Source organism: Trichosurus vulpecula, chromosome 2, assembly GCF_011100635.1.
Source record: "Trichosurus vulpecula isolate mTriVul1 chromosome 2, mTriVul1.pri, whole genome shotgun sequence".
Taxonomy (NCBI): Eukaryota; Metazoa; Chordata; class Mammalia; order Diprotodontia; family Phalangeridae; genus Trichosurus; species Trichosurus vulpecula.
The window spans coordinates 9377261-9442356 of record NC_050574.1 but is presented as its reverse complement, the minus strand read 5'-3'; the positions used below and the strand labels follow the sequence as shown (position 1 = coordinate 9442356).

General features: G+C 55.1%; 9 protein-coding genes across 12 annotated transcripts; 7 read left to right on the top strand and 2 right to left on the bottom strand.

Annotated features, from left to right (window-relative positions):
• Positions 1–1618: 1618 nt before the first annotated feature.
• LOC118836198 (uncharacterized protein C19orf85-like) lies at positions 1619–2673 on the top strand. Its single transcript, XM_036743551.1, has 2 exons — positions 1619–1791; positions 2175–2673. The coding sequence occupies exons 1-2, from the start codon at positions 1619–1621 to the stop codon at positions 2671–2673; spliced, it is 672 nt and encodes a 223-aa protein (XP_036599446.1).
• Positions 2674–3078: 405 nt separating this feature from the next.
• ISOC2 (isochorismatase domain containing 2) lies at positions 3079–6370 on the top strand. Of its 2 annotated transcripts, none has more exons than XM_036746937.1 (6): positions 3079–3540; positions 3795–3934; positions 4520–4732; positions 4834–4904; positions 5578–5695; positions 5958–6370. In XM_036746937.1, exons 2-6 carry the CDS (start codon positions 3797–3799, stop codon positions 6036–6038), a joined length of 621 nt encoding a protein of 206 aa, XP_036602832.1. In that variant the 5' UTR covers positions 3079–3540; positions 3795–3796; the 3' UTR covers positions 6039–6370. The 2 variants fall into 2 exon arrangements, with proteins under 2 accessions (XP_036602832.1, XP_036602833.1); XM_036746938.1 differs by having other exon boundaries at positions 3532–3622.
• Positions 6371–6796: 426 nt separating this feature from the next.
• On the top strand, positions 6797–15006 carry SHISA7 (shisa family member 7). Its single transcript, XM_036743550.1, has 6 exons — positions 6797–7172; positions 9911–10640; positions 11380–11534; positions 12181–12246; positions 12370–12519; positions 12848–15006. Exons 1-6 carry the CDS (start codon positions 6797–6799, stop codon positions 13501–13503), a joined length of 2133 nt encoding a protein of 710 aa, XP_036599445.1. The 3' UTR covers positions 13504–15006.
• Positions 15007–29135: 14129 nt separating this feature from the next.
• UBE2S (ubiquitin conjugating enzyme E2 S) lies at positions 29136–31240 on the top strand. Its single transcript, XM_036746285.1, has 4 exons — positions 29136–29330; positions 29694–29841; positions 29923–30113; positions 30830–31240. The coding sequence occupies exons 1-4, from the start codon at positions 29328–29330 to the stop codon at positions 31160–31162; spliced, it is 675 nt and encodes a 224-aa protein (XP_036602180.1). The 5' UTR covers positions 29136–29327; the 3' UTR covers positions 31163–31240.
• A 3775-nt stretch (positions 31241–35015) lies between these two features.
• RPL28 (ribosomal protein L28) lies at positions 35016–37518 on the bottom strand. The gene is made up of 5 exons (XM_036745290.1): positions 37438–37518; positions 37044–37132; positions 36834–36957; positions 35316–35434; positions 35016–35151 (listed from the first exon to the last, which is right to left on the bottom strand). Exons 2-5 carry the CDS (start codon positions 37122–37124, stop codon positions 35062–35064), a joined length of 414 nt encoding a protein of 137 aa, XP_036601185.1. The 5' UTR covers positions 37125–37132; positions 37438–37518; the 3' UTR covers positions 35016–35061.
• Positions 37519–38748: 1230 nt separating this feature from the next.
• On the top strand, positions 38749–39340 carry TMEM238 (transmembrane protein 238). The gene has a single exon (XM_036743144.1). It carries the CDS (start codon positions 38834–38836, stop codon positions 39338–39340), a length of 507 nt encoding a protein of 168 aa, XP_036599039.1. The 5' UTR covers positions 38749–38833.
• Positions 39341–44591: 5251 nt separating this feature from the next.
• TMEM190 (transmembrane protein 190) lies at positions 44592–46638 on the bottom strand. The gene is made up of 5 exons (XM_036743270.1): positions 46478–46638; positions 46348–46383; positions 45928–46053; positions 45297–45381; positions 44592–44896 (listed from the first exon to the last, which is right to left on the bottom strand). The coding sequence occupies exons 1-5, from the start codon at positions 46533–46535 to the stop codon at positions 44635–44637; spliced, it is 567 nt and encodes a 188-aa protein (XP_036599165.1). The 5' UTR covers positions 46536–46638; the 3' UTR covers positions 44592–44634.
• Positions 46639–51738: 5100 nt separating this feature from the next.
• On the top strand, positions 51739–56264 carry IL11 (interleukin 11). Of its 3 annotated transcripts, XM_036746774.1 has the most exons (5): positions 51739–51745; positions 53313–53506; positions 54409–54495; positions 54573–54734; positions 55552–56264. In XM_036746774.1, exons 1-5 carry the CDS (start codon positions 51739–51741, stop codon positions 55720–55722), a joined length of 621 nt encoding a protein of 206 aa, XP_036602669.1. In that variant the 3' UTR covers positions 55723–56264. The 3 variants fall into 3 exon arrangements, with proteins under 3 accessions (XP_036602669.1, XP_036602671.1, XP_036602670.1); XM_036746776.1 differs by lacking the exons at positions 51739–51745; positions 53313–53506 and adding an exon at positions 53557–53643; XM_036746775.1 differs by lacking the exons at positions 51739–51745; positions 53313–53506 and adding an exon at positions 53994–54035 and having other exon boundaries at positions 55552–56233.
• A 1709-nt stretch (positions 56265–57973) lies between these two features.
• On the top strand, positions 57974–63189 carry FAM71E2 (family with sequence similarity 71 member E2). Its single transcript, XM_036743236.1, has 13 exons — positions 57974–58150; positions 58283–58434; positions 58582–58736; positions 58825–59053; positions 59476–59503; positions 59684–59706; positions 59799–59881; positions 60083–60138; positions 60223–60287; positions 60420–60787; positions 61117–62575; positions 62811–62887; positions 63059–63189. The coding sequence occupies exons 1-11, from the start codon at positions 58126–58128 to the stop codon at positions 62168–62170; spliced, it is 2238 nt and encodes a 745-aa protein (XP_036599131.1). The 5' UTR covers positions 57974–58125; the 3' UTR covers positions 62171–62575; positions 62811–62887; positions 63059–63189.
• The last annotated feature ends 1907 nt before the right edge of the window (positions 63190–65096 follow it).

Here is a 65096-nt window from a genome sequence, read left to right as displayed (position 1 = left end):
CAGAGAAGGGGCTGTGCTCTATGACCAAAGCAGAATTGAAACAGCTCAAAGGAAAAGCAGGATGCGCAAGTTTGGAATATCCACCCCAAATGTTCACACGCACTATTTGTGCCCAGCCTGTAGTAGAGCATTCCGAGCTTGTATTGGTCTGATCAGCCACAGTCGGACACATTGAATCTTGACTCTATCATAGTGGTGTCACTGTGGTCCTCTTCAAGAACAAAGGACAACAGCCAACCAACCAGCCACGTGTCAGGCACTGTGCTAAGTGCTGGGGATACAAAAAGAAGTAAAAGGTAGTCCCTGCCCTCGAGGAGTTTATAATCTAAGATGGGGGGGGGACACAACATGCAAACAAGCTAGAGGCAGGATAAATAGGAAAGAATTAACAGTGGGAAGGCTTGGGGAAGCTTTCTGTAGAACAGGGGATTGGAACTTGAAGCAGGGAGGTCAGGAGTCCAAGTGAAGGAAGGGAAGGCTCTATGGCAGGACTGCAGAGCCCCTCCTACCAGCATCCTCATCCTACAAACCAGAATATCTGGGGCAGAGGATCTTGTTTTCTTTGCTCAGCCCCCACCCCCTCAGCAACCCGGGATTCTGCCATCCCAGCCCCCATCGATGCAGCTCCAATTAAGAGCCCTTCACTTTGATTGCTGCGATTGACTCTTCCCCTCGACTCCCCCCACCTCCCGGACTCCTCTTTGTCCCATAATTAGCCGACCCTCGGCCTTTCTCCTCAATACCACAGTCCAGTCTCTGAATCCCAGGCAGAGTTATGTGCTAATTGGACTCGGGGCAGGGAAGGGAAATGCTACCCCACCCCCTTCTCTGCTCTATATTAACCCTCCCTCCCCCCGCCCCCACCTCCAGCCCTGGATCAGGAAGCCAATTCTCCAGAAGACAGGAAGGTGTGGGCAGGAGTGGCAGACCCCCAACTGCTTCCTTCTCCTCCGCTGCCATATCTTTCCCCAGTCCCTCCCCATCCCATCTCCCTCTCTCTCCTCCATGCCCTTCTCTTCTCTCCCTCTTTCACTCTCATCCTCTTCTCTTTCCTGTCTCCATCTTTTTCTCTTCTATCCTTCTTTCCCTCTCCCAGTCCCTAGTCTTTTCCCTCCCTCCCCATTCCATTTCTTCTCTCCCCAGCCCCTTCTCTCTTCCATCCCCTCCCTATCTCCTTTTCTCCACTATCCTTCTCTCCCCTCATCTCTTTCTCCCCCATCCCCTTCCTTCTCCCTCCCATCCCCTTCACTCATCCCATTTTTTCCTCAATCAATCCATTTCTTTCTCATCCATTCCCTCTTTCCCCCCATCTCCATTTCCTCCCATTTTTGTTACCTCTCCTCCCCTTCTCTCCTCTTGCTCTATCAATAGCACCACAGAACATCAGAGTCAGAGTTTGCAACACCGAAGACCATAAAAACCACCACCCCACCACCACTCATTTTCTGGAGGGAAAACCTGAGGCCTAAAGAGGAGCAGGGATTTGCCACCAGGGGTGGAGAGGGGTCTTGTCTTCTGCCTGAGACTGGGGTCTGTGTGTGTATGGGGAGGGAGTCTGTTTCCCCATACAGCACTCATTTCCTCTTTCCTACCCCGAACAGCTCCTGGACGGAGGGAGATGCACCCTGGCACCCCAGCCACCTCAGGGCTCCCTGAACCGGCACCCCAGGAGCTGTGCGCCTTCGTGAGTGGAGTGGCTGCCCGAATCTTGAAGACCCTGCAGCCCCGGAAGGCTCGCCCCCCCCGGAGAAAACCCAACCACCGGAGATTCCTCTACAACCAGCTGTGCAGGTCAGTGCTGGACCAAGAGGCAAGGGCAACTGTGTGGGCCAGGGCCAGCAGAGACAGAGACAGAAATAGAGATAGAATCAGATAAACAGGAGTATAGAGGGGGAAAAGAAACTGACAGTGAGAAACAGAGGGGCAAATAGAGAGACCAAGAGGCTGATAAATGGAGAGACAGCAAGAGAAAGAAATAGAAACAGACAAGCCCAGGTGAGGATGTGAATGTGGAGGGAACAGAAGAGAAATGGAGGGAGACGGGATGGGATGCTGAGATGGAGCAGAAAAAAGGGGGTGGGGTGGAGGGAGCAGGGGGAACACCCAGAGACCAGAGAGGGGTTTGGTTCAGAGACAAACGCAGTGACCCACCCCCAACTCCCCAATCTACACAGGAGTTTTGCCGATATCGAGGAAGCCACCCAACACTTGGCCCTGACTGTCCTATCCCAACAGGGTCCAGGCCGCCAGCCCAAGCCCCGGCTCCAGCGGCCGTCCTCGCCCTTCCTCGGGGTGGCCCAAGCCCTGGCTGCCCCAGAGAGTCCGGGGCCAGGGCTGGCCCTGAGTCCCAGGGCTCTCCGGAGCCCGACCCATGAGCTTTTTGAGATCATCCCTTTGAGTCCCAGGCTGCAAACCCCTGGCCCTTCCCTTCTTCCCCCAGTTGCTGGAGACCCCTCCATGCTTGCCCAGGTGCCCCCTGCCTGTTCCCTGTTTGTCCAGGCTCCCCATCTCCCCCCAATGCCCTGTGGTCCCGCGGAGCTGTCCCACAATGCTGCAGACATCCAGTACCAGGACCCGGGTCAATGCCTTCCCTACGGAGCCCCGGCCCCCTTGTGCCCCCGTGGTCTCAGAAGAGACCCTGCTTGCTGGGATGTGCTGGGCTGCGGAGACTGAGCCATGCCACCCCTGCAGGGGCCCAGAGCTGGGGACCCTCTGCCCTCTGGACACCCCTACCGGCCCCCTCTGTCTCTGAGCGTCCAGTTCAGTCCCTGGGCCAGTCTCCTTCCATCCTTTCTCATGTCGGTCTCTATTCTTCACTCAGCCTTCTCTGAGGGTCCTCCCGCCCCGCCCCCCCCGCAAGCCTAGCACGCCCCTAGCCCGGAGACCAGGACTCAGCAGGTGCTTAATAAACGCTTCCATTGAATTGGAGTTGTCTCTTTCCTCCTGGCGCCAGTTCACCCACCCCCCCTCCTCGCGCGCACGCGCAGATATGCTCCAGGTATTTCGGAAGGGATGGGGGGGAGGGTAAGGATTCTGCTAGGAGACTAATCACGTCACCACGTCTCGAGCCTTCTCATTGGTCCATAGGGCAGCGGCCAGGCTGGGACGGGGCTCCCGGCGCCCCAGCCTCGGCCTCTGCCTTACGGTAAACCCTCGTGACCTTGGCCCTCATACCCAGCCTGCACGTCGGACTCCCGAAGATCTCTCTACCTATGGCTAGGTGGGGGATCAGCGGTCAACGGACCTGGGTTTTCTTTTTTCCTTCGACTTTTCTTCTTGACCCCGCCTCTCCAAGGATTTGAGGTTTCTGATTGGTGAAGCGGGGCCCACAGCTAGCCAACGGGAGCGCCAAAGGCGGGACCGGAGGCTCCTCTTCCTCTTACCTCTGAGCCCACAGGGTCCTTGAGCACTGATTGGCGCCTCGGACCCCGCCCTCTCTCTGTTTGGCGACTCGGGCACCGCCCACTTCCCGATTGGCCTCCCTGCTTCAGGGGCGGGACGTCTTATATTCCTAAGGAAATAGCGAAGGTCGAGGAGGCGGTGAGTACGGGGGCTTCCTGACCTCCGACCCCCGGGGACTGGCGGGGCACGCGCAGACCCGTTGGGGGCTAGGCGGGCCTAGGCACGTGGGAGGAGCTCCGCCTTGAATTCTGGTCTGGGGGTCGGGAGGCGGGCCGGGAGGAGGGCCGGGGTCCCCTGCTCCTCCTCTCCCGCGCCTCGGTTTCCCTTTCTACAAAGAGGGGTCCCAAACCCTCCGAGGCTGGACGGCCCCCAACCCCGTCTCTCCTCCCCAGGGATGGCAGCCACCCGGCCGGCCCTGGGCCGCGTGCTCCCCGGCTCCTCCATGCTCTTTCTATGCGACATGCAGGAGAAATTCCGAGGCACCATCTCCTTCTTCCCCCAGATCGTGGCCGTGTCAGCTCGCATGCTCCAGGTGCGGGCCCCGCCCCGCCCTCACCTCCTAGCTGCCACAGACCTTTCCCCATCCACCCCCAGGTGTCTTGACATCCCCCCCCACGACCCCCTTCTCCAGGTGTCCTGTCCCCACCTGAGCCCCCTCCAGGTGTCCTGTCCACACCTGGCCCCCCTCCAATTGTCTTGTCTTTACTTGATCCCCCCAAGTGTCTTGTCACCATCTGACCCCTCCTCCAAACGGTGTTGTCCTTACCTGACCCCTCTGGTGACTTATCCACACCTGACTCCCTCCAGATGCCCTGTCCCCACTTGACCCACCTCCCAGTGTCCTGTCCCCACCTGACCCCCCTTCTAGATGTCTTGTTCCCACCTGACCCCCCCCAACTGTCTTGTCCTCCCCTGTCTTGTCCTTACCTGACCCCCCCCAACTGTCTTGTCCATACCTGACCTCCCTCCAACTGTCTTATCCTTATCTGACCCCCCCCAGGTGTCTTGTCCATACCTGACCTCCCTCCAACTGTCTTATCCTTACCTGACCCCCCCCCCAGGTGTCTTGTCCACACTAACCCCCCCCATCTGCCCCACTTTTCCCCCTTACCCCCAGGTGGCCCGGGTATTGGACATCCCAGTGATGCTGACAGAACAGTACCCCAAGGGCCTGGGTCCCACAGTTCCAGAGTTGGGAGCCCAGGGTATCCAAGCAGTGCCCAAGACGTGCTTCAGCATGGTGGTACCTGAAGTGGAGCGGCTGATGAAGGCCAGACCTGGCCTCCAGTCCGTGTTGCTGTGTGGCATCGAGGCCCAAGCCTGTGTTATGGTAGGGTTCCCCTCAGCCCCTTCTCTGACTCCAGGCAGGCCCCTGGGGTCACCCTTAACCTTCACTGGCCCCTGACCTCTGACCACCCCCCACCCCCCCAGAGCACAGCCCTGGACCTTCTGGAGAGAGGCCTGGATGTGCACGTGGTGGCCGACGCCTGCTCCTCCCGAAGGTCAGTGAGCAGGTGGGGAGGGGGGCTAGAGAGGCGGTTCAGCAAGGGGGACATTGGGACCCGTGGTAGCCATCCCATGGGACCACCCCTAAAACACTGGGGTCCTTGGGTGGGTTGCTGGAGCCCACCCACAGATACCCCTCCCGTTCGGACTGAACCACGTGGCAGTGAGAAGAGGGAGGGGGGTTACATCTTCATTCTAAAAGCCATTCCCCCCCCCCCCCAAGCCTTTCCCGGCCTGACCTTCCCCACCCAATGTAAGTAAGCTCTCCCTCCCCGGTTACTTTGTTATCCTTATCTTAGCCCAGGTAGGAAGAACAAAGCTCCCCCACCCTCGGCCCCCCTCCCCCCCCCCCCACCTTGCAGCATCACAGGAGTCTAGATCTCCCAGCTGCCCCTCAACCCAGGTCTCCTCCCCGGACCCAAGAGAGCTTGCCTCCCCCCGGCCTAACGCTGTGCCTGGTACACAGTTGGAGCTTAATCGGTGTTGGAATTCTTAGAGATCACTCATCCAGCCACACTCCCTCACCCATTTCCCAGAACCAGAGGCTGGAGCCCAGGTCACCCAGCCTAGTACCACCCGACTTCCCACAGTGAGAGAGGTGAGAGAGAGATCCCCAAGCACAATCCGCCCCCTCGCCCCCACCCCTACCCCACTCGCTTCCTCCTTCAGTCAGGTGGACCGGTTGCTAGCCCTGTCCAGGATGCGCCAGAGTGGGGTCTTCCTCACCACCAGCGAGTGCCTCATCCTGCAGCTGGTGGGCGATTCTGCTCATCCGCGTTTCAAGGAGGTAGCCGAGATTTCCCCTGGGGCCCTCCTCCATCCCTTGGGCTTCCACCTCCCTTCTCTCCTCCTACCCCACCCCCAGCCCCTTGGCCTCCCGGAGTCCCGATCCCACCGTCCCTCCCCTCCCCCATTCCTGGGACTTGCACCTCCTACCCCCTGACCCTAAGCACGGTTCCTTGGGTTTATTCCTCCCACCTTCCTCTCCCTCTCTGTGCCTCACTCGTCCCTCTTCCTCCCCGCACCCCCCTTCTCTCTTTTCTTTCCAGGTGCAGAAATTAATTAGGGATCCAGCCCCCGATAGCGGACTCCTTGGCTTGTTCCAGGGCCAGAGCCCCCTCCTCAGCTGAACACCCCCAAATCCCCTTCGCACACACACACACACACACACACACACGCACATGTTGGATCGGCCGCGACGCGAACTCCCTACTGCCCGGGACCTCCTACTAGTATAGCCTGGATCCCCTCTCCTGGGGGCGAAGGTCTCTGTCCCGGGAGAGGAAAAAGATTCCTTCCTCCCCACCCCCCAGCAGAAAGCACCGGTCCCATTGGTCGACCACCTCCTTCTATGCAAATGAACCCTTGAAAAAAGGGAGGGGATTGGCTAGGCCCTGGAGGGGGCGGACTGGGGGGAGGTGACCCTTCGAGCTTGGTTCGAGGAATAAAGCTTTCCTCTACATGTGGACGAAACCATTCTTGATCACGGCAGGGGGAGCGCGGGGGAGGAAGGGGCCATTGGGAACTGGCGGGGGGGTCCGCAGAGACTTTGAGATGCTCAGAGACAAGAGACGCGTGGCGGCGATACCAAGACACTTGGAGACAGGGAGGGGCAGGCAGGGGGTTGGCAGGGGCAGGACGGGGCGCAGAGAATAAGCCGGTCTGTCCCGAGATCCGGAAGCCCGACATCCGTAAAGCCAGGTGAGCTACAGAGAAAAGCGGCGGGGGGAGGGGGGGGGGATGGTTGATCCCACGGCACGTCAGCTCCGTAGTCCAGGCGCCCATCAGCCCCCTTTCCCACCGTCAACGCCCCCCTCCCCAGAGACCCAGGCCTCGGAGCTCCCAACCTCCGTCCCCTCAGAGACCCAGGCGTCCTTTCTCCGCAGTCATGATACCCTTCGGGGACCGGGCAGTCTCGGGGAGCCAGGAGGACTGCGCCCCCAGCCCCTGCTTTCGGGAGCCTTGGTTTTCCCTCTCCAAGTTGTGTCCGCTCTCAGGCACCCAGGCTCCCTGGTGGCTTCGCAGGCACGCAGGTGTCGTGATCCCCAAGTCTCGGTTCAAAGACCCGGGCATCCTGATACCCGAGGCTTGTCCTTCTGCAAGGACCCAGGCAACCTTATCGCTCCTCTCTGCCCCAACTCCCTCCCCCTCCCGCAAGGACCCGGGAATCCTGTACCCCATACCTATGCAGGAGGCCCGCGCTCCCGTCTCCATGGCAACAGGAGTCTATTCTGCGCCGGGAACAACCCGCTCCTGCCGCAGCCGTGGCCCTCCCCCCACATAACCCCCCCTCAGCCTTGAGCCCCTGGAAGGAAAGGGAAGGGGCGCTTTGAGTCCCTATGCCGATGTCGCCCCCGCCCCCCACGCAGAGACCACCGAGACAGGGAGAGATGTAAGAGATGATGGGCAGAGGCTAAGGTGACAGAAACAAAGAAAGACGACAGAGTGGGAGACACCCAGAATGAAGGGACCATAGCAAAGGCGAGCCCCGCGCCGAAAGCACGCAGTCTGAGGGGAGCCGGGGGCCGCCCTCTCCAAGCGTCAGGGCTCCCAACTCCACTACGCCCATTTATGTACCCCGGACCCCCTTTCCTCTGGTTGTCCAGGACCCCACTCGTTTCCTGACGCTGCTTCTCCACCCTCTGACATTCCGGCAGCCCTCCTTTTCCCCAATCCTAAATCCTCCCCGTAGTCCCTGGAATCTGCACATAAAAAAAGGCACACACACACACACACACACACACACACACACACACACGCCAAGTGCCCCGGCTCCCACCTACCCACCCACACATAGACATACATTCAGGGTTCTGCCCCCCCCACACACACACACAAAGAAACACACACAAGGACCAAGCACACACCAACACACTCAGGACTCTGGTCCATTTCCTTCATTCATTCACACACACACACACACACACACACACACACCAGGCTGAAGCTGTAGGCAGCTGGCAAAGCTGGGTAAGGAGAAGGGGTGGGTGGGGGGACTGGAGGCCCGAATCTCTATCTGTGTCCCCTGCTCCCAGCTGTGTTGGGGGGGGGGGCGCTGAATCTCCCTGCTTTGGAATAAGCAGGTGTAGAGATGGAGACAAGGCACAGTTGAGGAGACTTAGAGATTAGAGACAGATTGGACTTTGGAGCCGAGGAGGGTCCAGGGATTCAGTCAGAGGAAGATATTCATACGGGAGATTGGGGTGGTGGGAAAGGGAACAGCTGTGTTGGTGACAGAGTGGCTGTGTGCTGACTGCCCCTCCCTCCATCTCTTTCTCTGCTTCTGCCTCCATTGCCTTCTCTCTCTCCATCCCCGTCTTTGTTTTTCCCCCTATTTCTCAGTCTGTGTCTCCCGACATTTCTGTCTCTGTGTCTTCCTTTCTTTGTCTCTCTACCCCTCCTCCCACCTCATTTTTTTGTCTGGGTCACTCCAGTGGGCAGGGAGGGCTCTGGGTGGGGATGTTCCTGGCTCTCCTGTCTCAAGCTAGTGATGGGGCATGGGGGGGGGGGAGGGAGGGAGATGTATCTCTACCACTCTCTATGGCTACCCCCCTAACTAAAAAAGCATCAGAGGCTAAGGCGGGGGGGGGGGGGGAGAAGGGAGAGAAATTTTGTCTGCCAGACAAGGTGCCCTTTGGAGAGGGAAGGGGGATTTCGTGGGTGTGTGTCTGTCACAATCCCATTTCTGAGAGAGGGTAAAGGTCTGACTGAGTCAGGGAGCCTCAGGATCTGTCCATGGTGCCTGGAGCTGTGCCTAAGTGTTTCTGGTTGTATGTGCCCACACTTGGTATTTGGGTATATCTGTATCTGCGGTGTCTGGGGGTTGGAGGAATGGGTTCCTGCCTGTGGGAATGAATTGTGCACCTGTGTATGATGCAGTTGTATCTGTTACTGCGTGTGAGGTTGTGTGTGTGCATGTATTGTCAGTGGGAACTGAGAGTTCCCATCTGTGGAAGGGAAATGCTGTGTCCACAAGTTGTGTCTAGCCTGCAGCTGGGGGCCCCCTGTGCCATAAGGCCTGTTGGACAACTGTGTGGAGGGGAGGCTGCAGGTCCCTAGTCATGGAGGAGAGGTTGTATGTGCATGGGTGTTGTGACTGTGTTGCTAGGGGGAGAGTGTGTATCTGTGGGCCACTAGGTTGTGTCTGTGTCATGTGGCAGCATATGTTGTATGTCTCCAAGGAAGTGGGGTTGGTACCTTGGTGGGCGGCTGCCATGGAAACAGGTGGAGTTAGACTGGGAAGAAAGCCCTGAGTCCTGTGTTCAGGGGTGGCCCCAGCTCCTAGTGGTTGCCCCAGTCCATGCCCTGGGCCAGGGTCCCTTTGGGCTCCCACTCTGAAAGCCTTTTTCTATGTCCCTCCCAATGGGTGGCCCTCTCACTGTCCCTGTCTCTTGTTCCTTGCATGTGCCCTTCCCATCTCCCTGGGGGTCTCTCTGACTGTCTCAGCCCCCTCTCACTGTCTAAGCATCTTTCACTGCCTTTGCCTTTGTTTTCCTTTTTCTAAGCCTACTTGTCTCTCCTTGCTTTCTCCCTTACTGTCTCTGTCTCTGCCGTCTCTCTCACAAGATGTGTATTCATCTCATTCTCTGGGGAGAGCTTGAGTCCTTCCTTGTGGGGCAGGTGGAAGAGAAGGCTAAGCCCTTGTCCTTCCTCTCCAATTTCCTCCTCAGCCTTTTTGTGTCCTGCCAGTGCCCCTATCTCTGTCTCCTCCACCTTCCCTGTCTGGCTGACCACCTGGCCACACAGACTTGGCTCTCCATGGGCCTACCTTGAACCCTATTTGGATGCTCCAAGGCACTCTCCCCACTCCCAGCCTGCTCTCTCCTCTTCCCCAAGGGTTCCCATCCCTCCATGTCCTTCTCTGTGCCTGGTCCTCTCTGGGAAGCCCACCTAGCAGCTCTTTTCTCTCCTCTGCCCCTAGCAGTCCCTCTCTGCCCATTACCTTGCTTCTCTCTGTCCTCCCCCCCATCTATACCTCATCTCTTTCCTCTTCTCTTTCCAGTGCCAAGCCTTGCTGCGGCCATGCCTCCTGCCCTGTTCCTGTGCCCCCTCTTCCTGGCCTCTGCCCTGGGCCCACCCCTGGCCTTGGCCCACCTGCCCAACAGCACCAGCTTGGCAGCCACAGGCCCTCTCCCGGCCCTGTTGGCCCACCTGCGCCGGCTGACGGGGGCAGTGACAGGGAGCGGTGGAGGCAATGGCGGCAGTAGCAGTGGCGGTGGTGGACCAACCAACGGGACCTCGGGGAGCAGCAGTGGAGGGCAGGCGGCTCGGGCCCCACTGCCCGCAGAGCTGTGCCATGGTTACTACGATGTCATGGGCCAGTATGATGCCACGTTCAACTGTAGCACTGGCTCCTTCCGCTTCTGCTGTGGCACATGCTATTACCGCTTCTGCTGTGAGCACCGCCACATGCGCCTGGCCCAGGCATCCTGCTCCAACTATGACACCCCAGTCTGGGCCTACACGCCCCAGCCCTCTGATGCTGGGGGGCCTGGGGCAGGCGGGAATGGTGGGGGGCCTGGGCCAGGTCAGCCAGGCTGGCTAGATGGGAACCGGGCAGGGGCTGGAGCTGGAGGTGCTGGAGGCAGGGGTGGTGAGGGGCCAGGCGGCAGCACAGCCTATGTGGTGTGTGGCGTCATCAGCTTCGCCCTGGCTGTGGGTGTAGGTGCCAAGGTGGCCTTCAGCAAAGCATCCCGGGCCCCCCGGGCTCACCGGGAGATCAACGTGCCCAGGTATCCCAGCTGGGGCTGGGGTGGGGGGATTGGACCTGGGGGGCTCTCCAGTCATCAGAGCATAGCTGTTTGTCCCCTTCTACATGCATACAGGATAGCCAGGGGAAGGGGGACTAGAGATTTGGAGGGCCTGTTGCAGGTTTGCCTGCCCTAGGTTTTTCCCACAGCATGGTATGCCAGGGAGGAACCCCTAGGCTGGCCAAAGGGTGGAAACTGTCCTAGGCCCTGGGGATCAGTGCAGGGACCTACGGCCTCTGGGGATATGTGGTGGTGGTGAGGTTGTCCTCAGCCTGGACACCCCACAAAATGAGTATGCTCAGGTGTGGAGCCCCAGGGCTGGGTGTATGTACATGTGGGCTTCCCTGGCCACTGGAGACCAGGCAGCTGGGCAGACTGTGACCCTTAGAAGGGCTTTGTGGCTTCATCCAGAAACTTTGCCCCAGCTCTAGCCACTGATCAATCCTGGAGCATCAGATAAAACCCTAGGAGATGAGGTACAAAAAACAGAAGCCCAGTATGCCCAGGATGGTACAGAGTGGGGAGGGCCCTGTGACTCAGCCATGTGGACCAAGTGCTGGAGCCAGGCTGGGGAGGAAAACAGAGGGTCATACTGGGGAAGAGAAGAGAGGCCTCAGCAATGGGAGGGCAGAGGCTGGGTCCTTGAGGCAGAGGAGAGGAGGGTCTAGGGGGGTATTTGGGGTCCCAGTGCCCCTGACTGCCCTCCATCCCCTGCATCCAGGGCCCTGGTGGATATCCTGAGGCACCAGGCAGGGCCAACCACCCGTCCTGACCGGGCACGGAGCAGTTCCTTGACCCCAGGCCTGGGAGGACCTGACAGCATTCCACCCCGGCCCCCAAAAAACCTCTATAATCCTGTCAAAGCCTCCAACCACGGTGAGCCTTGGGACTGTGGGGGTGGTGAGGGCATCCTCCGGGGTCCCGTACTCCTCCATCCCTCTGCTGTCTCCCCCGACAATCCTGGTCTTCCCACAATGCCTCAGTGCCTGGCTTCTTTCTCTGCCTCTCCTCTCCATCACCTTCCTCCAACATCCCTCCTCCCTCCATGATTCCATGCTGATTCTCCCTCCCTTCCGCCTCCTCACTCCAATGCTGAGGCCCTTCCCCTTCCTTCCTTCCACCCCTCATCCCAGCCTGAACATTCCATCTTCTGCCTCCCCTTCTCTTCTCCTCCCCCTCCTTCTCTGCCTCCCCCTCTGTTTCTTCTCTCCATCCCTTTCTCCTTCTCTGTTTCCCTCAGACCCATTCCTCCTTGCCCCATACCTAATATCCACCCAGGGCCCCATGGAGTGCTGGGACTCTGACCCCAAGGCCTGGCTGGACCTTACCTTCCTCTTCTGTGAAATGGGGCAGTTGTTGCTGTTGCCTCTAACTTCCTGGGGAGTTGGCAGCCGAGGGGCAGGCTTGAGCCCAAGGTGGGACGAGGGGGAGCCCTTGGTGCTTTTGGGGGGGTTCTCCAAAGAGGGGGTGAGAGCGATTATTCACGGGGGAACGCTCATCCTCCTCCTCTCCCTTGTCACAGATACCCTGCATCATAATTACATCCATCTCAACGTCAACAGCCCCAAACACCATGCTGCCACACTTGGTATGGAGGGCACCTGGGGAGGGGAGAGGGCGCCTTGGTGGGGAGAAAGGGAGCTGGGGTGGTGGAGGAGGCTCCTGGTCTGGACCCTGCCTCCAACCTGCCTCCCTCTTCATGTCATCCCAGACTGGCGGGCCCAGCCTCCCCCCAGCCCAGCCCTCCACTACTCTACCCTCTCCTGCTCCCGATCCTTCCACAACCTCTCCCACCTGCCCCCATCCTACGAGGCTGCAGTCAAGTCAGAGCTCAGTCGATATTCCTCCCTCAAGAGGCTTGGTGAGGCTGGGATAACAGAAAGACGGTGGGGGAGGCTGGTCCCACGATCAAGTGGGTGGGGGGGCAGCTGCCAAGGAGGGCCAGCGCCTACCGCCTGCCTCCTTGGCTGGGTGGCACGGGGCAGGACCACCTTCCTCTATAAAATTGGCGGTTGGGTTAGATGCTCTCCAAGGTGGCAGGTGGTCTTGGGTGTGCAGTCCCTCCCCCTCCCCCCACCTGCCTGGCTCCCCTAAGACTGCCTTATCTCGAGGTACCCTCCCTATTTGAGTCTAAGTCGGGAGCCTGGGGGGCGGGGAGCTAAAAGCCCTTGTGCCTTATGTGTGCCTAGCCGAGAAGGACCTGGATGAGGCGTACATGAAGAGGAGGCACCTGGCCGAGCTGCCCCGTGGGACCCTGCCCCTTCACACCATGCGCCGACCTGGCACTGGCGGCGGCGGCTACGGCGGGGCTGGTGAAGGCTGGGGCAGCCCTGAGGAACAGGCCCCCATGCCCAACCCCCGGCGGGTCATGTCTCAGGAGCATCTGCTGTCCGACAGCGGCCGCGGATCCCACTATGAGTTCACCCTGCCCCGGGCCCGCCTGGTCTCCCAAGAGCGCCTTTTGCTGTCCTCTCCCGAGGCCCTACAGAGCCAGGAGCGGCTCCTGTCCCCGCCCCGGAGCCCCGCGCCACCTCCAGACCCACCCCGAGGGGGGCTGGCGGCCTCCCACACCAACCTGCTCCTGGGGCCCGGCCCCCCCACTCCCCTGCACGGCCTGCCCCCTCCCCTTCACACCCACCACGCCCACCACGCCCACCACCTGCGCCACAGCCTGTCCCCTGCAGCCTGGGGGGGCATGGGGCCCGAGGCAGGGGGCGGTGGGGGCACGCTAGCTCGACGCCCACCCTTCCAGCATCAGGGAGGCCTGGAGACCCTCCAGTTCATCCCTGGCCACCACCACCCACAACACCTGCGCACAGCCAGCAAGAATGAGGTGACAGTCTGAGGGCTCGAAGCCTTCCCTCCCGGAGGCACCCACCCACACAAGGCTCTGGCCAGACCGCCTGGCTGATGGGGGGCCTCATTTCTGGGGCTCTGCCCTGGCCCCCACTCCTTCTGGGATATGATCTCCAAAGGCTCCACCCCTCCTGTGGCTTCACCTCCAGAGTCTCTGGGCCTTCCTGTGACATCACCTCCAAATGCTCTCTCCTTTCCTATGACCTGATCTCCAGAGACTCTTCCTTCCAGTGACAGTCTCTCTGGAAGCTCTGGTCCTTTGTGGGACTACTTTCCCCAGTGGATCTTAGTGGATCTACTACTTATGACGTCACTGCCAAAGTCTTCACTACTTCCTGTGACATCATCTCAAGGCTCCACCCCTTCCTATGACATGGCCTCCAAATGTTCTCTCTTCCTGTGACATCATCCCCAGAGGTTCCTGTCTGTCCTGAGGTGCTAGAGGCTTGAGTCTGCTGCTCCGCCACCTTCTCCAGAGGCACCCCCTTTCCTTCCACATCACCACCAGCGGATGCCCCTTTCCTTATGACTGTCATCTCCAAAATCTCCACTCCTTCCTGCAGTGCCACCTCCAAAGGGTCTACACATTTTTATGACATGGACTCCGGAGGCTCTATCCCTTCCTGGGAGATCATTCCTAGGGACATGCCCTTCTCATCACTTCATCTCCAGAGACAGTATTCATTCACATGACATCATCCTCCACAGGCACCACCCCTTCCTGGGACTTTCTTCCTGATTTTTCCCAGGGAGGCAGGGGTCAGTTGGAGGTGGTCCCAGACACATGCTGGGATGCCAGCTCTCATCGTGTATCTCTGCATCCAAGATGCATCCCTGCTGAGGTTCAACCCTTTCCTTTTCCTATGATGTCATTTTCCAGAGGCCCCACACCTCTCCTTGGAGACAGACTCCAAGCCTCTTACTCTTCCTGGGATATTGGCCCTGAAAGCTGCCCCCGCACCCTCCCTATAGGGTGGTATCAGGCACTGAGAAAGGGTGGACTCCAGTTCTCATCAGATGGAGGCATTGGCCATGAGCCCAGCCCTCTGGCCTTTACCCCTTCACTGTCCAGTGAAACTCTTCCTCTTTCCTAGCACTAGTTCAGTACTCTCCAGAACCGCCTTCCCCACTGACCTTAGGGAACTTCATTCCCACAAAGGAACTAGGGAAGAATGGCAGCTGGAGTCCACCCCAATGTCTAGCTATCTTGTCCAGCCTTTACTTCTGCCTCATATCCAGGGTGGTCTTGCAGCATCTGCTTGAAGACCTTGAGGGAGGGCCATGTGGCCATCTCTTGTGGCAGCCCATTGCTTTTGGGGGCAGTTCTCGTCAGGACTTTCTCCTGATATCAAGCCTAAATCTGCCTCTGCAAGTTTCTCCCATTACCCGTAGTTCTGGCTTCTATGGGGAAACAGAAGAAATTGAATTCATTCTCCACATGACAGCCCTTGAAATACTTGAAGATGGCTCTCAAATTCCCCCCCGCCAAATCTCCAAGCTAAACATTCCCCATTGCTTCCACTGATCCTCCATGGACATGGACTCCAAGTCCTTCCCCATCCTGGATGCCCTCCTCTGGACACTCCAGCTGATCAATGTCCTTCTTAAACTGTGGTTCCCAGAACTGAGCCCAGTGTTCTGGGTGTCCTCTGACCAGGGCAGAGTACGGGAGCATTCTCACCTCCTCAGCACCTGGTAACCCTGCCTCCCTCTGCTGTTCTAAGTGTCCTCCTCCCTGTAGCCTGAAGGACTCATCTTCCCTGAGCCTGGGAGTTTGCCTTGAGGTTCTGGGTCCCAGTACTGTCCTAGAAGAAACAATGACAAAATTTCTTTCTGCACCTCAGGCCCCCCAATTTTAATAGGCATCCGCTGCCAATGTTGTCCAGGTTTCCCTCTGAGGCATGACATCACTGCTTCCTTCCAGTGGGCCTCCAACGATGATGTCACTGCCTCCCTTGAATGAGGCTTTCCATGAATGGTGTCACCACTGCTGTCTACACAGCTGCCTCCATGATGTCGTCACCTCCTCCCAGGGGCAGCCCCCAAAGATGTCATGGCTGCTGCACCCTCCAGGACCCTTCCCCCCATCATAAGAGATGTCACTGCTTCCTGGCCCAGCCCACAACGATGACATCGACCCCTAGCAGGTAGAGGTGGCTTATCTCTGCCTGGAGGAGTCACTTCCTCTTGGAGTGTCCTTCGACGACATAATTCTCCCCATCCGTGGGCAGCTGTCCACTTACTGGCCATTCCTAGTCAGGAGTTCCTGCCCACCGCCAGTGATATCACCGGGTCTCCCCTCAAAAACTTCATCTCTGGAGGGCTTTGGGAATGGGCCCCTTCATGATATCACTGCCTCTTTGTCCTCACTACCATGACCTCTGACCCCTCTGACTGCCTTGACCTCAGACAATCCCATGTCAGACTTGGGGTTGTCCTTGGGGATGAGGGGTAGACAGAGTGAAGCCTGGAGGAGGACAGCAGGGGATGGGGCAAGACCATTCTGAAGGCATCTCCCCTTTCCTCTCCCCCAGAGAGCCTTTCTGGTGTTTGGGGGGGTTCCCCCCATTCCCAATGCACAACTCATCCTCCCCCCTTGTACATAGCCATGATTTGGGGATGCCTATACCCCAACACTAAAGGGCTAAAACACCCTCCCCCAGCCCCCAGGGCAAGGTGGGGGGGCTCTCCTCCCCAGTCTGTCCCCAATCCTTCCCCCCCAAAATGCCTGCACTTCTGCCTTCAGCTCCAACTGCACCTTAATGGTGAAAGCAGGCCCTTGACAGGGCAGGGAAAGGAGTTGGGTGGGCCTCCCCACATGCCTCATGGCAGGACTCCTTTTTCTAAGGGCCCCTGGCCCCCAGTCTTTTGCTGAGGCCCCACTCCCTACACACAATAAGGCCTTCCTTGCCTTTCTCCAATCCAGAGTTCCCCACAGCCTCCAGAAGAAACCTGGGGGTCTCTCTACCATTGTGTGTCCCCCCCCCAAATTCTGGCCTTCCCCCTCGTTTCCCTTTCAATAACCCAGGTATGGTATTGCCCCATCTCCCTGGGCTGCCCTTGCCCCCAGACGTCTGATTATAAGCCATAATGGGAAAAGGGCCAGGGGTGGGGTGGGGGATTTGGAGGGGGATAGAGCAAAACCCAGACCATCCAGTCTCTCCCACTCCCCACAATTGCTTTCACCTTCTGTGTTCTGGGATTGCCAGAGGGTGGAGAAGAAACAGCTCTGTGGGAGAGGACGCTCCATTCCCCACATCTCTCTGTCTCTGCTCTCTGCCTGAGTGAAGCCAGAGTCACTGTATCTTTGGGATTTTTGGAATAAACAGGTGTTTTCCTGCATCCTGTTTCAGGGGGCTCTGCTTTTATGTAGGCAATGGGGGAACCTTTTCAGCACGTCAAGGGACTAACTGTCATCCTCTGCTCCATCTGGAAAGTGAGTGGCAAGGACCAGATGATCTCTCGGGGCCTCTGGAAGTCCTCTTGTTATACCAGAAGCGAGTGAGACACGCCACAGAGTATAAGTTTTGAATGGAGAAGTTTATTAGCCGGCGGTCATTCGGGGAAATTCCCAAATCAAATGACCACATTTGAAGCGAGAGGGTAGTTTATATAGACAATACAGGATTCAGTGCTTAATTATCTCTTGAAGTTTACACATGTTACTTTGCAGACTCAGCAAGCCTGTGTTATTTCACTTTTTATGACCATGGTACATTAGAGGAACCTCCTGAATAGATTGTAAATACAACATATCAGACAGCTGACAAAGTGTCAATTGGAATTACAACCCAGGATCTCTGTGTCCAACTTTTGCCATAACTCTTGAAGCTAGGAAGGCTCAAGATAAGGTAAAAGTCATATAATTCACGATAATGTCTAGGGTCAAGGCTTCCATCCTTAATGGCCATGGACAGACCGAGAGATGTTTAGTTCAGTCTGTTGACATAAGATAGAGACATCTCTGAGCCCACTCTGCCAGAGGAAGGTCATTAGGCATTAGACTTTTACCTGGTAATTAGCTCACATTCCTTAGAAGAGTCTTAGGGACCCAGGCCCCTTGCCGAATGGCAGGAACTCAGTCTGTTTTTTTTTATATGCAGACTGGAGTTTGCAGTTAGGGGCTGGGGGCAGGGTTTTTTTAGCAATAGCTGGCTACTCAGGTATCACACTCTCACGCTAAAGCACCATAAATCCTGTCCAGTCCTAAAGTGACCAGTCCTGCTGGTGGAGCTGAGGCTCCTTGGCAAACACTAGAGAGCCCAGTGGTACATCTGACATGTCCAGGTCATTAGGGATCTTGCTTTACTTAAGGGTATGGTTCCATAGGATGCTCTCCTGACATGCTCAAAGATGACCAGGGATGTCCCTAGGCACATGGAATCCTAAGTCTGTCGGTTGTTCCAAGGAGCCCTTGTCCATTGCAATAAGTTACAGATCCCCAGGGAGCTCCCCACCCCCGCCCACCCACCATGTTTGTTTGTAGTATGGCTAAGGCTGCTATTACTGATCCCCAGAACACTTCCGGGGTGAATTTATCTTCATTTATGAACAACCAGGGAGCCTCCTGAGAGTGGTTCACTATTCACCAGCTCTCTAAGGCTTGCCCCTTCTTGTGTTTATAGCATGTGCATTTAATTCATCAAAGGGTCTCTACAGAGTTTGCCAACTCCAGGCCAGAGAGATGGAGGGACAGAGGAAGGAAGAGTCAGAAGCCCCTAACTATGGGTAGAGCCCAAAGTCCTAACCTGAGCCTCACATTTTTCTACTCCATACCATCTCACTATTCCAGGGGCTCCATGATCATCATTATACAAATGGCTCTATATTTCTGAGGGCAGCTAGAGGTCACCATAGTGCACAGAGCACTGGGCTTCATAGTAGCTATGAGACCCTGGGCAAGTCACTTAACCCTGTTTGCCCCAGTTTCCTCATCTGGAAAATGAACTGGAAAAGGAAATGGCAAACCACTCCAGTATCTCTGCCAGGAAAACCCCAAATGGGGTCACAAAGACTTGGGCATAATTCAACAACAATCTTTATTTCAGGCCCTGTCGTCTCTCCTGAGCCCCAGTCGTGCATCCCCATCACCACATACCCACAGAACATGTTCCCTACCCTCAGGGAATTCACAGTCTGGGAGGCAGGATGAGACACAAACACAGATAATTGTCATGCAAGGGAGAGTGAGCTAAAGGCAAATGACAACTCAGACGCCAGGATGTTGACAAACACTGAACAAATGGCCAAGCCAAGTGGATTTGTTTGCAGAAGCAGAAGGGGGTATGCTACAAGAAGAATATCTTTTAGAAGCCCGGACTTTATCAAAGGAGGCTGTTGTGGTTTGTCCTTTGTTCTCCAAAACAACCATGACATCAGGAAGGTGATGCCATATCTTGCAAGTGAATTGGATTTGAATGAGGGAGGGAGGGCTGTGCAAAGTCACCAGCCTCTCTTTCTCCTCCGGAGGCACCTGAGTCCAGTGGTCAGATGTAGATCAGGGCGACTGGAGATGGCCCTCTTATCAAAGCAAATTATGTAAGGAAGAGCTAAAAGCTGTGCACCATATCCCTGTAGGTTGTAAAAATGTCATCCCCACTGAACACCTGGAACGACACAGTCAGGTGGCCAAAATTAAGATGCTAACAGCTCATTCTCTTCCATAAACTAAGACACAACAAATTCCTCTCTGGACTACAGGGTATACCCTAAGAATGCAAACGCTGTCCTGAAACTGGAGCATCGTTATGGCAGTCCCCCAGACATAGCACTGACCCCTCAGGTCGTAAGAACAATGTCGTTGCCATACTGAATTCTCATACCAAATTGCAGTTATAGATCAAGGTCCTCTTTCTAGAGTCAGACTCTAGATGATGAGCCCCCACCAGTGAGGTCCGCTTTCAGGAGTCAGTCACAACAGTATAACAGTAGCTAGCATTGAGCATTGAGCATTTTCAGGGTCATTAAGTTGTTCCTCACAGGGCTGTGAGTAGGTCCTATTATTTCCATTTTACAGGTGAGGAAACTGAAGCTTGAGAGATTAAATGACCTCACCAGAGGAACACATCTAGTAAGAATCTGAGACGGGATAGTGATGATGAAGAAGAAGATGTTGTATATAAAATCTACTATGTGCCAGACATTGCGCTAAGAACTTCACAAATATAATTTCACTTGCTCCTCCCAATAACCTTGTGAGGTAAGTGCTACTATGATCCCCATTTTACAGATGAGGGAACAGAGGTTAAGTGACTTGTCCAGGTCATACAGCAAGTAAGTGTCCCGGGCCAGATTTGAACTTAGGTCTTCCTGCGTCCAGCTTTCAAGCTACTATACTGCCTAGCTGCCTTAAAAGTCATAAGAAACAATTAGCTCAAAGGAAAGAAACATCCTATACAAACTTGGGGTGCGCTCTCCCACCAATACAGCCAACCTCCATGGGGAGCATGGACACAGATCACAAGCAGAATGGCGTGTATAGGGAGCACAGGGCCAGGACCCGTGTGGAGAGTTCAGCCTATGGCCAAGGTAATGCTAGGAGGAGGGGGAAAGAAGGAATTAAACATTTATTAAATGCTTGCCATGTTCAAGCGCTGAACTAAGTGCCGGGGATGTAGACAGAAGCAAAAAGAAAGACAATCCCTGCCCTCAAGGAGCAGATGACTTAAGGGACTTTAAGTGGGTGGGGGTGGGAGGAGAATGAAGGCTCACTGGCTTGGGCCTCTCCAAAAATGGAAGAAGGAGGCCTGCCTAGCAGAGGACTATCCCAGGGTAAGAAGGCTATAAGAATGGCTGGATGCTCCACCATGAGGAGGCCCCAGGGTTGACGCTGGAGCAGAAACATGGTGGGTAAGTCCAGAGCAGAGGTGGGAGGATAGGCACCTAACTGCTGTTTTAACAATCGGCTAGCAGCTCCTTTGGGGGCGTAAGATCCCCCCACAGCCAGCACCCAAGAGGCTGCTGGCATGCCAGGAAAGCACAGGTTCTTTTTATCTGCTTAAACAAGGAAAGCATGGTGAAGGGGTTGACCAGCTTACTTTAATCCAGCATTCAGTTAGCATACAGACAACATTCATTTAGTTCAGGGGAAAAAACGCCAGCATTCAGTTAGTTCAGGGGAGCATATAGGCAAGCATCAACAGACAGGCCAAATACAGATTACAGTCAGCTAGTTCAGGGGAACAAACAGCCAGCACCCTGAAGTTCAGAACGTTCATTTAGTTTGGGGGAAAACAAACCAGCACTCCGAACCTCAAAACCAAAATACAAACAAATTACAAATATCAACAGACAGACCCAATACAATTCATAGTTACCAACATCTGGGCTCGGCCCGAGAGCAAGGGCTGGCCCAGAGTCACGCTCCCCGCTGCTCCCACACCAACCGGAAAAGGAAAGAGAGCTCTTCAAGCTGTCCTCTCCCCTCTTATAGAGTTTTTGACATCATCAAGCACAGCCTGAATGACCAGGGCTGATTGGTTCTTGAGTTGGCCTCTCCCCCTAGCATAGACTAGGTTAACACCCAATAGGGCATGGCTCTGGAGTCAACACCTCCCCTCAGCCAGCCCCATGACTCATCACACAGGAAGTTCTCTTCTTCCTGGCATGGTTTCTGGGCTTCCTGCCCTGGAAGTGAAGCCCCAGCGCCCAGTGAGGCTCAATGAGGTAAGCTGAGTCACTCAAAGAAAACAAAGGTCACTCTGGTTACACTTGCTCATGGACGTCTAGGGGTTAGCCATCGAGACCTTTCAAAGCTCACCAAGGGATGGCCATCTCCAGCATTCCTTCACCTCCAAGCAGGAAAGGACTAAGTCAAGAGACAGCCATCAGAGGCCATGTAGCAACCCCTAATGGAACAGACCTGAGGCCTCTGCACACCCAGAGGCTTACAGCAAACCTTCCTCACTCAAGCACAGCCAGCCAGAAAAAAAAGGGAAGCTGTGCACTTTGGCTGGTTAGCGTCCCTTCAGCGCACATTCAGCCCCAGATCGGCAGCCCCAGAGTCAGCAGACCAGGCCCCATCATGTTCCCAAGCCCATCTGGGGATTCTATCAGCCAAACACTAGATGCATATTCATAAGGATGGGGTTCATTGGCCAGGCCCCCACTACAGCAGTAATGAAAACTGACACAGAGCTCCTTAAAGTTTGGAAGTCTCACAGGAGACTCACCATAAACCCATGTTGTAGGTACTGAAGTTAACATTATCCCTGTTTTACAGAAAAGGAAACTCAGGGTGTGTTCATGGTCACATCCATAGCTGGGAAGTGCCAGGGTAAAGATGGGAAGCCCAGTTTTATTGGCTTTCCACTTTATACTTTATCTGCTACTAGCATGCTGTGCTGCCTGGTCCCTGACTTCCACAGAGAGATGAGGCAAATGAGAAGAGTCTGTCGAAAGCATGGAGGATGATGGGAGCAAAGTCATAGAGACAGAGAGAGCAGTAGGAGAACTGGGCATCCTTTACTCAGGCTGGTAGGCAGACTGCATGGAGAAGAGGGACAGGAGACACAGAGGCTACATATGGCTTGGGCTGGACTGGTCAATATTGATAGGACTGAAGAGCAGACTTTGAGCCCTGGGCAGGAGCCAGAGGATCCTGCTTATCTCTGCCATACTTCCCAGAGAATGTCTTGGATCTGGAAATGGCAGCAGCCAAAGGCAATGGTAGAGCACCCAAAATCCAGGGGTCCTTGTCTGCTGGAGAAAGAGGAGGAGGAAGGAACTGCCCCAAGTCAGAGGCTAGCAGGAGCCAGAGCTGAAGAACTGCAGGAAAGAGAGCCATGATGTAGAGGAGAAAGCCCAGCCCTGGCCTTCTCCCCTCAGAATTTGGAATTAGAAAGGGCTTGATTCCCTAATTACCTCCTCCTCTCACCACCCCCCCAAAATCATTTCCCCTGTTGGGGGAAGTACTATAAATCTGAAGGACGATATGAATAGGTCACTGGAGGATGATGGGGATCTGCAGAGAAGGAAGGGAATATTATGCACTTGAGTGTGAGCCCTTTGTGTTTTACATTCAGGTTAAAAAAGAAATTGGCCTGTATTCAATAGATTGGGGTTTTTTTAAAATAAATGTTAATTATGCCCAAAACTGTGCATGCCTTTTGACTCAGAAATACCACTAATAGGTCTGTATCCCAAAGAGATTTTTAAAAAAGAAAGAGAAAAATGATGTATATACACAAAAATATTTATGGTAGCTCCTTTTGTGGTGGCAAAGGATTGGAAATCAAGGGGATGTTCATCAAGTGGGGAATGGCTAAACAAATCGTGGTATATAATTGTGATGGAATACTATTGTGTATAAGAAATGATGAGCAAGTGGATTTTAGAAAAACCTGGACTTACATGAACTGATGCAAAGTGAAATAAATAGAACCAGAACATTGTAAACAGTAACAGCAACATTGTATGATGATCAATTGTGAATGACTCAGCTATTCTCAGCAATATAATGATCCAAGACAATTCTGAAGGACTTAGGATGAAAAATGCCATCCACTTCCAGAGAAATAAATGGAATCTGAATGCATTTTCAAGCATATTTTTTTAAGCTTTATATTTCTTGGGGTTTCTTGTCTGTTTCTTCTTTCACAACATAACTAATATGGAAATGTCTTGCACGACTGCACATATATAACCTATATCAAATTGCTTGTCTTCTCAAGGAGTTGGGTGAGGAGGGAGGGAGGAAGAGAATTTGAAAATCAAAGTTTCAAAAAAAAAAATCAAATATTTTTTGAACACGTGGGATTGGAAAAAATAATTAAAAAAAAAAGAAAAAATGTTGCTATTTTTTGTTTTTACAGTGCCTAAAATTTCCTCCCCATCCCTCTTGCCAGAGGGCAACTCCTTATAACAAAGCATTTGGAAAAATAGATTTGTATTAGTATCTTTACTTTTCACATCATCTGTATCCTTTCCCCTCCCTATCCCCCAGAGAGCCATCCCATAGAATAAAGAATTTTTAAATTAAGAAAAAGAGAAAAAAGGGAAAAAATTGTCAAAAACCAATGAATATATCAAAAATGTCTGCAAAGGAGTGGCAGCAGATGTCTTCTCCTGTCTTTTCTTCAGGGCCAAGATTGTTCTTTGTAATTTCACAATATTCCTTTTTTTTTTTTGTAAATAGTCTTTGTTTTTTTCCAATTATGTGTAAAGATAGTTTTCAACATTCATTTTTTATTAGATTTTGGGTTCCAAATTTTTCTTTTTTTTTCTTTAATTTATTTAGTTTTCAGCATTGATTTTCACAGGAGTTTGAATTACAAATTTTCTTCCCATTTCTACCCTTCCCCCCACTCCAAGATGGCATATATTCTAGTTGCCCTGTTCCCCAGTCAGCCCTCCCTCCTGTCACCCCACTCCCCTCCCATTCCCTTTTCCCTTCCTTTCTTGTAGGGCAACATAAATTTCTACGCCCCACTGCCTGTGTATCTTATTTTCTAGTTGCATGCAAAAACTTTTCTGTTTTTGTTTTTGAACATCTATTTTTTTAAAACTTTGAGTTCCAAATTCTCTCCCCTCTTCCCTTCCCACCCACCCTCCCTAAGAAGTTGAGCAATTCAACATGGGCCACATGTGTATCATTATGTATAACCCTTCCACAATACTCATGTTGTGAAAGACTAACTATATTTTGCTTCTTCCTAACCTATCCCCCTTTATTGAATTTTCTCCCTTGACCCTGTCCCTTTTCGATAGTGTTTGTTTTTGATTACCTCCACCCCCATCTGCCCTCCCTTCTATCACCCCCCCTTTTTTATCTTCTTCCTCCTTCTTTCCTGAGGGGTAAGATACCCAATTGAGTATGTATGGTATTCCCTCCTTAGGCCAAATCTGATGAGAGCAGTGTTCACTCATTCCCCCTCACCTGCCTTCTCTTCTCTTCCTACAGAACTGCTTTTTCTTGCCACTTTTATGGGAGACAATTTACCCCATTCTATCTCTCCCTATCTCCCTCTCTCAACATATTCCTCTCTCATCCCTTATTCATCTTCAACTCACCCTGTGCCCGCTCTCTCTCTTTCCACCCCCCCCGTATATATATATATATGTATATATATGTATATATATGTATATATATATATATACACATATACACACACACATACATATATACATACATACACAGGGTTCCAAATTTTTCTTCCTCCTTTCCCCCTCCCCAAGACAGCAAGCAATCGGATATGGGTCATAACATGTGTGATCATGTTTCCACATTAGTCATGTTGTGAAAGTAGAATCAGAGCAAAATGGGAAAACCACAAGAAAAACAAAAACAAAAAAGTGAAAACATAGTTCCACAGTTCTTTCTCTGGATGTGGATAGCATTTTCCATTGTGAGTCTTTTGGGAATGTTGGTTCATTGCATTGCTGAGAAGGGCTAAGTCTTATCAAAATCAGTCTTCAAACACTGTGGCTGTTAGTGTGTACAATGTTCTCCTGGTTCTGCTCACTTCACTCAGCATCAGTTCATGTAAGTCTTACCAGGTTTTTCTGAAGTCTGCCTGCTCGTCATTTCTTATAGCACAAAGGTATTCCACAACTTGTTCAGTCATTCCCCAATGGACGGGCATCCCCTCAGTTTCTAATTCTTTGATCATAAAAAGAGCTGCTACAAATATTTCTGTACAAGTGGATCCTTTCCCCTTTTTGCTCCTATTGGCGTGCAGACCGAGTAGTCTGTATCAGCTGGATCAAAGAGCATGCACAGTTTGGATGCCTTTGGCCGTAGCTCCAAATTGTTCCCCAGAATGACAACACTCCTTCTTAATGGTTTTATTTATTATTTTTCTTTCAATTAATATTGTTGTATTCATTGTGTCTTTTTTTTTTGCTCAGTTCCCTTTGTTTTGCAGTAAGTCTTTTAAATCCTTTCCTAATTTTTGACTAGCCTAAGTGCCTACATGGGAGCTCAGGATGCTTTAATCTTTTCTGTAGCATCCTAGGGCCGCTAGGTGGCACCAGAGTGCCAAGAGTGCAGGCCTGGAGTCAGGAAGACTCACCTTCTTGTATTCAAATTTGGCCTCAGACATTTACTAGCTGTGTGACCTTGGGCAAGTCACTTAACTTTGTTTGTCTCCCGTTTCCTCATCTGCAAAATGAGCTGGAGAAAGAAATGGCAAACCACTCCAGTATCTCTCCCAAGAAAACCCCAAATGAGGTCATGAAGAGTTGGACACCACTGGAATGACTGAACACCAAAAGTGGCATCCTGGGCACAAAGCAAATTCAATTGTTTCCAGGAGACACCCCAGGGAGGGCCAAAATGAGCTAATGAGGAAGATAAGTAAGCCTTCCAAGACTGAGCTGGGTCTGCATCAATCCAAATCTGGGGTTCCAGGGTACCAGCTACAGAGAAAAGGGTATAGCAGAGCTAGATTTTAGGGAGCCCTGCATGGCAGGATAAGAAATTAGTGCTTTCCTCGGTAGGCCTTTGTGTTGATATGTGGCAGGATCACAGTGGGGTGGAAGGATTATTTTATCAGAGAGGTTGCTTGGTGGCTAGAGTTCCAGGGATGGAATCTAAAGGCCTGAGTTCAAATCTGACCTCTGTGAGACCCTGGGCAAGTTACTTAACCTCCTTTTGCCTCAGTTTCCTCAACTGTAAAATAGAGATGATTACCTACTTCAAAGGGCTGTTGTGAGGATTAAACAAGATATTTGTAAGGAGCTTAGCACAGTGCCCAGCACACAGTAGGAATTATATAAATGCTCATTTCCTTCCCCTTCCATTTGAAAGACGCATTGGAAGAATAATTAGGAAGCTTTTAAAATGGCCAGAAAGAGGTAACATGGCCAGGGCTATGGTAATGGAAAGAAGGGAGAAAGACAGATCAACATAAGACATATACGCGTGTGGATACAGATACGTATGTGTACATAGATGCGTGTATACAAATATATGTATATGTGTGCATGCACGTATACAGATGTGTGTACAGATATGTATGTGTATCTTTGTGTATATACAAATATAGATGCATGTGCGTGTATACAAATGTGCATATATAGATATATATGCATATATGTGTATACAAAGACATGTGTATACATACATATATGTGTATACAAATATGTATGTGTGTGCATGTATATGTCTCAACATAAAGGAAAAACTTACTAAGAGTTTAAGCTCCCCAAGGGCAGGATAGGCTGATGGATAAATCAGTGAAGTCCCTCCTCACTAGGGAAGGAATGATCTGGAGGGGGTTCGGCTCAGGTGCTCCGGGATCCTTCTCCTCATGCTGAGGTGGGGGGCTCTTGGCAGTAGCTGATTGGCTGGAGGGGTTTAGGGGGTGTGTGTATCCCACCCAGAGGATGGTAATACCAATCACAGTAATCCTCCGTACTCAGAGGAAGCATGGGAAACTCAAAGTGCATTAGAATGTCTATTATTATTATCTGGCAGTCGAGGATCAGACGGTGGCGGTGGCAAGAAGCCTGGGATGGCCCATAGCCAGCAGCTCCCAGCCTGCCGGGCTAGCAGGACAACTCCACCGGGCCCATCTCGGAGGAGGCCTGTGGGTCACCGACTCTCGCACCGCTGGAGGCCGGAGGGCCTGCCCAGTGGAGGACTTGCCACGATCACATCAGTCCTCAGAAATCATTGCAGCATCTTTTGATGGCCCTGGCACAAAGTGACTGGTCGGAGCAGGGCCAGAGTGGGGCGGAGCCTGGCATGGGTGGTCTGCGCAAGCCTCGCCAGCTGATGGGGAAGCTGGGAGCCCAGGACACTTCCCACTATCTCTATCCTCTTCCCAAGGGGCTCCGAGGTGCGGTCGGCACAGTGATGGCTCCATGGCGCACCATGAACGCGGGGCGGAGAGGGCCGGCCCCGGTGGGTTTCTCCTGTGCCCCCTGCGGGGTCTCCGGGCTGCTCCTTTTACCTACAGCAACCTCTCGGCCCAGGCTCAAGTCCCGAAGCCCCGGGTGGGGGTCGCTCTCTTGCAGGCTTGTTTGGGAGCACGTGCTGCGCAAGGGGATCGCGTGAACGTGGTCAGAGAGAGCCTGAGCAGCGCTGGAGGGGGCAGGGAGGCGCGCCCCCTGGCGGCCACACTCGGCACTGCAGCTCCTCTTGGCGACTCGCGAAGCCTGGGCCGGGTCTGCAGACTCTGGAGGAGGCACCTGAGCCAGGCAGGGCTGGCGTGATGGAGCCTCCGGAGGGCCGCCCCACGCCTGGTGCTCTCCCAGCGCCCCTGACCCCCGACTGTACTCGGGGCCTGCATCCTGCCAGCTCCCCCACCCTCGCACTCCCTGCCCCAGCTCTGCGGACGGAGGGGTCTGGGGGCCTTCCCCCTCACCCGCCCCCATCTCTCTGCACTGCATCGTGCCCCCAACCCCTTCCCCGCCCCTCTGCTTGTACTGCTTCCAGCCGGCCGGGCACACAGTAGGCGCCTCCTAAATGTTTCTCTGCCATCGCCTCGCTCTGCGAAATACCGGGAACGACCGTACAGCAGCGCTGGGGCGCCCGCCAGCACCCTCCCGTTGGGCCCCAACAACTTAGTTATGGCTCCATTTTACAGAGGAGGAGGCTGGAGAGAGCCAAGCCAAAGACTCCCCGGGGCCGCACAGTGACGTGGCACCGAGGGGCGGTCTCTGAGTATTTCCTCCTAGTTTGGGGCTTTCCCTCGGCGCCCCCGGTACACAAAAGAGTAAACTGAGGCCGCAGCGGCCTCTCCTTCCAGCGCTGCCCCCATGTGATAGATGTGGCTGGTGTGGGAGAGGGGTCAGAGGTCATAAGAAATCGCCTGGGAGCCAGGGGTCCAAGGTGACCTTTGACCTCTGGTCAATTTTGTCTCTCTCGCCTCTCCCCCGCCCCACCCCCCGCCCGCATCACCCCGAACCCAAGATGGCCGTTCTGTGCCGGCCCCCACCCCCCCACCCTGCAGTGGGCCACAACGAAGCGGGTAGCGCAGCCACGGCTGCCGCCAGCCCCGATAGGCTCAGCCTTCACGGGGCCCCACCTCTGGATCAGTCTCTGGGACGCTCTCCCTGTACTCATTGGCCCGGCTGCCCGTCGCTCAGACCTTTCAAAACTTCGCCCCGCCCCTCGCCGCGACCGTTACTTGCGTAAACAACTCCTCCCTCTCTCGCGCACGCCTCCGAGCTCCCGAGCGCGCGCCTGCAAGACACTGCCCCTCTCCTCCCGCTGGGGCCGCGTGACGGGCCGGGTTCAAACCGCCCAATCGGTGGCGCCCGCTCCCCGCTCCGTTCTAAGCAGCCCCCGCCTCCTCCCATCCATTGCCGTTCCTCAGCCAGCTCAGCGCGTGCGCCGCCTCCCACGCTCTCATTGGCCTTTCATCTCTCGGGGACGGCCTTACTCCGCCCCTGCTCCCCCGGCTACCATAGGCCGACCCCAGCCGGTGGCCGCGTTCTCAACGGGCGGCGGGCGTGAGGCCGCCCCTCGGTGCGCGGGCGGGTGGGCGCACGCACGCCGTGGAACAGACGTGCTCACGTCGTTGGGGCGGAAGGGGGGGGGGAGTGTCCCGGCGCATATAAAAAGGCGTCGCTGCGCGCGCGCCGGGTTCAGTGCGGCGGGGCAGCCGAGGGGGGTAGGCGGGTGGGTGGTCGCGGGAGCGGGCGAGGCGGCGGCGGCGGCTGCGGCGCAGGGGAGCGGGAGCAGGAGCGGCCCGCGGCGGTCGCGGGGGCCGGGCCTGGGGCCGAAGAGGCTGTCTCAGCGGAAGAGGAGGAGGAATCGGAGCCCGGGAGCACCGGGCACGCGGGGGAGGCGGCCCCGACCCCCCCAATCCCAGAGGCCGACCCGAGGAGGGGGCTTGGGGGGAGCCGCCCCCGAGCCCCGGCAACATGGTGAGTTGGGCGGGGGAAGGCCCTAGCTAGGCCGGCCGAGTGTCCAGCCTGGAGGAGGAGGAAGAGAAGATGGGCCGGGCAGGGCAGGCCCGGGTGTCCAGCCTGGAGGAGGCGGCCCTGGCCAGGACGGGCCCGGGCGGCAGCCGTCCTGGGGGGTGGGGGTCCCGGTGCCCCTAGGGACCACAAGCCCGCCCCACCCCCCCGGGGTCGGGCAGAATGAATGAGCCCCCCGCCTGCGTGTGCGCGCACGCGTGTCAGTGTCTCCGCATCTCTGGGCTGGGTGGGGGGCGGGGAGCAGCGCTGGGAGGGTCCCGGGGCCTACCCCCCAACCAGCCCTGCGTCTTCCCTTCCCGCGGCCCCCAGAACTCCAACGTGGAGAACCTGCCCCCCCACATCATCCGCCTGGTCTACAAGGAAGTCACGACACTCACCTCAGACCCTCCCGATGGCATCAAGGTCTTCCCCAACGAAGAGGATCTCACGGACCTGCAGGTCACCATCGAAGGCCCAGGTCAGCCCCGCCACACATGCCCACCGCCGTGTCCCTCCCCGTCCACCCCATGCCAGCTTACCTACCCGTTTTTCTCCACAGAGGGGACCCCCTACGCAGGGGGCTTGTTCCGCATGAAGCTGCTCCTGGGCAAGGACTTTCCGGCCGCCCCCCCCAAGGGTTTTTTTCTCACTAAGATCTTTCACCCCAACGTGGGGGCTAACGGGGAGATCTGTGTCAACGTGCTCAAGAGAGACTGGACCGCTGAACTGGGCATCCGCCATGTGCTGCTGGTGGGTGTCTGAGGGGTGTGGGGGCTCCCTGGGGCAGGGGGGGCTGGGGCAGGTGATCTGCCCAGCTGAAGGGGGTGGGGGGGCAGGACAGAGAGGCTTCATGGGAAAAGGACACACAGCCAAGTCTGCACGGAAACGGAATTCTAAGAGGTGGGGTTAGGAGGAAGAGCAGTCCTGACACTGGGCCTCAGCCTAGGTAAAGGCCCAGAAGTGGGAAACGAGCTACTAGAGGAACAGGGTCTCTGAGCCTAAAGCATGGAGAGGAGATGGAGAAGAAGCCAGGGTCCTCGAGGTTCCTTTTTGACACCGTACACACACGCACACACCCCTCTTAGGAGCAATGATGCCCCACAATGACAGCTCCCATGAGCCCTGGCTTGCTGTCCCCAGGCTGCCATCCCAAGAAGCATCATGGGATTTGTAGTCTATGTGGATCCTCTCCCTAAACTGGTGATGGGACTCCACGTGAGCATCCTTACCCACTTGGACTCTTTCTCTATGGAGTCTGGACCAGGTCCCAGACTCTGGCTTGCTGTGATTTGGCTACAGTCCGTTCTTTGGGGGTCTCAGCTCATCTTCTCAGAATGAGATTTGAAATTCTGTGATGTAGGTTAGGGTTTTCAGTTGTGGGGGTGGTGCTGCTGTTACCCCAGGGGGCTGTTTGAGAGGGTGAGGGTTGGCAGCCCCCTCTTCATTGCCCCCCCCCCCTTGTGTAGACTATCAAGTGCCTTCTGATCCACCCGAACCCGGAGTCGGCGCTGAATGAGGAGGCTGGCCGCTTGCTTCTAGAGGACTATGAGGAGTATGCAGCTCGGGCCAGGCTGCTGACCGAGATCCATGGTGGGGCTGGGGGGCCTGGGGCCATGAGGGCTGCCAGGGGTGGCCCTGGTGGGGCTGAGGCTGGCCCAGCAGAGGCAGGGGCCTCCTCCTCATCCCCACCAGGCCCCGGGGCTGAGGGTCCCATGGCCAAAAAGCATGCTGGGGAGCGGGACAAGAAGCAGGCCGCCAAGAAGAAGACTGACAAGAAGCGGGCTCTGCGAAGGCTGTAGGAAGGCCCCCACCCCACCCCAGGAAGGTGTGGGGAAGAGGGGGCAGCTTTTGTATCTCACTAAGTTATTTAAATTATGGTGGGGGAGGGTAACGGGAGGGGGAGGCTGGGGTTTTTTCTAAAATAAAGTTGAAAAAGCAGCACCTGAAGGGTTCACACAATGATTGAGGTTGAGAGGCCTGACTGGATGGCCCATAGACATCGCCATATTTACTAGGCCTGTTGGCTCCAGCAAAATCAGTGGTTGGAGCCAAGGGTCCCTTATGTCATGCATGGGCCTGGTGGGGTCTCTCCTGGGCACCAGAGATGGCTTGGACCCATCCTGCAATGGACCAGGCTCCTCTGAGTCTGAGATGAGGATGAGCTTCAAGTTTGGTCTGTGCTGTGATATCTCTGGACCTCCAAGTCCCCATGACTTTGAGCAAGCCTCCATTTGCCTCTTAAAGGAGGCTTGGACCACAGCTGGAAGGTTCCTTCAGCCCAGGCACTAAACCTAATGGACCTTGCTGCTGGCTTCTGTTACTGGTGGGGCCCAGTCTGGAAAGGTTCAACCTGGCAGCCCCAGGGGTTTTCAGGTCCATCCGGACTTAGAGCTGGTGCTCTTCACTCTGGGCCTGCTTCCTTCTTTAACAAGGGGCTAGCTTCAGGGCCCTTCCATCCCCTAGCCTTGAACTGGAAGTGCTGGGCTGATCCCTCTGTGGCCTAGATGCCCTTTGGTCACTGCTATAGAGGAAACTCGGTGCCTTGTGTCCACAGGACCTGGGGAAGAAAGGAGACACCTTAGGGGGAGAGGGTGAAGTACCTCAGAAACAAGCAGAATTATGGGAAGGTAGAATCCTAGAATGGGGAGCTAAGGGGAGTCGTCAGGGCTAGGTCCTAAACATGAGTTAGGAGGTTGTGCTCCTGGGTCCTGGGCCTAAGGCTCCCAGCAGGGCTTCAAATAAGCTCACTGAGGGTGGGTGTCCATGAAGTGACTCTAGACCTCCCAGACTAATGCTCCAAATCCACTGTGGCAGCCTTGGGCATCCTGCTCATCTGATCAACACAGTGGCAGGGCTTCGAATTGTCCAAGACCACCTCTCTGGGCCTGGAGAGGTAAAAGATGCCCTAGAAAGAAAAGGGCCCCTGTGAGACACTGACAGACTGGTAAAGAAAGGAGGGCAGACTTGGGGTAGCAGGTAGGCAGAGCTCTGGCCAAGCCCTAGCTCAGGGGCTGCAACCACACATTCCCTGCTCAGGAGGGGCTGGTAGTCTGGTGTCAGCTCATGCTGCCAGTGCCCGGGGGCAGGCACCTCTTCTGCAGCATTCACATGGCTGGGGATGGCCATGTGTGGATACATCACCCACCTGAAAACAAGTGGGCCTCTGCTCTGAGGTGCAAGACACCTGGACAGTGAGCCTCGAGCTCCTGACAGCAGGTGGACTGGCCCCCATCTACAGACTGACTCATACCACCGGGGCCCCGCTCGAGTCTGGTTCTATTTGTTCTCATGGGTTACCTGGCAAATGAGTTAGAGCCCATCCCCAGCTTCTCATCTTGGCTTCATTTCAATGCTTGTCCGAAGCCTAACTGATTGGCGCCCCCCTATACAAGAACCCTGGCAGCTTAATATTTTTGTCTATGAGTTTTGGGCTAATTTCTATTGAGGCTCCCACAGCCTAATTGCTATTGGGTTTTCCCCAATATAATAGTTTCAGTTTAAACTGAATTCATGACCCCCCCCCCCCAGCTGTTGACTCTCCTCACCTGTTAGCTCAGACTTGTGGACCTCTTCTTGCTAATTAGTTTTCCACACACACACCCATACTCCCAGCTCAGTAAACCCCAGTATTCCCTATCACTTGCAGGATTAAATAGTAGACCTCTCCTTGCTAATTAATTTTCCTCCCATATACTCCCAATTCAGTAAGCCCCAGTATTCACTACCATTTTCAGGATTAAACACAAAATCCCAAGGCATCCAAAGCCCCACTCTGCCTTTCTACACCTCCCTCCCTATCACACACCCTCATCTCCACCTCCGAAGAGCCTGCACACACCTTGTTTGTATATACAGGTTTTTAAGTCGTCTTGCCCCTTGGACAATTGAATATCCCTCGGGAGCAGGGCCTGGCACATAGTAGGCTTTTAATGCCTACTGACTCCCTCACGTTATCCCCCATACTGCTCCCTTGCCTATCTAGCCCAGCCTAACGTCCACATCCCTCTCCTCCTCCTGCCCCCCCCCACAGGCCATCTTCAAGGTGTTACATGCCCAGGACAGGTGCTCCCCAAGGAAGAGAATTGGGCCAGAGCAGTTGACCAGCCAACTGTGGGCAGCGTCGGCCTTCTCTGCTCCCCCTCCCCCACCCCAAGCAATCAGAGCAAGAGGCCCTCCATTAGCTCTCCCCCTAGCAACACGAAATCACTCCACTGCAAACCCTAAGCAACCAGGGTCACTCTATACCAATACCCTAGCAACAGAGCCCACTCCATAGCAACCCAGACAAAAGGTACCGGTACCTCTCCTTCCCAACAGCAGAGGCTTATTTCCAGGGGTCCTCACAACTACCACTTCACACCAAGTACTACTACTTTATGGATGGAAAACCCAAATGTGTGGGGACAAAGGGTTTTCCCAACCAAGACCACAGTTAAATGCACAGAACCCCGGGCTCCAGGATCACTTCCCTTCTACCCGCAACTGATGGAGGCTCTTTGCTTGCCCAGACGTTTGCAGGGGGTGAGCTCATCAGAAAGGTGAACAGGACATCGTCACACCCATCTGGTACAAAGCTCTGGTCCTGCTGTCCCACGTTTCCTTAATAATCTCCACATCAGCCAAACATCAGGGGGTGGGGCCCAGCCAGGATGATGCCTGAGCCATAGCAACCCGAAATGAGTTTTTCCATAGCAACTGCAAACAGGTGCTCCATAGCAACCAGCAGCCACAGCAGCCAACTTGGGAACCAGTTAAGACCGCTCTAATCATCTCCAGGGCCCAGCTGCTCTCACAGCCTTCCCTGAGCCACAAGCTCTTTCAGGGCATTCTAGTTCCTAGATGGCCAGGGAAGGGGAGAGATGGGGAGTGGGGTGAAGGACTAAACTTCCCAGAGGGGCTCCCCCCCTGCTGCAGAACCTCAGCATCACAGAAGAGGGTAAACAGTTCAGCTAGAAGTGAGTGGTTCAGATGCCAGGAAAGAAGTACAAGCCCTAGTAACCAGGGGAAAGAGAATGTGTGGACAGCAAGCACACTCCCCAGGGGACTTAGGACCTCTATCAATGGGGTGGGACTTGAACCCAGTCACCGAATTAGTCAGGGGCCAGAAATAGTCCTAGCTCTGGCACAATCCTGCCCGGAGGCAGGATTCCCAAGTGATAAACTGGGAAAGCTTCAGGAGGACATCATTTGTCTAAGGTCACCATATAGGCCAGGGACATTAAGACTCCAGTTTCCTCACTTGTAAATTAACTTTCTTCTTTTTGGAGGCAATCAAGCTTAAGTAACTTGCCTAGGGTCACATACCTAGTAAGCCTAAGGCTGGATTTGAACTCAGGTCCTCTTGATAGAGCTAGTGTTCTATTCACTGCACCAGTTACCTCACCCTTTAGTAACTTGGGTTTTTTGCCTTCAAGGTCCCTCCTGCCCTCAAAGACCATCTCATCCCCTCCTCTTCCCTGCTCAATTCCCTCTAAGGTGGGCCACAGAACACCCCACTTCCTTCCAGCCCCTTCAGGTGGCAATGATCAGATGTTGGACCCTGGGTGAGTTTGGGCCTGGATGGAAAATCCTTCTTGCCTAGCACTGCTAATCCATCAAGTGGAGAAGGTGAGCCCTTGCCACTTGGAGAAGGAAAGGAGGCGGCAGCAGAGACAGGTTGGGCAGACTGACTTTATTAGCCAAAGGCAGGCCTGGCACCTTAGGTGCTCTTGGGTGGGCGGGTTCGCTTCTTCTTCACTACCACTGGCTTCTGGCTTCGAAGGATGGCGCTGGCCCGGCGTAGAGCAGCCTAAGAGGAAAGGGGAGGGGGCAGGCCTGAAGGGAGGCATCCCCTCACCTCCCACCTTTCCTTACCCCCCCCCCAAGTTGGTATTACAGCCTCGAGGAGGTCTCAAGCAGCACCCCAGGCCAGGCATTTGCCTGCTCCCCTTCCCTTTGGGCCCAAGCTCCCACCATGCGGAGATCTTTCCGGTATTTATTCTTGCGGATGATATGCCGGACGCTGTTGAGTGTGGCCCGGGCATTTTTGTTGATTGTGGTCCTCACATAGGAAGTGGCAGGCTTCCTCTGACCTAGAAGGAGGGAGGGAGAACAAGGATCCGGATCACCTGTCTAGACTACCCTCCACCACCTCAGATAAGGCTGATGGGGGTCAAGCGGCCTTTCAACTTCAAGCTGCCTTTAGGTGGTGCTAAGAGATGAGGGTGGCAGCTGGGTCCTGTCCTTCCCAAAACATCCTCATGCTCCCAAGGCCTCAGAAGCTGACACCGAAGAGTTAACGTAATTAACACTGGCAGAGTTCCCTGAGCTGGGGATGAAAGCCCATGTTGGGCTCTGAAGAGGTCAGTATGAAATGGAGACTGGTGAGAACTGGTCAGTCACACTCTGTGTGTTGGGCTTCATCCACACAGACAAAAATACCAGCCCTGGACCTCCAGGCACTTACACCCACACCTAGATTGGCACATACAAAGTATGAGGTTCAAGCAACCCCCTTAGGCTATGGAGGCAGCCAGCACTATCAGGGGTCCAGAAAGCCTTCAACAGGAAGTGGGGCAGACTTGGGACCCCTGACTACCCCACCTGACTTTTAGAGAAAAGCTCACCCTAATTTTGAGGCCCACAGTCAGACAAAGCAGGTGTCAAGGCCCTGGCTCAGAACCTCTTGGCTCTCAAGGTCAGTGATCTGTCTATTCCACTTTAGGCTTTTGGGGAAAGATTGAGAGTCCCTGCAATGACTCCCCCAAACCAGACTTGGGGCTCCCCCACCCTATACCTGCTGTATGTACCTTATGGGCCTGCAACGTGATCCTAGTGACTCCCCCCACAGCTATCAGAATCCAAGGCCTAGGCGACCCCCTCCTCTTCCTTTAAACATTCTCCTTTTTGGGGTCCTTTCCTTTTCAAATTTCATGTTCTATCTCACCCTGAGGATCCAAGGTCTCAAAGGGCAGGGAATGGTGGTCCTAGCACCCAAGAGCACTAAAATGCTCACTGACTTTCACCACAACTTCCCCTCAAAGCTCAGTGCAAAGGCCCCTCCTGGTCCCCAAAGCTAGCCTCGCTTCCTCTCCCAATCCCATTGGATCTTCCTGGGAACACCCGGCACCCCCTCACTCTCTAGAGTGCAGAGGCCTGGTTCTGGCCTTTGGCCCCGTGGATGGAGGGCTTGGCACACAGTGGGCACCACCTAGACCAGCCGAGGAGTCCCTTGGGATGTAGGTGGTGACTAGCGGGGCCTGTGGTGGGGAAAGGGGCCCAGCCGAGGCCCCTCAGGCAGCTGGCCTAGACTGCATTGGATTCAAACAGTGCTGACCCTACTGCGGGCAGGAACTAAGTAAAAGGGTTCCAGGCTCCGAAGAATTTCCCAACACTTGGGAAGTGCAGGCACAGCCCTGGCCCTGAGCCCCCCAGCCCGTGGGGCAGCCAGACACCCCGCCTTTGCCCAGCTCGGGCCCCTGCCGGACCCACCTGCCCTCCGCTTCAGCACTACCACGATGCCCTTGCCGTCGGCGGCCGGCTCAATGCCCACCGTCTTCCGGTGGATCAGCCCGTTGTAGCGGAACGAGTTTCGGGCCTTGAGATTGTTGGGCTCCTGCGGGAGGAGGAGGGAGTGGTGAGTGGGGGTCCCGGCCCGGGGTCCCCTCCCCCCCCCTTCGCGGGACCCCTGCCCCCACTCACGGTGCTGTACGTCTGCTTGTTGCGCTTGATCAAGAAGCTGGAGCAGTTCCGAAGGACCATCCACTGCAGGTGGGCCGACATGGCGGGGGCTGGGGGCGACAAGAGGGGAGAGGGGGGTGAGGGTCAGGGCGGGCGGGGCGGAGCCGAGGAGGGGGAGGGGGAGACGAGACCCCCGGAGACCTCGGGCGGGGAGGGGAGGCCCCCGGAGACCTCGGGCGGCGGAGGGGAGATCCCCGGAGACCTCGAGCGGCGGGGGGGAGGGGAGATCCCCGGAGACCTCGGGCGGCGGGGAGGAGGGGAGATCCCCGGAGACCTCGGGCGCGGAGGGGGAGGCCCCGGAGACCGTGGGTGGCGGCGTTCGGGGCCACGAGGGGCGAGCGGAGTCCGCCATTACCTGCACTCGCGGCGGCTCCCGGAGACGGAAAGGGCCCTGCTGGGGGCGGGGCGGATCCTTTAATAGCCCTGAGCGTTTCCGCTTCCGCTTCCGCTCGGCTGGGCTCGGGCGGGTCCGGAATGCTTCGGTAGCCCCTCCTTGGCCCCGCCCCCGCCTCTGCTCGCTCGGGCATTTCCGGAGCCCTTCGGCCGAGCCGGCCCCGGAGCCCTGGCTCCCTGCGCCGCAGGCCGCCGTGCAGCGCGCCCCATCTCCCGACACTGCCGCTAGGTGGCGCAGCGGGTGAAGCGCTGGGCCGGGAGGCAGCAGGACCCGAGTTGGAATCGCAGTTTCTTGGCAGCCCTGGGCCTTAGTTTCCCCACCTGTAAAGGGAGGCTCATAGAGGCGCAAGTTCCCGTCCCCTCCCCCGCCATCTCGCTGCGCCCAGGTGCCAGGTCACGGTCCGTGCTGCCCGACCCAGAAGCGCCTAGTCAGCACTTATGAAGCACCTGCTGTGTGCCTGGCACTGTCCCGAGCTCCCCATGCGAATCCTTAGTGTGACCTCGGACAGGTCCCGCCCCTCCGTGCCTCGGTTTCCGCTCTCAGAAACGAGGGGCCGGGCGTGGGAGCGCCTGATGGACAGAGAGCGCTGACCCAGGATTTATCAGCACTCCCGGTCTGCATGGCAAGTGGCCCTCGTTCTGAGGTGCTGGAGGCCCCCCAGGGAGCCAGAATGAGGCAGTGTTGCGATGGGAGAGGGCCCCCGGCCCTGGCGCCAGGCTGGCAGGGCTGCCCCTTGCCATCCAGCAGTCTGCCCGCTCGGTGCCTATGTGTCCCTGGCTGTACAGAACACAAGGGCTCTGAGCATCCCGGGGGCTCTAGATGCTTTGACTTGAATGACGCCCAGACCTGCTTCAGCCTGCTGCCGGCTGGGAGGTGTGGACCCCAGGCTGGCACCGGACCCATTCAATGCCACTCCTGAGGCAGGGGGCCTGCTCTGAACCACAGTGCCTCCCCAAGATGGGCAGCTTTTAGAAAGCCACTCTGGAAAATGGGCCTCCTGCCTTCCCAAGGCCATCCCAGCTCAGAGTCTCTGTGTGGCAGGGGCACATTTCTGGGCACAGTGAAGGGGTGAGCAGCTTTCCCTGCTGCCCCTCTGTATAAGTGCCATGTGGTCTCTAAGGTCCTCACACTCACTGGGCCCCCATCTCTCTGGGATCCTCTGCCCAGCCCCCCTTCCCTTTGTCCTCCAGCAGCTGGGGGGCCCTTCCCCCTCTAGTCCTCAGTCTCTACCCGATACCCAGGAAGGACAGATGGCTGGGGCTCCTGGCTCCCTCCTCCCCTAACCCCGCCCATTGGGGCTCTCACCCAGGAACCTGCCTGACCGGTTCCCTGGGGCTCCCCACCTCAGCGAGCCGGCATGGCCACCGCCTCCTCTTCCTCCTCCCCGTGCCCCGGGCCTGCTTCGGTGGCTCCGAGTGCCCCGGCTCCCGCTAGCCGGGCATCTCTGGCCTCTTCGGGCCTGGGCCGCTGCCGGGCAGCCCTGCTGCTGGCTGTGGGCCTGGACGTGGCCGGGATGGTGGCCTTGCTGACTGGTGTCTTTGCCCACCTCCAGGTCCAAGGCCGGGACTTTGGAGATCTGCTTATCTACACGGGTGCCCTCATGGTCTTCCTCAGCCTACTCGGCTGGATCTTCTGGTACACGGGCAACATTGAGATCTCCCGCCAGGAGCTGGAGAGGGACTACGGCCGCAGGCCGAGCACCCTGGCCCGGCTGGCCCACAAGCTGTCCAGGCGCTGGTCTGCCCAGCCCAGCCCGGGCAGAGGGGGACGCCGGGGCCCCAAGCAGCAGGCCCAGATGTCCCGCCGGGTCCGCCTGCAACTGAGCCCTCTGGAGGCCTCGGCAGCAGGAGCCGGGATGGAGTGAGAGAGGCCCAGGTGAGAGGGGGGGACCCCCTTGGGCTCAGCTGCTGTCTCTCCTCCACCGGCACCCCCTTTATTTCTCCCCAAGACCAGAAGTCAGAGAGGCCCTCCTGTGTGCTGTGTGACCACGAGGAAACTGTGAGCCTCTGGGCCTCCATCTGTAACTTGAGGAGCAGGCCGGATCGGTATACCCAACATCGCTTCCCCTGTCACCCCATCACCACCAGCAGTACTGGGTCTCAGCTTCCTCATCCACCCCCTCCCATGGGGCCTGGCAAGGAAAGGCTTCCCAGGCCTTAATGCACCCTACGGTGTGGATTGGTTTGCATTAGGGTTAGCCGTCTTCACCCAGCGAAGCGCCTACTATGTGCAAGACACAATGCTCTCCACCCCTTCCTCTCTCCCTCCATTTTCTTCTCCTTTTCTAGCCTTCCTATCCCCTCCTTCTCCCATCCCCTTCTTTCCCCCACCCTCTTCTCTCCCTCCCATCTCCCCCTTCCCTCCTCCTCTCACCTCTTCTTTCCCCCACACTCTTCTGTCCCTCTCATCCCCTTCAATCCTCCCTATCCCCCTAACCCCCGGTCTCCTCCATCCTTTTCAGAACTAAAGAATTTTAGAGTTGGAAGGCCACCTGATCCAACTCATACCCCTCAAAAGAATCCTTATCACAGCATGACCAGTGAGGAACTACCTCACCTTTCCTTGAATACCTCCAGTGCTGGAAGCCACTACCTCCAAGGTAGCCCATGCCCATCTTGGGTAACCAGGTTAGAAAGTTTCCATTCGGCTGAAATCTACCTCTTTGAAATTCTCCACCCCTCCCCAAACCACTGCTCCTGTTTTGGCCCCTTTGGGGACCTCACATCAGGCCTTCAGATCTCATGTTCACCCACAGGCTTCTCTTTGCTGTTGTCAGCATCCCTTATTCCTTCATGGGATCCTCCTACAGTTTGAACCAGACAGAGACCCTTCCCCAGATGGAGCATAGTCTGACCACAAAGAGCACATGCAGCTGGCCCTTCCGCTCCTTTTTCCTAGACAGTCCACAGTCTCTATAATTGATTTTTTGGAGGGGGGAAGGCCGGGTATTTGGGGTTAAGTGACTTGCCCAAGGTCACACAGCTAGTAAGTGTGTCAAGTGTCTGAAGCCGGATTTGAACTCAGGTCCTCCTGCCTCCAGGGCTGGTGCGCTACTCACTGGACCACCTAACTTCCCCCTCTATAATTGATTGTTTTAATACTGTATCACATGGAGACTCCTCTTGGACTTGGTCTACTAAGACCCTCAGATCTCTTCCAGATAACTATCTACCCCTGCCAAAGACAGGAATGAAACCTGCTGCCTCAGAAGGGCATGATGGGAATCCAGGCAAAGGCTGAGACTATTAGTGGGGGGTTGGGAAGGGAATTTGTGATGAGTTGAAATATATATATACACACACGTGAAATATATATATACACACGTACATATACACATATACACACACGTACATATATACATATACACACACGTACATATATACATATACACACACACATACATATACACATACACACACACACGTATACATACATATATATATTTGGAAATGCTGCAATCCCTTTGACTTTCCTTCCCTTCCCTCAAGCCCCTCCTACTGCTGTCTCCCCCTCAAGCTGTGCTGTGCCCAGCCATGTATTCTGTCTCCCTCCATCTCTGTCTCTCCATCTCCGTCTCCGTCTCTGTGTGTCTCTGTCTATCTCTGTCTCTGTCTCTCTCTATCTCTTTCTCTGTCTCTGTGTTTCTCCATCAATCTCCCTCTGTCTCTCTCTCCATCTCTGTCTCTGTCTCTGTGTCTCTCCGTCTATCTCCCTCAGTCTCTGTCTCTCTCCATCTCTGCCTTCCTATCCTTCTCTTTCATCCAACTCTCTTTCACCCGCCCCTTTCTCTGCCCAATCCCATTCTGTATCTCTCTTCTTTTATTTTTTCCTCATCTCGTTTTTCCCCATCCAGCACCTGGCACATAGTAGGTACTTCATATTTCTTCTCCCCCCATTCTCTCTTTTCCCCCATTCCATTTTTTCCCTCAATCATCACCTTCTTGGCGGGGAGGGAGGGATGCCAGAAGTGGAGTATATCTGCACATCCCTGCTCCGTGAGGGGTCTGGGGCTCTGGCTGGCACACTCACAATGTTCTCTCTCCAGCAGGTGCCACACCCAAATCTAGATGGAATGGCAGAGACTGAAGTGACCCCAGTGCCAGAGAAGAGCCCCCCTCTCCCTCAGAGACTTGGTTCCCTGCTCCCACCTCCTCCCCACTGTCTCCTCCCTTCTTCCCTATCAGTTGGCCTCTGGATAAACACTCCCATCTTGACCTGGACTCCAGTGTTTGTATCTTTGGGCACCTTTGGGAACCAGTTTAAGAACCCAGGGTGTGGGGGGAACCTCGCTCTTTCCAACTTTCAGCACCAGGGAGACTTAGCCTTCACTGGAGCTCCAAGAGCTAGGGCTGGGGTCCCTCTAATAATCGGACCTGGAGAGATGAAGGGAGGGCCAGGCCCCTTCTCTAAATGCCCTCCCCTTCCTTCTCCCCACTCTGGTCCCCTGTTGGTAGACAGGGACTCCACCATCCAGGAGTGGTGAAGCCAACTATGGCTGCCTCTCTTATTCTTCCGCATGCCCTTGCTGGATCTGATCTTCTTTAGGACTGATCATGGCAGAGTAAAGAGAGGACTGGATATGTAGTCACATGATTTAAGTCCAAACCCTGGTTCCGCCATGTTCTGTGTGACTGTAAACAAACCCCTTATTCTCCTGGGCTGCCCTGTATATGAAATAAGGGTATTAGGTGAATACCTCCTCTGGCCCTCTCTGCTTTGAATCTAGGATCCCAGGACCATGAGGCCAAGTAACACCTGAGGCTCTGTCTTTGCATCCCCTGTAATCTCTGAGCACCTTCATAGCGGAGCTGGGGGATGCTAGAGAAGCTGAGGGAACTCCCAGGACCAGAGATTCTGACATCATGGATTTCTCGTGGTCTGGACAAAGAACAAGCGTGAGGAGCCAGAAGGGAGGCTGGCCCCACATTGGATGAAACGTCTCAAACGTGAAATTCTGATGACCCAGAGGGATGTCTCTGAGGAAAGGATGGGAGCGCCACCTAGAGACAGATGTGGATGCACAGAAAGCCCTCGGGAGAGCTCACGCCTCTAAGAAGACGTGTACAAAAGACTGATGAGGGCATGTAACCGAAGACGCAAGCCCAGATGAGGCACGGTCCTGTTAGAATGATATCAGAGGGCCAGAGGCCGACAAAGGACTCTAGGGGCATTGTTGTGTCTGATTTTGTGACCCCATTTGCGGTTTTCTGGGTAAACATAACAGAGTGGTTCCACATTTCCTTCTGCAGCTCATTTTACAGATGAGGAAACTGAGGCAAACAGGGTGATGTGACTTGCCCTCGGTGAAGCTAGTAAGTGCCTGAGGCTGGATTTGAACTTAGGAAGATGAGTTTTCCTGACTCCAGGCCTGGTGCTCTATCCACTGAACCACCTTGCTGCCCCTGGGCAGCAGGATAAGAACAACAAATAAGGAAGAACCAGTGGTCAGTGTCTCTGGGACCAGGTATACATGAGTGCATGGATGACAGGGAACTGAATTACTAGATGGACTCCTGCTTGGCTTTCTTCTTTACTTTCAGGAAGGAAAGATCAGAGAGTGTTAGGTAGGGAAGATCTCTGAGCACAGTTAAGACAGACTGTGGCTGCTCTTGCTGTGGGTTAAAGGCCCATCACCCAGATGAATGACATCCTCTTTGGGTCCTGAGGAAACCAGCATATTGCTCAGATCAGTCCTGGGTCATAGGAGTTAACAGAGACCCAGAAAGGTGGCATAAGCCTGGAGATGGGCAGGTGCCCGCAGCGCTTCCCAAAAGGGAAGGATTCTTCAGACTGTAGGCCAGGGAGGGACAAAATTCAACCAAGGGGGTTGTTGTGAGCAAGCAGCAGATTCACAATCTCCTTCCAGTTCTGGCTGGGGCCTTTGGAGGCAGCCTTCATTCTCTGGGGGTCAGCTTGGTGATGGTGATCCTCGTGGGTGGGCTCTGCTGCTAGCAAAAATACTGGGCCCATTTCCATGACCTAGGCAGCATCTAAAGGAGAGCTCATATGAAATCAACTCAGGAGACCAGCATGGCAGAGTGGATGGCACTGTCCTTGGAGAGAGGAAGACTCAGTTGGGAGACCTGCCTGCTGGTGCATGCACAGGGTTTGTGGCCCCAGCCACTTAACTTCTTGGTACCCTGCTCAGCTCTTGGAAGCTTCTAAGTCACAGAGCTGTCTTCCATCTGCATCAGATGAAGTTTCCTTGCTGTTGATTTCCTTACACCAAGGAAACCACAAGTTTAGTTGGGGTAGGGGCTGGAATAGTGCCTGAGGAGGGGGCCAGGGAAGAAGAAAAAAAAAGACTTAAGGTTCTTAGTGGACCGCAAACACAAGAAACTAGGATGATACGGAAGCCACCGAAACTAGAGCACTCTTAGGCAGCATGGAGAAAGGCTTAGTGTCCAGGACTAGGGAAATCAAGGTCTTGCCTGCTTCTGGCCCTGTTTTAGACCAGCTCTGGAACTATGCTCTTCCTCCTAGGTGCTGCCCAGAACTCTGGCCACAGTAGTCAGAGAAGGACTTGGATGTTTAGCCTGGAGAAAAGGAGGCTAAGTTAAAGTATTTGAAGGGCTGTCATATAGAAGAAGGATTAGCTTAGTTCTACCTGGCCCACCCCAAGCAGTGGATCCAAGTCCCAAAAGCAGATTTCAGCTTCCTAAGAGTGGACCAGAGTGGAATAAGCTGCCTCTGGGGGTAGTGAGCTCTCTCTCCCTAGAGGGTTTCAAGGAAGAGCTGGATGGCCATGTGGAGTAGTAAAGATTACTCTTGTTTACGTCTGGGTAGGTTGGACTAGATGCCTCGGAGGTCCCTTTGAGCTCTGAGAAGGGTCTGCTAATGCCCAGTGAGTCCTCAGTCAACCCTCTGACCCCTTTTGCCCCAGTCCCTGGGGGTGTCTGGCTGCCCAGGAGACCGTTCCCCGGAGCAATTGGGCCTAGCGAGGTCCAAGGAGCATCTCTCAGTGCCGCCATGTCCTTCCTGCACCCTGTCCAGTCTAGAACTCTCTCCGATAGCCCTGGAGCTAGCTGTGGCCAAGGGAGGCCCCTGCCTGGAGCCCTGCAATAGCCCACAAGCACAGGCATGTACCAGGGTCAGGCCAAAAATTAAGGCAAGAGGGGCTTTGACCAAGGCTATATTTTTTCAGGGGGCATGGTGCCCCTATCCTTCATCATCCTCATCCCCTCCTTCATCCTCTTCTTCCTCTTCCATCTCGGTGCCTTCCATGGCCTCTGTGGCATCATCGCTAGACGGCTGAGGCCCGCCTCCATCGGCTGCTAGAAGAGGAGACTTCTCCTTCTTCTTGAAGGATAAGGAATGAGAGGAAATGTTGGAGAATTTCCGGGAGACTTTTGGTTTCTTTATGTCATTCAAGCGGCCTGGCAGCTTCAGATTCTTATATAGGCCCCGGCGTTTGGCCCACCTGGAGGAAGAGATGATCAGGTAGTCAGTCAACCAATCAGCTATCACTAGTGGCCCCTATTGCTACAGTCCTTGAGAGCTGGCAAAATGGATTCATTACTATTCCTATCTCACAGAGGGAGGGACTGAGGCTCAGAGAGGGTTCATAGACTGCTAGGATCACAGCTTGAGAGCTAGAAGGGAATCAAAACCCATGAACAGTTGGAGAATCCCAGCCTGCCAGAGCCTGAGAGATGAGGACCCCAGAGTCCCTCCAGCCCCCTCACTGGCGGGGCAGAGATGAGGTCCACACAGGAGAAGGGGCTAGCTCAAAGTCAAGAGAAGAGTGGGGATCCAGGCCCAGGTCCCCTGGCTCCAAGCCCCATTCCCTTTGAACTCAAGCCCCAAATCTGGCCCCTCACCAGAAGAAACAGATGAGAAAGATGAGTATGACCAGGCCAGCACACGTTAAGCTCAAAGTCCACAGGTGTTTTTTTCGCATGTTCTCTGGAGAGGAGAAGGCAGGCGGGCAGAGGTGCCAGACCCGGCTGTCTGGGACCCCTCAGCCAGTTCTGCATCCAGGGACCCAGCCCACCTACGCCTTGGCGGGGATCAAGCCCCACTTCACCCCCTGGGGGGACTCAGCCCCCCTTCACCCCACTGAGAGGACCCAGCCCACTTCATCCCCTCGGGACCCAGCCTTGATTCACCCCTCTGAGAGGACCCAGCCTGCCCCTTTGACCCCCTGGAGGATCCCAGCCCCGATTCATCTCCCCTGAGAAGACCCAGCCCAACTATGCCTGGGGGGACCCAGCCCCAATTCACCCCCCTGAGAGGGCCCAGCCCACCTAGCCCTGGGATCCCAGGCCTCTGGGGAGGCCCCCTCTCTTGTCTCACTTGACTGCCTAGCCATCAGTCATCCTCAAGGAACCATACGCCTAGCCTTTGTTCCCTGTCCAAGTGGGGGGACCCAGAAATCTGGGCTTCCCAGAATGAAAACCTTCAGGCCCCCATTGCCCAGACCACAGCAGCCCCTAGAATGTGTTCACCTACCGTCAGGCCTCTGGTGGTAACAGATCCCTTCTTGATAACAGCAGCGCAGCCGAAGGCACAGGTTTGGGTTTTCAATGGCCGCCTGACCCCCACATGGTGCCCTGTCCCACACATCCCCTTCGCAGCCTATGGGAGGGAATGGGGACCAAACATCCTGGATCCCTCCTCCCACAGGGATTCAGGGGTCTTGAGCCCCAACATCCTCTAGATTGGGAACCTATAAATCCTAATCTCTAGCCAGAGCCCTTATTGGGGAACTAGGTGTCACAAATCTCTAGCCTACTCTTTTATTGAGGACCCCAGTATCTTGATCCCCAGCCCCCTCCTCCCTCAAGGCCCTGGGCACAATGATATACACAGCCTTCTCCTCCCTCAGGAACCCAGGAGCACAGATCTCCAGTCAGTCCTCATCCAACTCACTCCACGGGTAGAAGAAACCTTGGATTCCATTCCCATCTGGAAGAGAAGAGGGGAGCCCTGTTTGGGGGGGGAGGCAGAGTCAGGAGCCTCCTAGTTTCCAGCCTCTCCCCCAGCACCCCCTCCCCCTCACCAGCTCTGCTCATCACCAGCAGCAGGAGTCTGAGGGCAGGGATGGCAGCAGCCACCATGATACCCCCAGGATCCCTCAACTCAGGCTACTAGTCCCCTGACCTCGGGGGTCTCTGGGGATCCTCCCCTTTGGTAACCCGAGCAACTATCCTCACCCCGCCCCAGGCCCCAAGAGTCTAGAATCTTATAGCTAGGGTGGGTCTCTCCATGACTACCAGTGTCGATGAGGGTGGGGCCTCTGGGGGCTCAGTACCCCCAGCCCCATCTTATTATAGGCTGCTGCCCTTCCCTCACCCTAAGCTCCATGCCTCTGTGGGCTGTGCCCTGGGTCTGAAACATGCTCCCTCCTGGCCACCACCTCTTGCAATCTCTACCTTCTTCTGAGTTCTGATCGAGTGCAACCTCTGACCTGAAGTCCTTCTTCACCCGACACCTCCTAGTGGGAGGAATGGCCTTATATTTAGGATCTGAGGTCTGAGATCAGCACTGGACAGATGAGGAAACGGAAGCCTGAGACAAGATAAAGAATTGATTTGCCCGAGGCCTCAGAGCAAGTAGTGAGTGTCAGAAACAGGATTTGAACTTGGTCCTCTGGACTGCAGATCCAGTACATCTCTCCTCAACTGCAGACCTGTCTCTCCTGACAGAATCTAAGCTCCTTGAGGGCAGGCACTATGTAAGTTCAGCCTTTAAATCCCCAGTGCCTAGCCCAACATCTAGTTGGTGATTGAGAAATGCTTGTTGACTGATTGGAATTTGGAGAAGACATGACATAAGAGCAGCGGCAGAGGATATAGAGAGGGGTGCACAGCCTCAGAGGAGCAGGGCGGGGATCCCTCTGCCTGGAGCCAGGCCCCCATGACTGGGGCGACCTCAGTGAGTGTGTGTGATAAGTATGTGTGTCCATGTGTGCATGTGTATATGTGATGAGTGTGTGTGATGAGTGTACATGTGTGTGTGATGAATGTGTGTATGCATGTGTATATGTGTGATGAGTGTCTGTGTATGATGAGTATGGAGTGTGTGTATGTGTGTTGTGTGTGTATACGCTTGTGTGATAAGGGTCTGTGTATGAGTGTGTAATGAGTGTGTGTGATGAGTGTGTGTGTATGTGTGATGAGTGCCTGTGTGTGATGAGTGTGTGATGAGTGTCTGTGTATGATAAGAGTGTGATGAGTGTGTGTATGATGAGTGTGTATGGAGTATGTGTACGTGTATGTATGTGTGATGAGTATGTGTGTATGAGTGTGTGTGTATGTGTATGTGTATTGAGTATGTGTATATGATAAGTGTGTGTGATGAGTGCATGTGTCTATGTGATGAGTATGTGTGTGTGTGTGTGTGTGTGTGTGTGTGTGTGTGTGTGTGTGTGTGTGTGTGTGTGTGTGTAGCCAGTATCCCTTAGGGAAGAGGGTCTAGGAGCTCCAAATGCCTGCTCTTTCGGAGTCCAGGGGCAGGGAAAAGTAGTCCACAGGAGAGTGGAGGAGGATCAGGCAAGGTACCCGGTTTTGTAGGAGTGGAGGCAGCTGAGGCCCTGAGGGAAGAGGAGGCTAGGGCTCAGGATGCCAGGTTCCCTAACAGAAAAGGAATAGGAGCCATTGCCGCTTAAGGGAGGGAGCTGGATACTCAGGACACCCGGCTACCTGAGATAAATGGAGGCTGAGGGATTAGAGAGAGAGCCTGGTTTTCTGAGCGAAGAGGTGGATGAGGGCTCAGGATACCAAGGTTCTTGAGGGGGCTTGGAGGATCAGGATGCTAAGGTCCCTGAGAGAAGGAGGCTCAGGAAATAGGGTGCAAATATCCTTGAGGGGGGAAAGGGCTGGGAACTCAGAATGCCTGGGTCCTTGAGAAAGGAAGGGACTTGGGATCAGAATACCCGGGTCTTTGTGGGAGTGGGGGGCTGAGGCATCAGCATGCTGGGGAGTTGGGACTCCTGGCTTCCCAGAGGAGAAGAGGTTGGAGGTTCAAGCTCCTTGGGACCTTTGAGGGGCTAGACAGCTGGGCTTCAAGATGCCTGGCTCCCTGAAAAGATGAGGAATCCAGAAAACACCTGGGCTTGTTCAGTGTGACTGGCGGTAACTGCCCCCCACAGTAAACATGTGGGCTGAGGGGCCAGAATCTCCGTCAGAGATGACACAGGTCAGGTTGGAGGGGGTTGGGGGGGGGGGTCATTGGTCAGGCTGGGAAAGAGCTAAGACCTAGCCTCAGCCGCGGCCACTGCATTTCCTGTGTCAACATCATTCCGGGCCAACTTCCCATTCCTGGGATTCTTTTCAGATCAATGAGGGGGTGGGGGTCTGGGGGCGGGCTCCCTGTGGGGCTGGGCCCTCCGTCACTGACCCACACCACTAATGACAGGCTGCCGGCCCGTCACCCTCTCCCTGGCCCAGACGGCCCCCCGCAGCCTCAGCCGGCAGACACCACCACACCACGGGGCCGCCTGCAGAGCTGAGCTCACAGCCCACCCCACCTAGGGAGCCCCCCAGACCACCCCGCCGCCCAGGCCGCCTTCCTGTCTCCCTGGGTCTCTGTCTTTCTGTTTTTCCCTAGCTCGGCTTCCCTTTTCATTTCTGTCTCTAGCTGTCTGCCTTTTTCGGTTCTGGTTTCTCATTCACTCCATTTGTCCCTGTCTCTGTGTCTGCCTCCCAGTTTTTCTCCCTTCCCTTGATCCCCGGTCACTTTCTTGCCCATCCCCTCACATCTTCCTGACACATTCCTCGAGAATGGTACCCATGTTTCTCCCCCTCTAGCCCCTGGGCCAGGAGTCAGGAGCCCTGGCTTCCAGCCCCAGCCCCTCACACCCACTCTCTGTAAAGTGAGGGCATTGGAGTGGATGATTTCTAAGGTTTCCCCTCTGTAAAAGGGTCCCATAGGATTCCTCTATCTGTAAGCATTGTTCTGAAGCCTTAGACATTCTCAGGTCCAGGATATCCCTTCCTCTGACTCCAGTGGTCGGTGCCAAGTCTCTGATCACTGACCCTCCCCTTCCCAGCCCTTCCCTTCTGATTCTGGTGTTTACCAGAGCTTCGTGTTGGCTCCTAAAAGGACAAGGCCTGTGGTCCTAAAGTGTTGGCTTTAGAATATACAAATCTGGGTCCCAAACAGCTGAGGATTCCCCTCCCCCGAAGTCAGTGAATCCCCCTACCCCTGGGCCTGAGTCACTTTGACTACTGACCTGGGGTGGGGGGGATGACATCGACATCAGAGCTGATGCAGCCTCTGGCCCCCCACACTGAGTCACCCCCCCCGGAAACTGTCCCCTGAAGGCTGGAGGCTGGTGGTCAGAACTGGGGGCCTCCCTCCCTGCCTCGGTTTCCCTTTGCAATTGGGGAAGGTAGGGAGGATTTGATCACCTGACCTATGAGATCATGTCCCATGCTGGGGTTCCCTGATGTCATCTTTCCCAGAACCCCCCACAAGGGACACAAATTCCAGCATTCTTCCTCCCCCTCCCCCCTTGCTGTCCATCAGGGACTAGGCAGGGCTGGGCAAGGGGGGCACCCAAACAACTCTGGTGCCCCCCAAGCTTTCTGGCCCCCTTCGCAGTTGGGGCCATCAGACTCCTTTTCTCTCTCTGACTCTGGGTGGGTCTCTCCATCAACGCTCTAATGCTTCTGTCTCTCCCTGCTTTCTTTTGGTCACTGGGTTTGGCTCAGTCAGACTTGCTGGTGTCTTGTCTCCTCTCTCTTTTTCAGTCCCCTTCATAGCATCTTTCTTGATGCCTGGGTTTCTGCCCATCTTCCTCTCTGGGACTTTAAATTTACCAGCCTTACTTAGGCTGCTTCTCAGTCTCTTGTCTTTTCTCTCTCAGACTCTCTTAATCTCTGTCTCAGAATTCCCAGGATCTCTGCCTCCCTCCATTTCTCTCAGCAGCTCTGTCTATACCTCCCAGTTTCTCTCTTGCTCTGGATCTCAGTCTCTTTTGTCTTCACCTCACTGTCTCCTGCTGACTTCCTATTATTGGGCTCCATATCTTGGTCTCCATCTCATCTCTGACCTTCCATCTCTGCCTCCATCTTGGAAGGGTTTCTCTTCTCTTCTTTGTCTCTACCCTGGTGTCTCTGAGTCTCTACATCTGTGTGGGGGTGGGGGTGGGGGTCTCAGATGCTGCCATCTGTCTCTCATTTAGTCTGTCCATCTCTGAACATCTCTAGGTCTCCTATGGTCTTTCTGTCTCTCCATCTCTGTTTCCAAAGCTCTAGGTCTTCCCCACTCCCATCTCCAGCTCAGTGTCTTTGTACCTCTGTGGGCCCCTTGGTACTCATCTCTCCATCCCTGCCCCTACGTCTCTCCACCTGGTCTGGCTTCCTCCTCATCTCTGTCTCTGGCAGTCCTGGGCATTTATGTGTCCTGGCCAGCCTCTTCTTCTCTCTGTGTACATCTCACTTCAATCTCTAAGCTCTTCTGTCTCAGTGTCTCTTTTCCCCACAATGGCCCATTGTCTCTGTGTCTCTCTATCTCTTTCCCTTCTGTTCTCCATCTACCTCAGTCTTCCTTGGTCTGTTCTCTCCAATGTGTCTGGGCAGCTCCCTCCCTCCCATTCCCAGCTCTGTGTCTCTCAATGCTTCAGTGTGTCTCTTCCCACCATCTTCTCCCCTAGTGTCCTCACTGTCTCTGGCTCAGTGGTGGGAGGGAGGGAATGATGATGAGCTCAGTGGGTCCCCTTCGGGCCCCCCATGTATCACAGCTCAGCCTCCCCCCCTTCTCCCTCCTCCCCCCTGCTCCTGCTCAGGCCGGGCCGGGGCTGGGGCTGGGGAGAGTGAGTCAGGATGTGTCAGGCTCCCCTCCCTCCCCCCTCCTTCCCTCCCCTCCCGAGCGGGCGGTGGCTAGGCCCTGGCCCCTGCCCCAGCCCCTACCCGGCTGAGCCTGGTCCCAGCCCCCTATATAACCCCCCGGCCTCACTCACATACTCCTTTACTCCCCAACTCTCTCTCTCTCTCCTTCTCTCACACTCCCTCCCTCTCTCTCTTTCTCTCTCACACACACACACACTCCCTCTTCTCTCTCTCTCTCTCTCTCTCTCTCTCTCACACACACACACACACACACACACACACACACACACACAGGCAATCCAACCCAACACGCTGCCACATGCCTCCCCCCACCTCGATCTGGCCTGCCTGACCCCAGGGTCCCCTGATACCAAAGTGAGGCTCACTGGGCTGACCTGGCCAGGGAGGGGTTAAGACCAAGATACCCCCTCCCCACCCGTCCCTGGGGACGGAGCCCGGAGCCCAACCCCAGCCTGAGTTTGGGGATATGGACAGTAAGTTCCCTCAAGTTCATAGGGAGTGGGGCAGAGGGAGGGAGAAAGGGAGGGACCCTGGGCAGAGGGTGGAAAGCACACAGAGAGGGAGAATCAAAGAGAGGGAGTCAGAGAGGGGTGGAGAGAGACAGGCTAGAGGGAGATGAATGAATGAGATAGAGAAGAGTGAAGCCGGAGACACGGAGACAGGTACAGAAAGGTGAAAGAAAAAAGTGGAAGGCCTAATGGGAGCAGGCAAGGAAGAGGGAGAGAGAAACTGAGAGGTGAAGGGAGAGAGACAGAGATTGATGCAGGGAGGAAGGGAGACCCAGGAAGGACCCTGGGATGTAGGGAGACCCAGAGCCAAGAGAAGGTGGAGAGAGGAAGAGGGCACAGGCAGCAAAACAGATATAAGGAGACCCCGACAGCAGAGCAAGGCACAGAGAGCAGAGGCCAGAGGAGCTGGAGAAAAGTGGCCAGTCACCCAGCGAAGACAGAGACAGACCCAAGGAGGCCCAGCCAGAAAGACCCAGAGATAGAGCAGAGAGAATCAGGGTGACAGGGAAAGGGGAGGAGATGGGAGGGGAAGGAGGCTGGGCTGTGGGGGAGCCTCTGATTGGCTACATTGGGCATGAGGGGGTGGGGGTTCCCCCAGGGCTGAGCCTAGGGCTAGGGAATGGGAGTGGGGGGGGAGTCCCAGGTTCTGTTTCTTCCCACTTTCTAGCTGTCCCTCTCACTAGGTGTCTCTCAGGTCTCCCAGTTCTGTCTCAGTAGCTCGGTCCCTTTACCTTTCCACGACCTTGACTTGGACCTGCTGGCTTTTGCCCTATCTCTGGGTCTAGCCTCTCGATCTCCGTCTCTGTCAGTTGCGTGTCTCGTATTCCGTATTAGTTTGGTCTGTCAGTTTCTCGCCTCTATCTCCCTCTCTTCTTCAGTCTTTCTATGTGCCCATGTCTCTGAGTTTCTGCCTCCCGCGTCTCTTTCTCCCAGCGTCTGTCTCCCCACTTTTCTGCGCCTCTCCTACGGTGTGTGGAGGCAGCTGAGCCCGCGCCTCGGGCTGTTGAGGGGGGCGGGCGCCGGGCCGCTGCCCCCGCAGTCTGTGTCTAGGGCCCGGGCCGGGGGTGGGACTCGGGCAGAGACAGAGACACAGAGAGACAGGGAGACAGGAATAATCAGAAACAGAGACAGACACCGGGAGATCTTGCTCCCGACTGGATCTCCCCGCTGGTCCTGGATTCCTGGGGGGCCAGGGGTGTGGGTGTCTGCGGATTGGGGGGAGCGGGGGGCAGGTCGTGGCCTGCGCCTCCCCACCCCCCCACCGCCTTAGGGCCGGGATTCCGGCGTCCGGGGGCGGAGGGAGACGCCCGGCCCGTCTGCTTGCCCCGGGCCGCGTCTGCTCTGCTGGGCGGGGCCCCTGCCTTCGAGGGAGGAGGGGAGGAAGCCTGATCCCCAGTCCTCCCCCTCAGGGCCCCAGCTTCCACCGCCCCCCCCCCCCCCGCCCTAGCTCCAAAGTCCCAGGAGTCCTGGTTGCCCTCTCCTGATCTCTGCCTTTCCCCCATCTCTCCCCGTGGCTGTTTCCTTCCCCCAGGTTTGTGCCGCGTAGTCCTGGCCGTGCTAAGCCTGTGGCCCAGCCGAGCTGGGGCCTCAGCACCCCCACTGCCACCTGGGTCTCCCCGGGGCGCCCCTGTCCCCGGCCCAGGGGAATCCCGAGCTGAGCTGGACAGCGCCGTGCTCCTCACCCGGGGGCTGCTGCGAGACACCCGGCAGCTAGCGGCTCAGCTGGTGAGACCCCGCCCCCTTTCTCTTCTCTCCTCCCCTCCTCTACCCTCCCCATCTCTGCTTGCCTAGGAAAGAAAGCAGGAGGCCCCGAGACCCAGAGAGGTGGGGCGGGAGACACAGAGACACCCAGAGACTGAGAGGTGGGTCGGCAAACGCAAAAGAAGAGCTAGACAGGGGGAGGAAGAGAGACAGACACAGCGAGGCAGACGCAGACGCAGAGAGAGAGAGAGAGAGAGAGAAGAGAAGAGAAGAGAAGAGAAGAGAAGAGAAGAGAAGAGAAGAGAAGAGGAGGGGAGGGGAGGAGAGAGACAGAGACAGAGAGACAGAGAAGGGGAGGGGGAGGGAGAGCGAGAGCGAGAGAGAGAGAGAGAGAGAGAGAGAGGAGAGAGACTGCGTTTGAGGGTGGTATCCCAGGGCCAGAGTTAGGCAGACAGAAACAGGTTGCCAAGGAAACACTCAAGGACCGAGAGGCAGAGCTGAGGTGGCCAGAGAGGAGCGGAAGAGGAGGATGGGAAGCCAGTGAGACACGCAGGTGGGTGAGGAGCCTGTGGAGCCGTTTAGGAACAGAGATGGAGAACCAGAGATGGCTGCTTGGTTGGCAGAAAAGCGAGACAAGTGGGGAGAGACTAAAAAGCAGGGAGAGACAGAAAGGGATGAGTGGGGAGAGTGTGGAAGAGATGCTGCAGAAAGATGCTGGGGGTGGGGGGAGACCTAGCGATTGAGACACAGACAAACAGAAGCTAGGGGAGGGTAGAGAGTCAGCTGGAAGAGCCTTGCAAAGGCAGATGGGGAGGTAGGGTGCCAGTGGGAGGCAGAGGAGATGAGAGGGGTATCCTGAATCAGGAACGATGAGGGAGAGGGTCCCCAACGATCCCCCTCCTCATTTCCTTCCTACCCCCCCCCAGAAAGCCAAATTCCCAGCAGAGGGAGACCACAGCTTGGATTCCTTGCCGACTCCTGGGATGAGCTTTGGGGCAATGGGGGCCCTGCAGGTAAGTAGGCTCAAATAAGAATGAGGGGGGTCGGAGCCAGGATAAAGGCCGCTGACAGTGTGTCCCCCCTCCACAAGCTCCCCAGTGTGCTGACCCGCTTGCGGACTGACCTTCTCTGCTACCTCTGGCATGTACACTGGCTCCGACGAGCAGGGGGCCCAGCCCTTCGGAGCCTGGATCCGGAGCTGGGGGCTTTGCAAGTTCGACTGGACCGTCTGCTCAAGAGGCTGCAAGTCTTGGTAGGGCCCAGGGACCCCTATGCAGCCCCTTTGACAGCCTGGGACAGAGGGAGGTTCCAGGGACCTGGCTCACCCTCACCTCAGACCCAAAGAACATGATTCCAAAGGATCTCAGGCCATACTGCCCCCACCCTTAGCAGGGCCCCTTATCCCAGGCCTGAGACCAGAGGCCTAGAGCTGCAATCAGGAACCTGAGATTACTGACCCTAGAGACCCTCATCAATGACCCACCCTGATTCTCAGGAACATGAACCCGTAGACCCAAGAATCTTCTTGGCCCTTGAGAGAGTATACCCTTGAATCTCCAACCCAGGCCTGGAGACCATAAACCCAGGGAAGCCCCTCTTGAGCCCCTAAACCATGGACTTGTGGACCCCTGGTCTAGTCTTTGAGACCCCTTAGCCCTCTGGCTTAGGGACCAGAGGCAGTGACCCCAGAGGTCTGAGACCCTGGGGGTTCCTCTGACTCAGGTCCTATGCCTGGGAAGTTGGGAACCACTAACCAAGGATATGAAGTCACAAACCTAAAAACCCTCCATCCCCCATCGCCAGCCATTCTAGATCTTGAGATCATAGACCCAGGCATCCCCGACCCTGAAAGTATGGAACCGGTTACCTCTACCCCAGGAGGCTGACAGTGGATGCAGGCATTCCTAACTCAGAACCCAGTAAATATGTCCTAGGGGACCCTCCAGTTTCCAGGCTTAAAACCAGAGAACAGGAAATCCTGATCCCAGGGCCCTATGAGGCCTTCCCCCCACCCCAAACAAATCCCTGTCTTTTGGCTTGTTGACCTGTGTTCATTCTTTTCCTCACAGATGGCTCGTTTTGCTCTGCCTAAGCCTCCACCGGAGGCCCCAGCACCACCTCTGGCCCCACCAGGGTCAGCCTGGGGGGGAATCCAGGCAGCCCACGCTGTGCTGGGGGGGCTCCACCTCACCCTGGACTGGGCTGTCAGGGGCTTGCTGCTGCTGAAGGCTCGGCTCTGACCTCCCCCAAGGGGAGAGGAGAAGTTTGGGCCTTGATGTGGGGGTCTGGGCCTCCCTTAATACCCTCCTTTATTTATTTATTTATTGGGGGCTCAGAGAGTGGGGTCCCAAGGGAGCCTGAGGCTCTCCAGAGCTGGGCCCATATGCTCTGGGCCCCCTCAGAGTAGTCCCCCCCTTCCCTTTCCACCCCTTCCACACCCCAACTTTACAGGACCTTGGACAGCAATGCCTTCTCTTTATAACTATTTATTGGGAGGATGCTGGGGTCCCTGAGACGGGAGGAGGCAGGCCCCCCCTGTGGGCCCCTGCGAGGGGAGAGGCTCCGACGTCTTGATGGCTGAGAGGGGTCAGCCTCCCCTCTCTGGTCTCCTGTTCCTTGCCCACCTCTAAGTTATTTAAATTATCACTTTTCTTTGGGCCCTCCAACCAGCCCCAGCCCTAACTTTGGCACCTATTTATTGTACGTATTTCTTCTTGTGTTTTGTACAAAAGAAATGCAAGAGATAAAGTTGGATCAATAAAAATTGGCATCTTCTCTCTAGATTGAGGGATTGGGGTGGGATGCCATCCATCAGCATCTTGGGGGAGGGGGTGAAGTAGACTGGGGGAGGGGTTAAGCAGGCTGGGGGAGGGGCTTAAGCAGACATGGGGAACAGGGGTGAAGCAGACATGGGGGAAGGGGTGAATCAGACGGGGGGAGGGGCTGAAGGGGTGACCCAGATATGGGGGCCACCTTCGCTGACATCATTCTTCAAACCTGGCCTGCGTGCACCTGTATGACTAGGCCAGAAAGGCCCGGGTTAACAACAATGGACAGCTTGAGAGAAGTGCTGGGTGGGCAGGAATTGGTCCTTTATCCAATAGTGGGTGGGAGTGGGTCCAAGAGAGGTAATATTTGAACACATGTCCCTCCTGGCTTCAAATTCGACAGCTTTGGCCCATCGATGATGATGGTCTGGGTGGCAGATTTGGGGCCCCAGCAGGGCCTGATCACTGGGAGCAAGAAGGTGGGGAGGAAGGAGATCCCAGACTAGATCCTGGCACTGAGGATCCAAGGCCTGGCCAGACTATGTCCAGTAGGTCTTCCTGGGATTAAGGATTCAGAAGGACACCTGAGCTCCGCCTAAGCCACCTAGCAGGGCCACTCACCAAAGAACCACAGATGTGCAGAGTTCAGTGGGTTCTCAGGATCAGCTCTAACCCTCTTACTTTGGGGGTGGGGGGTAGAGAAGGCAACCCGGGATAAATGACTTGCAATCTGAGTAAATGTCTGAGGCCATATTTGAACTTGGATCCTCCAGAGTCCAAGCCCAGCTCCCTAACCACTGCAACACTTAGCTGCCAATAACCTAACCCTCTCACTTTCAACGGGAAGCTAGGGGCAGCCTGAGGCCCGCATTTCCAGAGGCAGAGAGCACCTTCTCCCTCGGGAGAATTTCTAGCAGAGAGGGGCCTAGCCTGAAGGCCCCTCTGGGAGGGAAACAACCTGCAGCCTGGGTCTTTGGAGGCCATCTTTAGGGGAGACCAACGTCTCTCTGAGGTTTCCCTGGAAAGCAGAGGAGGGACCTTGAGAGGGAGGCCAGCCTCTTTTGAGGCCCCCAGAGTCACTATTACCACCCCAAGCTCCAGCTCCATTCATCCCTTGCTCAAAAACCTCAGAGGGCCCCCCAGAGCCTTGGGGCTCAGCTTCTCAGTCCCTACAATCCAAGCCCAGATGTCCTCTCCCATTCCTACTCTGGCACCCCTTGAATGGACAATGGTGCCCAGCATTGCTTCCTCCCTGTCCCCTCAGGGCCCAGGTCTCCTGTCTCCCTTTGCCGCATCCAACTTCAAGCCCAGCACCGGGCTCCTGTAATATAATGCACCTGACAGGTGGGCACCCAACTTCAGCCCTAAGACATGCCATAAGTGGCCACCCACCAACAAGAAGTTCTCCTATCAAGCCTAAATAGCCCCATGGTCTTGGCTCTGCTTTCTGGGGTCTAGTCCCTCTAGAGTTCCAGCCCCTCCCATAGCTGAGATGCTATTCTCTGCCCCCGTTCCCCACCCTGCCCTTAGCCTGGTCCTCCTCAGGCCGAACAGCTTTCTTTTGCTCACCTCCTCCTTGCCCACCCCCCCATGGATGGGGTCCAGGGAATGCTGTCTCTCAACTCCCCACTTAGGGCTGGGGGCCCACGAAGTTCCTTGACCCTCCTGACCTGTGAGGTCACAAAGGCAGATTCCCACTTCTTAGCTCAGGGTCCAGGTTCCAGAGAGACGCCAAGCCTGCTGGCCAGCCAGCACTCCCAGAACGCCATGGCCCATCCTCCCCACCCACAGGGAGTATCCTGACACTCCCCTGACAGATCCCCCAGTTCCAGGGGCCCCGATCCTCCTTAGAGACACCCAGATCCACTGGCATCAATGATGCCCCTGGTCTCCTCACCAGGTGAGGTCAAGAGCTAGGAGCCAAGGGGCTTGAGATGCCTGAGTCCCTGGGCAGCTGGAGCTGGTTGTGGGTCAAGGGGTGCATGAGCTCTACCCAGGCCCCACCTCTGCCCTGCTTCCTCCTGGATCTCAGCTGTTCTGCACAGAAGGCTGTTCCTGAATGATGTGGAGCGCTCCTTTCAGCCATGGGTCCCGCTGCTGGGCCATCTGCAGAGAACCATAATGGAGGGCGAGTACCTTCCCCTGGGGCCGCTGCTGCCAATGTTTGAGAGCGACTTCCTGCAGGTGCCCCCTGGGAGGGCAGGGTGGGTGAGATGATAGCTGAGCATTGAAAGCATGGGCTTTTTCCAGTCCTTCCCAAGCAGGCTCTTGGCAGGGGTGGGGAATGGTCCCGGAGGGTGCTTCCCAGCCTCTCTGGCCCACCCTCTGTAGGTGACAAACCGGGGGGAGGCCGTTTTTCTGCACAAGAAGGAGAACCCCGTGACAATGGGTGTGGCATCCTCCACCCCTGGTCTCCTGCTCCCGGACCTTATCCTGCTTGCCCGGCCAGTCGGAAACAAGAGGCACAAGGAACTGGAGCTCACCAGGTAAGCCAGCATGGCCCTGTCCCTGACCTCTAGTTCCCTGGCCCTCTCCTCCTGCACACCTGCCTCCCTCACCCTGTGCTCCCTGCAGGCTGCTGCCCACGCATCTAGCCCGATTGTTCGTCCACAACGTGGCTAGCTGGAGGCTGAAGCTCCGCTTGGCTTCAGGCCGCAGCTTTTACCTGCGACTGGATGCTGACCAGCGGGAGGGCTGCCTCCTTTTCAATCGCTGGAGATACCTGGTCTATCTGCTTCAAGGGCCTGTGCCAGCCTGGGCCCCCCAGGCCCACCACCCCAGGCTGCTGTCCCCAGCCAGCAAGGTGAGGTGTGGAGAGATGCCTGGGACCTTGGCAACTGTAGCCAGCCTAAACTGAGCTCTCTTCCCATTTCCCAGCCCTGCCCCTACCCCAACCCAAGTCCTTGAATTGTGAGGGAGCTAATGCCCTGAATACTGGGATCCCTGAGGGATCGGGGTACCTGGATCCCTTAGAGAAGTGGAGTCTGGGGAGGCCATATGTCTTGTTCCCTTCCAGAGGAGAAGGCTGGGTCCTGAATACTGGGATCCCTGAGGGATCAGGGCCCCTGGATCCCTCAGAAAGGTGAAGGAGGCTTAGTCCCTTCCAGAGGAGGAGGCTGGGGAATTCCAACTGCCAGGTCCCTGAGGGAAGAGGTGTCAGGCAATCTGCTTGCTTGGGCCCATATGGTCTCTCCTCTGTAACCTCTGCTCTTCATTCTCCCCCAGGCCAGGACCCAGAAGATGTACCAAGCTGGTGAGAGAATCTTCTACCTCTGCTTTCCTCCTCCACATCACCCCACTCGCCCATCTCTCCATGCTCTGCATCTCTGTCCCTCCCTGGCTGTCTCTAACTGGGCCTGAGCCAATTTCTGTCTCTGAATGTCTGTGCTCTTGTCTCTCTTGGTCTCTGAGCCTGCTGCCCTTATCTCTACAGGGTCCACAACACTGAAGGCCAAGGTAGTGGGATGGGGGGGCCTGGGCTGGTCCTGGGACAAAACAGTGACATGTCCTGGGCCCTCCTCTGACCGGATGGCTTCCCCCACCTCCAGGAGGTGATGTCGAGAGCAGTTGGTGACTCCTTCCCCTTCATGACCCAGCTGGAGCCCCCAGGCTGGAAAGGAGAAGAGAGAAAGTGGGCCTGGACCCCAGGGTGCCTCAGGGAATAGGGAAAGGGGGGGGTGGGTCTGGTTCCCTGGCAGGGCTAGGGAGGAATGTGATCAATTTGGGGGTAAAGCCATTGGGTCCCTGTGGGCTGGGGCCAAGAGCAGGGCTTCAGGATGCCTAGGCCCTTGAGAGGCTGGGACCCTGGAGTCCGATAGAAGTGCTTCTATAGACCAGGCCATAAACACCCCAGGATGGATACTTCTAGGATGCGAGTGGGAGAGGAAGGTAAGGGACTGGCCTGGATTCCCAGCTCTCTGGCTCCCCCAGGCCTTGCAGGGGCCCTAAGCTGGTCCTGTTTCCCTTCCTCAGGGCAGTCCACTGTCACTATCTGGACCCTCTTCAGCATCATCTCCAGCACCCTGAATCGGCCCAAGGTACTGGGAGGCCCTTGGGCTAGCAGCCAGGAGACTGGGGTCCTTAGGCCTGGGAGGACAGGGGAGGGAGTCAGGGGCTTAGGACACCAGATCCCTGAGGGACTCACAACCTCCTCCCTCTGGTCTCCCCAGGCCTCCAAAGTATCCACCCCAATGACTTCAAGTTCAGGGCCCTCCAGAATGGAGCCCTGTGTGGTTCCCTGCCAGACCTCATCTTCCTGGCTGGGCTCCCGCCGACCGTCCAAGAAAATCTTTCACTCTTCAGACTCTTCAAGCACATACCTGTACTCGGGCTCCCAGGCCCAAATAGGTTTTTCCATGACTTGGGAAAACGTCCACCCACATAGACGTGACTGGTTCAAAAGTCCTAATGTCCTCTCCAATGCCCCGGCCTGGGCCAGCTCCCTCAGCCATGTCTGGGCCCAGCCCCAAGATTTACAGCATGAGGTCCTGCATAAGACTACCACATCTGAAAAGTTCCCAAGGAAAGTACTTTCCAAGTACGTAATGATTTTCCCATCACTGGAGGTATCCAAAGGGAGACCCAGAATAGTGGGTTTGTTGAGGACCCATTCACCTCCAATATGCCTGGAACCTGGTGGGTCCTTGAGAAAAGACAGACTTAAGTAGTGATCTCCCCATCGTTGGAAGTATTCAAAGGCAGTTTGGACTCAGGGATCTCAAAGATCCTTTCCAACTTTGAGATTCTATACTTTTAAGTCATTTGGAAGACACTGCCCTGCCCCCCCCCCGCCCCCCCAACAAGAGTCAGGTGGTGTATATCCTGGAGATATGCCAGCAATAACAGGGGATATGTATGATCTTGTAGTTCCAGGTTGAACTTAAAGCAGGCCAAGGTCATCACAGAGACTGAGGAAGCAGCAGAGTTACCCCATGTGGGGTTTGCACAGCAAGAGGATGAGTCCTTGCTGACTGAAAAGCAGGCCCAGCCCAAGCCCACACCCTACTTGCTAGAACCCTATGAGTCCACCAAAATGTCCCACCTTTCCACCAAGGCCTCACTCTACCCACCCCCTGAGGGCTCACCTGACCATTTTATCAAGGCCCCAGAGCCCTCCCCCTCCCCCAAGGCCCCAGAGCCCTCCCCCTCCCCCAAAGCTCCAGAGCCCTCCCCCTCCCCCAAAGCCCCAGAACCCTCCCCCTCCCCCAAGGCCCCAGAGCCTTCCCCCTCCCCCAAGGTCCAAGAATCCAAGCCCTCCCCCAAGACCCCAGAGCCTTCCCCCTCCCCCAAGGCCCCAGAGCTTTCCCCCTCCCCCAAGATCCAAGAGTCCAAGCCCTCCCCCTCCCCCAAGGTCCAAGAGTCCAAGCCCTCCTCCAAGACCCCAGAGCCCTCCCCCTCCCCCAAGGCTCCAGAGCCTTCCCCCTCCCCCAAGGTCCCAGAGCCCTCCCCCTCTGCCAAGACTCCAGAGCCCTCAGGCTCCACTAAGGCCATACCTGAACAGTCCACCAAAGCCTCCTCCAAACACTCCAAGAAGTCTGCCTTCCACCCATTCACCAAGGCCTTACCTGACCACTTTACCAAGGACTCAAAGGCACACCCCATTAAGGCCTCAGCTGACCCGGCGGTCAAAGCCACAGACATGTCACCCCCTGATCAGTCCCTCGCATCTACTGCTGTCTCACTTGCACTGTCCACTCCAGACTCCACCAACCGCTCAAAGGAGGCCTCACACCTCCTACCAAAACCTCACGCATCTACCAAAACCTCATCCAAACACTCCAAGAAATCTGCATTCCACCTGTTTACCAAAACTTCCTCCAAACTCTCCAAGAAATCCTCATTCCATCCAACTGCCAAGACCTCACCTGACCAGTTGACCAAGGACTCCAAGGCATACCCCATTAAGGCCTCAGCTGATTAGGAGGTCAAGGCCCCAGACAAGTCACCCTCCAATCAGTCCCTCGCATCCACTGCTGTCTCACTTGCACTGTATACTCCAGACTCCACCAACCGCTCAAAGGAGGCCTCACGCTGCCCATCCACCAAGACTTCATCTGATCAGTCCAAGAAGACCTCAAAAGCCCCCTCCAACAAAGCCTCCCCCAGAGCCTTGTCCTAACCACTCCACAGAACTTCACCCCATCAGTGCAGAATTGCTTCATCTTACCCATCCACAAAGGCCTCAGGCCATACCAGGCTCATGAATCCTGGCCAGTCCAATGTGCCAGAGGAGACTTTTGTCCCCCACCCCATACCAGGGAGCTCTCTACCCACAGGCTCTAGAACTCACCCAACAGACATTCCAGGGTCAGATTCCGACCTCCAGGTAAGAAAATCCAAAGTTCTAAGCCTCTGTCCCTTGCTTCCTCAAGGTCCCGAGTATCCCTCATAATTCCTCCTAGAACTCTAGGCATCCCTTCCCTCCAATGCTCATTTGTCTCTGAGACCAAATCATCTCTCCCCAAACCCCTATCTCCTTCAGAGAGCAGGACATCCTTGTTCCTAATGCCATCCTCTTTAAGGACTCAGTGACCTAGCTCCAGCTCCCCTCTTTCTCTCAGGCCCTCCAGACTACCCAAGCTCACACCCAGGACCCACAACCTCTGTGAAAGACTCCATGGTAGGATCCTGAGTTAAGGTAATGAGTGTCCTGATCCTGGAGCCAAGTTTCCATCTCCTTTAGCCTCTCAGACTCAGATGTCCAGTCTTTCGGCCCCTTTACTCCCTCCCACATCCAGGCCAACGGATCTGTTCTCCCTGAAGGCCTAGGCAACCAGACCCCTTCACTCTCACCCTCCTTTCCATGTAGGTTCCTTGGTGTTGAGGAGATGCCTCTTCTCCTCCTACCCCATTAGAAGAAAAGACCCAAAGATGCTCTTGGCCTGAAGTGTATTTGGGACCTATGGCCCCAGATCGACCTATTAAAAGTCTGTGAATGAGAGAAAATTGTATATCCATGTGTGTCTCTATCTCCTCCAACTCCTACCCAAGTATGTGTATGTCTGTGTGTGTGTGTGTGTGTGTGTGTGTGTGTGTGTGTGAACAGTTACATTTCCCATAAACACCAAGGGCAGCTACACCTTTGCCAGGCCTTGACTGGGCCTAGGCCATGTGGAATAGCAATAAGAACTGTGAAAAATGATTATTTCTCTCATATTAATAACTAACTATTGACTCCAAACCAAGGTTTTCCCCCTTTTCTACTTCCTCATCCAGAAATCAACCAGTGTAGGAAATCTTAGGCAAAGATTTATCCGGGCCAAGATCTGATCAGACAGTAAAAGAAATTCTAAGTTTAGGCTAACAGGTACATTCCTGTTCATTGTGTTTACTCAGGTCTCGGAAAATGTGGCTCCTCCCTTTTGTCAGACAGATGACATCGAAATAGTTAAGTCTCTTTGACCAAGATTTGGGTGACCCAAGTCGAGTACTCCAAGACCCTCATTGTAATATAGCCCACCCTCACATGATAATATTCATTTTCTCATGAATTGTTAACCAGTCAGAGTTGATTGGCACCCTCAGGAACACCTGTTCTTCCATGGGCATATAAACCATGAGCCTCCTGCCATGAATGGTCTTTGGACTAAGAGAGATGGCCAAATGACCATTCTTTTACTAATAAAAGTGCTGACCTTATTAATAAAATGATTAAATTACCCAGAAGCTAGGTCTCTGGAACTTTTTTAAACATCACAGAACAGTGGACCTGTAATTTAGAGGCTTGGATTCAGGACTTGAACATTGATGATTTAGACATAAAGACTGCTATTATAAGCAAATTAGGGGAGCACAAAAATTTTTACCTGTCAGTTTTGTGGATAAAGGAAGAATTTATGACCAAACAAGATACAGAGAGCATTATGGGATGTCAAATTGATAATTTTGATTAAATTTAAAAGTTTTTTACATAAACAAAACCAATGCAGCCAAGATCAAAAAGAAAGCAGGAAACTGGAGAAAAAATTACAATATTTCTCTGATAAAGTTCTTATTTTTTGAACATATAGAGAACGGAGTCAAATTTATAAGAATGAGTCATTTCCCAATTGATAAATGGTCAAAGGATATGAACAAGCAGCTTTCAGAAGAAAAAAAATCAAACTGTCTATAGCCATATTAAAAAATGCTCTAAATCACTATGTGGTACCACCTCAGACCTGCTGGAGGGGATGAGTGAAAAATAGGTACGCTAGTGAAATGCTGTGGAGTGGCGAACTGGTCCAACCATTCTGGAGAATAATTCGGAACTATGCCAGAGGGCTATAAAACTGTGCATACCCTTTGACCCAGCAATACCACTACTAGGTCTGTATTCCAAAGAGGTCAAAGAAAAAGGAAAAGGACCTATAAGTACAAAAATGTTTATAGTAGCTCTTTTTGTGGTGGCAAAGAATTAGAAATTGAAGAGATGACCATCAATTGGGGAATGGCAATATGGCTGGTTGTTGTCCTTCTTCTCAAAGAGGACTAAAATAATATCACTATGTCAGGGTCAAGTACAGTGCATCCTACTGTGGCTAATCAGACCAAAACAAACTTGGAAGGCTCTCCCACAGGCTGAGCACAAACAGTACATGTGAATATTTGGAGTGGACATGTCTCTAAATTGGCACATCTGACATTTCTTTTGAGCTGTTTCAATTCTGCTTTGCTTATAGAGCACAGAGCCTTCTCTGATGTGGGCACACCATGCTGGGTGGTCCTGTGCCAGTATCTCCCATGTCTTACAACTGATACCAAAGTTCTTCAGAGAGACCTTAACAGTGTCCTTGTATCACTTCTTCTGACCTCCATGTGAGCACCTGCCTTGTGTGAGTTCCCCATAAAAAAGCCTTTTAGGGAAA

What these genes read in the sequence shown, in the direction of transcription:
- LOC118836198 (XM_036743551.1), top strand. Translation starts at nt 1,619, where the DNA reads ATGCACCCTGGCACCCCAGCCACCTCAGGGCTCCCTGAACCGGCACCC. An exon ending in CTCTACAACCAGCTGTGCAG is followed by an intron (nt 1,792 to 2,174) that starts GTCAGTGCTGGA and finishes CAATCTACACAG; the next exon opens with GAGTTTTGCCGATATCGAGG.
- ISOC2 (XM_036746937.1), top strand. Translation starts at nt 3,797, where the DNA reads ATGGCAGCCACCCGGCCGGCCCTGGGCCGCGTGCTCCCCGGCTCCTCC. An exon ending in TGTCAGCTCGCATGCTCCAG is followed by an intron (nt 3,935 to 4,519) that starts GTGCGGGCCCCG and finishes CCTTACCCCCAG; the next exon opens with GTGGCCCGGGTATTGGACAT. An exon ending in CTCATCCGCGTTTCAAGGAG is followed by an intron (nt 5,696 to 5,957) that starts GTAGCCGAGATT and finishes TTTTCTTTCCAG; the next exon opens with GTGCAGAAATTAATTAGGGA.
- SHISA7 (XM_036743550.1), top strand. Translation starts at nt 6,797, where the DNA reads ATGATACCCTTCGGGGACCGGGCAGTCTCGGGGAGCCAGGAGGACTGC. An exon ending in TGTCAAAGCCTCCAACCACG is followed by an intron (nt 11,535 to 12,180) that starts GTGAGCCTTGGG and finishes CCCTTGTCACAG; the next exon opens with ATACCCTGCATCATAATTAC. An exon ending in TTCCTCCCTCAAGAGGCTTG is followed by an intron (nt 12,520 to 12,847) that starts GTGAGGCTGGGA and finishes ATGTGTGCCTAG; the next exon opens with CCGAGAAGGACCTGGATGAG.
- UBE2S (XM_036746285.1), top strand. An exon ending in GGTCACCATCGAAGGCCCAG is followed by an intron (nt 29,842 to 29,922) that starts GTCAGCCCCGCC and finishes TTTTCTCCACAG; the next exon opens with AGGGGACCCCCTACGCAGGG. An exon ending in GCATCCGCCATGTGCTGCTG is followed by an intron (nt 30,114 to 30,829) that starts GTGGGTGTCTGA and finishes CCCCTTGTGTAG; the next exon opens with ACTATCAAGTGCCTTCTGAT.
- RPL28 (XM_036745290.1), bottom strand. Translation starts at nt 37,124, where the DNA reads ATGTCGGCCCACCTGCAGTGGATGGTCCTTCGGAACTGCTCCAGCTTC. An exon ending in ACAAGCAGACGTACAGCACC is followed by an intron (nt 36,958 to 37,043) that starts GTGAGTGGGGGC and finishes CTCCTCCCGCAG; the next exon opens with GAGCCCAACAATCTCAAGGC. An exon ending in AGTGCTGAAGCGGAGGGCAG is followed by an intron (nt 35,435 to 36,833) that starts GTGGGTCCGGCA and finishes CCCTCCTTCTAG; the next exon opens with GTCAGAGGAAGCCTGCCACT.
- TMEM238 (XM_036743144.1), top strand. Translation starts at nt 38,834, where the DNA reads ATGGCCACCGCCTCCTCTTCCTCCTCCCCGTGCCCCGGGCCTGCTTCG.
- TMEM190 (XM_036743270.1), bottom strand. Translation starts at nt 46,535, where the DNA reads ATGGTGGCTGCTGCCATCCCTGCCCTCAGACTCCTGCTGCTGGTGATG. An exon ending in GCTGGTGATGAGCAGAGCTG is followed by an intron (nt 46,384 to 46,477) that starts GTGAGGGGGAGG and finishes CTTCTCTTCCAG; the next exon opens with ATGGGAATGGAATCCAAGGT. An exon ending in TTTCTCATCTGTTTCTTCTG is followed by an intron (nt 44,897 to 45,296) that starts GTGAGGGGCCAG and finishes CTCTTCCTCCAG; the next exon opens with GTGGGCCAAACGCCGGGGCC.
- IL11 (XM_036746774.1), top strand. An exon ending in GGCAGCTAGCGGCTCAGCTG is followed by an intron (nt 53,507 to 54,408) that starts GTGAGACCCCGC and finishes ACCCCCCCCCAG; the next exon opens with AAAGCCAAATTCCCAGCAGA. An exon ending in TCAAGAGGCTGCAAGTCTTG is followed by an intron (nt 54,735 to 55,551) that starts GTAGGGCCCAGG and finishes TTTTCCTCACAG; the next exon opens with ATGGCTCGTTTTGCTCTGCC.
- FAM71E2 (XM_036743236.1), top strand. Translation starts at nt 58,126, where the DNA reads ATGATGCCCCTGGTCTCCTCACCAG. An exon ending in AAGGAACTGGAGCTCACCAG is followed by an intron (nt 58,737 to 58,824) that starts GTAAGCCAGCAT and finishes TGCTCCCTGCAG; the next exon opens with GCTGCTGCCCACGCATCTAG. An exon ending in CCAGAAGATGTACCAAGCTG is followed by an intron (nt 59,504 to 59,683) that starts GTGAGAGAATCT and finishes TTATCTCTACAG; the next exon opens with GGTCCACAACACTGAAGGCC.